This window comes from Tachyglossus aculeatus, chromosome 18 (genome assembly GCF_015852505.1).
Source record: "Tachyglossus aculeatus isolate mTacAcu1 chromosome 18, mTacAcu1.pri, whole genome shotgun sequence".
NCBI lineage: Eukaryota > Metazoa > Chordata > Mammalia > Monotremata > Tachyglossidae > Tachyglossus > Tachyglossus aculeatus.
In genome coordinates this window covers 28,682,595-28,753,649 of record NC_052083.1, presented here as the reverse complement: position 1 = coordinate 28,753,649, position 71,055 = coordinate 28,682,595, and the positions used below count along the sequence as shown (strand labels likewise).

Sequence of the window (71,055 nt, the reverse complement as noted above, 5' to 3'; positions counted from 1 at the left end):
CACTTGGCAAGTACAAAAAAAGCAAGTGACACCCACCCACAAGGAGTTTACACTCAAATGTAGGGAGCCACACATAAAAATATTTACAAATAGAGTAGTAAATAATAAGAATAATTATGGTATTTGTTAAGCGCTTACTATGTGCCAAGTACTGTTCTAAGCGCTGGGGTAGGTACAAGGTAATCAGGTTGTCCCACGGGGGGCTCACAGTCTTAATCCCCAATTTAAAGATGAGGTAACTGAGGCCTAGAGAAAATAGTGACTTGCCCCAAGTCACATAGCTGACAAGTGGAGGAGTCGGGATTAGAACTCACGACCTCTGACTCCCAAGCCCACGCTCTTTCCAGTAAGCCATGCTGCTTCTCTAGTCAAAAGAAGTAACTGAATACACAGTCGAATAGCATAAAAAGTGCTCATGTAGGGAGTAAATAAGAGGAAAATTCAGGAGATCGCTGGTGAGTTTGTAGGACTAGAGTGCCGGGAACTATTTGGGGAAGGCTTGTGTGGGATTTTATAAGAACGCTGAACATGGGGAACCCTGTGGTGTCAGATTTGCAGAGAGACAGAGGTCCAGGCCAGGGAAGCAGTATGGGTGAGGGGAGAAGGGTGGGTGAGAAGAAAGTTCAGTAAAGTTAGAGGGTTAGCACAAGAGAAGCAAAGAGAGAGACCTGGGGAATAATGAGTATTCATTCTTTATTATTCCTCTCCCCCAGCTCCACAGCATTGATGAACACATCTGTAATTTACTTATTCATATTAATATCTGCCTCCCCCTCTAGCCTGTACACTCGTTGTGGGCAGGGAATGTGTCTTTTCTAGTGTACTCTCCCAAGCGCTTAGTACAGTGCTCTGCACACATTTAGTGTTCAATTAATACGACTGACTGAGTAAAGAAATGCATGGAGATCACTGTTTTAAACAAGACATATGGACTTTTGGGGAAAAAAAACTACTAGAAGTAATGAGCTGGATTTCAACAAAACCATTAAAATATATCATGCCACTGTAGCTAATTCATTGCTAATGCAACTGAGAAGAAAATAGTATGACGGGCTTATGTCAATCAAGCACTGATATCTTGGATCATACACAGCAATATACCAAGCCCTTGCTGGAAAACAGCAGAAGAAAAGCCACTTTCCCTGCCCTTACACAACTTGACATCTAACTGGGGACTGATATGGAAAAACCAAAACTTGAGAAGTGAGAAAACAAACGACAACCCAGTGAGAATGGAAAATCATTCAATAGCAAAAAAAGTGATAGAGGTCATCAACCAAAAAGATGTCCTGAATGATTTAATTGATAGATTCATTTTGCACTGCTGTGTAATAATGAGGAGCACATGAACCCCAAAATAAAGCAGCATGCTATCTGATTAAAAATGACAACAGTACCCTTAGTTTATAGTGGACAAAAAAAGATTTGTTTCATCGAACATGTACTGACTGGCTTAATTATCAGTGGAAATACACAATAATACTTAAGTCATTAAAGATAATGGCAACACAGCTTTATGTATCTGCTGCATGTAGGGAATTGCCTTGACAAGGATTGAAATAAAGTACAATGGGACATTAGCTACCTCTATCTGGCAAGTGCATGCCAATGCAGTCCATCTTCTCTGCTGAGGGGAAACACTTATAGGGAGACTCAAGGGGGTGATAAATGTTTATCACGAAGCATTTATTAGATGATGCGGGAATGATAAATATTTATCCCCTAGAGAGACTGAAGTTGTTAAAGTAAGCCCCTGCTTGTCTGTCTGGTTTTTTTTCAATCTTGGAGGTTTTTCAGCTGAAATGGGTTTCATTCATTTACACATATGCGGATGAATTCTCAGTAAATTTTAATTGGCAAGAGGCCTAATTAAAAAACCTAATATAAATCAAATTACTAGATAGTTTACAAGCCTGAGAAGTTGCTGGCCCAAATTGATGTAGTTAGTCAGCTCAATGCCCTCTTTACGCATGTAGATACGTACCTTGATAGTGCGAAGCTATAACTTTTTGGGACTATGATAGAAAAAAAATTATTCAACACTATATGAAAAATAGAGATTATTTTCCCTTCATGTTCTAGGAGGGCTGGTCTGACGTTTTTCAGTTCTCGGGTTCAGCTTTATGAGGTTTTCCTGAATTTCTTCCCGATTTCTCCATCTTCAAGGCATTGGAAGAACTTGGTGTCATTTGCAAACATGGAGATTCCACTGCCCACTCCCTCATCCGGATCATTTTTGAAGTTGTGACAGAAAACTAGTCTGAGTACTGATCTCTGAAGGATCCCAACTTCTCCATCTTGCAAAGTGGCTATTTATCCCCTCCCTTTGTTTGTTGTTTTTTTTAGCTAGCTGTTTACCCATGATAGATCAAATCCTCCAGTGCCTTGACTACTGGTTTTGGGGGCAATCCTTGACATGGATTCTTGTCAACTGTCTTTAGAAAGATCTAAATATTATTCTATCCACTGGTTGCTCTATTCAAAAGCTTAGAGACCTCTTAGAAGAAACAAGAAGCATCATGGCCTAGTGGATAGAGCATAGGCCTGGAGGTCAGAAGGACCTGGATTCTAATCCTGACTCCTTGTCTGCTATGTGACCTTGGGCAAGTTACATAATGTCTCTGTGCCTCAGTTACTTCATCTGGAAAATCGGGATTAAGACTATGAGCCCCATGTGGGACATGTACTGTGTCCAACCTGATTATCTTGTGTCTGCCCCAGCACCTAGTGTAGTGCTTGACACATACTAAGCACTTAACAAATATCATAAAAAACCTCCAAAGACTAGAAAGACAGCACTTTTCCCTACAGAAATCCAACACGTTGTGTTTTCCTAAGTGCTCAGGGTACTGAACTTAATAATTGATTCAATTAATTTGCCACATATAGAAGTGAAACTCACCAATCTAAAATTCCCAGGATCACCTCTGGAGACCTTCTTGTAGAGTGGATTTGCCCTGCTAATCACCTGGTCTTCCAATAAGGAGGTTGTTTGAGACGACGAGTAACACACTTTGGCCAGGAGTCTCCACAATTTCCTCTTGAGTTGCTTCAGATCCTGAATGCCATCTGGTCTTGGTGATTTGGTCAGTTTGGTCAAGATATGGTCTTAATTTGATCCATTTCTTTTAACCTGTTATAAAAAATTTAAAAACCGTGAGTGTGACCCCTCTAGACTGTAAGCTCGTTGTGGGCAGGGGATGTATCTGCTTATTGTTGTATTGCACTCTCCCAAGCACTTAGTACAGTGCTGTGCACACAGTAAGCACTCAATAAATAAGACTGAATGAATGAAATCCCTTCAGCACTTTCCTCAATAAAAATGGAACTAGAGAGTTCACTGAGCCACTATGCTATCTGCTTTCAGTTTTAATATAACCCTAACCCTAGTCCAGAGGCATATAAAAATGATGATAATAATAATTAATAATATTATTAACAAGTATCATTATCATAACAATACTCATTTAAAGCACACAATCAGCTCACCTCATCCTACCTCACTTTACTGGTCTCCTACTTCAGCCCAGGCCGCTCACTTTGTTTCAGTGCCAGCTTACTTTCTAGGCGCCAATCTCGTTTATCTTGCTTCCGACCCCTTTCCCAAGTCCTCCCCCAGCCTGGAACTCTCTACCCCTCCATATGCACCAGACCACCACTCTCCCCACCTTCAAAGCATTATTAAGATTACATCTCTTCCAAAAGGCCTTCCCCATTTAAGTCCTCTTTCCCCAACACCCTCTTCCTTTTCCATGGTCTGCGCAGTTGGATCTGTGACTTTTGGACATTTGATATTCGCCCCACCTTCAACCCCACAGCCATCTTTAATGTATCTTTAAATTATAAATTATAAATGACTTATTCATATGAATGTCTGTCTCCTCCTATAGACTGTTAGCTCATTGTGGGCAGGGAATGTGCCTGCTAACTGTCGCACTGTACTCTTCCAAGCGCTTAGTACAGTTCTCTGCACCTAGCAAGTGCTCAATAAAGCACTTGATTGATAGATTGATGATGGTACTTGTTAAATAGTATGTGCCGGGCACTGTACTAAGCGCTGGGGAAGATACAAGATAATCAGGTTGGACACAGTCCCGGTCCTGCATGGGGCTCACAGTCTAAGTAGGAAGGAGTAGGACTGGGAGTGGAGAGAGGCATAGTGGTGGTGTCCAGCTAGGAGAACTGTATTGTACTCTCCCTAACCCTAAACCTAACCCTTCAAGCTATTTGCTTATTTCATCCACAAGCATTGCCATGCAGGGGGCAGTTCTGCCTCAAAGGCTAACAATAAACTAGCTGTTCAATATGCCCAAAACTGAACTCATCTTCTCTCCGAAATCCTCTCCGCCATATAACTTTCCCATCATCCCAGCCTCAGAAGCCCACAACCTTAGTATTTTTCTTGTTTTTTCTATGTCTTTCAACTCTCACAATCTATTGGTAAACATTGCTTGTTTTTCCACAGTTCCTGGACCTACCCCCTTCCTCTCCATTCAAATAGCCACCCCGCTGGGACAGGCAGTCATCACATCTTGGCTAGACTACTGTATCAGTCTCCTCACTTAACTCCCTGTCTCCAATCTTTCCCCTCCCCAGACTATATTATTTTTCTAAAACACTACTCTACTACTCTTCTATTTATTATCATTCTTGTCTCCTATTATTCTTGTGGTCTTAATGCTTCATCTTTCCAGATGTGTCTGTCACCAGTTCCCTTTCGTTCTTTTTATTCTTAGATCATGAGCTCCTTGGCAGCCAGGGTCTGTGTCTAATGCTCATCTGTGTAGTTTTTTACCCAGAGCTTAGTATAGTTTTGGGCACCCAGTAATAAATTACTCTTACTGCATTTCCCCACTCCTTAAAAGTCATCAGCGGTTACCCAATGCTTTCCACATCAAGCAGAAACCCATGGCTATTTTTTAATGATATTTATTAAGCATTCACTTTGTGTCAGGCACAGTTCTAAGCACTGGGGTAGATAAAAGCTAATCATGTTGGACTCAGTCCACGTCCCACGAGGGGCTCATGGTCTTAATCCCCATTTTACAGATGAGGTAACTGAAGCACACCCAGAGAAGTGAAGTGACCTGCCCAGGGTCGTACAGCAGACAAGTGGCAGAGGCCGCATTAGAACCCAGGTCCTTCTGATCCCAGGCCCATGATCTATCCACTAGACCACGCTGCTACTGACTGTAAGGTACTCCATTAGCTATCTCCCTTGTACTTATTAACGTTCCTCTCCCACTACACCCCATATTTCACACTTGTTCCTTGTAGGCTAACCTTTCTACTGTGCCTCGATCTCGACTCTCCTGCCTCCAAAAGCCTTGTTCACACTTTTCCTGCTCCCTAGAGCTTCCGTCCCCTTCAGATCAGCCAAAGTTCTTCCCATCTTCACATCCCACCTGAAAACCCATCTCCTTTGACAAAGCAGTCCCTAATTAATTTCCACCTTCCCAGTCTGCAGCCATCCAACTGCCTTTAGCGGATGTTTACACACCTCAGCACCTAGGTATATTCTTGACATTTAATTTACACAAACCTACTTTTGCTATTAATAATAACGATGGTATTTGTTAAGCGCTTACTATGTGCCAAGCACTGTTCTAAGTGCTAATAGCTGTAGTACTTTGTGAATGATTGCTACCAGTCTCTTCCAGTAGATTTTAAAGTCCTTGGGAGCAATTACCAAATCTTGTAGTTAATTGTACTCCCCGAAATGCTTAATACAATGCTAGGCCCACAACAGAGAGAATTGATTAATTGAAGGGGGTATAAAACAGGAGGAAAAGAATAAGCTAGGAGTCTGAGGCAGAAAAGTTAGATCTGGGGAAGCAGCCTGGCCTAGTAGGGAAGCAGCGTGGCCTAATGGATAGAGCACGGGCCTACGAGTCAGAAGGACCTGGGTTCCAACCCTGGCTTCACCACTTGTCTGCTCTGTGACCTTAGGCAAGTCACTTCACTTCTCTGTGCCTCAGTTACCTCATCTGTAGAACTGAAAGACCCTGAGCCCCATGTAGGGCAGAGACTGTGTCCAATCCGATTTGCTGGTATCTACCTGAACAACTGAAGATGGAAGTGGGGTGTTCTGGAAGAGATGTGGCCGTGGAGTCACTCTGGGTCGGAGATGACTCGACATCATAAGACCCCAGCACTTAGTACAGTGCCTGGCACTTAACAAATATGAGGTACAATTAGGAGGGCTTGGGAGGAAAGAAGAGTGGAAGTTGGGAACTGTGGGTGAAGACAGTCTATATGTGAGATGAAGTGAGCCGATGGAGGAACCTTGAGGCTAATGTTTGGGTGATTTTCCTTAATACAGCAGTGTAACCACTGTGAGGAGTGGGGACATTTGTCAAACACATTTCAGGAAAATGATCAAGGCAGCAGTGTGCAGTATAAAGATTGAAGGGGGAGAGGCTGGACACCATTGAAAAGCTGGAGAGAATAGTCTATTCCTGAGTAGGTGCGAGCTTGAACCAAGGTGGCGGGTGTTTGGGTAGAGAGGAACAATAATAATAATTATGGTACTTGTTAAGCACTTAATATGTGCCAAGCACTGTTCTAAGTGCAGGTAGATACAGGTTAACCGGGCGGGACTCAGTCCCTGTCCCACATGGGGCTCACACTCTTCTCCCCATTTTGCAGATGAGGCCACTGAGGCCCAGAGAAGTGAAGCGACTTGCCCAAGGTCACACAACAGATATGTGGGGGATCCGGGATCAAAACCCAGGTCCTTCTGACTCACAGGCCCGTGCTCTATCCATTAAGCCACAGCTCAGATCCTCTAAACTATACGCTCAATATGGGCAGGGTAAGTGGTGCCTCTTCCCCCTCTTCAAAGCCCTACTGAAAGCTTGCCTCCTCCAGGAGGCCTTCCCAGACTGAGCCCCTCTTTTCTTCTGCTCCTTTTCCCCGCCCCATCACCCCGACTCCCTCCCTCTGCTCTACCCCCTTCCCCTCCCCACAGCACTTGCGCATATTCATTTTATTAATGTGTATATATCTATAATTCTATTTATTTTGATGCTACTGATGCCTGTCTGCTTGTTTTGTTTTGTTGTCTGTCTCCCCCCTTCCAGACTGTGAGCCCTTTGTTGGGTAGGGATTGACTCTATCTGTTGCCAAATTGTACTTTTCAAGCACTTAGTACAGTGCTCTGCACACGGTAATAATAATGATGTTGGTATTTGTTAAGCACTTACTATGCGCCAAGCACTGTTCTAAGTGCTGGGGTAGATACAAGGTAATGAGGCTGTCCCACATGGGGCTCACAGTCTTAATCCCCATTTTCCAGATGAGGTAACTGAGGCATAGAGAAGTTAGGTGACTCTCCCGAAGTCACACAGCTGATAAGTGGCGGTGCCGGAATTAGAACCCACTACCCCTGGCTCCCAAGCCCGGGCTCTTGCCACTTAGCCACGCTGCTCCTCAAGTGCTCAAGAAATACGATTGAATGAATAATTGTGTTGTGGTGGATTCTGCCAAGCGCTCAGTACAGTGCACTGCACATAAATACCATTGATTGATTGACTGATCCCAGAAACGTGGTGGGTGGTAGGGGTTGAGGCCTGGGGCCAACTTGGGGCGGCAAAGGCCTCCACTTGCTCAGGAGTTGACGGGCAATGTCCAAGATCGACTAGAAACGGCTCCAACCTGCTCTCCTTCGCTCTTTATTTTTTTTCACAGCCAGCCCCGCCATTCGAGGCTCTTGGGCGGCCGGGACTGGATCGGTCGCCTCAGCCATCGCCTCAGCCACGACGGCCTCGGCCATGATCTCCTTAGCCATGAGCGTCTCAGCCACGATGGCCTCAGTCATGATCGCCTCAGCCACGATGGCCTCAGTCATGATCGCCTCAGCCACAACAGCCTCAGCCATGATCACCTCAGCCACGATGGCCTCAGCCATGATCGCCTTGGCCACAACAGCCTCAGCCATGATCGCCTCAGCCACGCTGGCCTCAGCCACGGTGGCCTCAGTCACAACAGCCTCAGCCACGACTGGCCTCGGCGACAACGGCCTCAGTCATGATGGCCTCAGCCATGGTTGGCCTCAACCACGAAGGCCTTGGCCATGATCACCTCAGTCACGACGGCCTCAGCCACCACAGGCTTGGCCATGATCATCTCGGTCATGATGGCCTCAGCCATGACGGCCTCAGTCACGATCGCCTCAGCCACGACAGCCTCAGCCATGATTGGCCTCGGCCATGATTCGTCTCGGCCACGACGGCCTCAGCCACCACAGGCTTGGCCATGATCATCTCGGTCATGATGGCCTCAGCCAGGATCGCCTCAGTCATGACGGCCTCAGTCACGATCGCCTCAGCCACGACAGCCTCAGCCATGATTGGCCTCGGCCATGATTCGTCTCGGCCATGACGGCCTCAGCCACCACAAGCTTGGCCGTGATCATCTCAGTCATGATGGCCTCAGCCACGTTCGCCTCGGCCACAATGGCCTCAGCCAGGATCGCCTCAGCCATGACTGCCTCAGTCACGATCGACTCAGCCACAATCGCCTCAGGCACGACGGCCTCAGCCACGATTGGCCTCGGCCATGAAGGCCTCAGCCATGATTCACCTCAGCCACGACGGCCTCAGTCAGGATCGCCTCAACCATGATGGCTTCAGCCACGATGGCCTCAGCCACGATCGCCTCAGCCTCGGCCATGAAGGCCTCAGCCATGATTCGCCTCAGCCACGACAGCCTCAGCCACGACTGGCCTCGGCCATGAAGGCCTCAGCCATGAAGGCCTCAGCCATGATTCGCCTCAGCCACGACGGCCTCAGTCAGGATCGCCTCAACCACGATGGCTTCGGCCACGATGGCCTCAGCCACGATCACCTCAGCCTTGGCCATGAAGGCCTCAGCCATGATTCGCCTCGACCATGATGGCCTCAGCCACCACACGCTTGGCCATGATCATCTCGGTCATGATGGCCTCAGCCATCATCAATCATATTTATTGAGCGCTTACTGTGTGCAGAGCACTGTACTAAGCACTTGGGAAGTACAAGTTGGCAACATATAGAGACAGTCCCTACCCTACAGTGGGCTCACAGTCTAAAAGTGGGCTCACAGTCATCACACGCTTGGCCATGATCATCTCGGTCATGACGGCCTCAGCCACGATTGCCTCGGCCAACGGCCTCAGCCATGACGGCCTCAGTCACGATCGCCTCAGCCACGACGGCCTCAGCCACGATTTGCCTCAGCCATGAAGGCCTCAGCCATGAACGCCTCGGCCTCGACAGCCTCAGCCATGAACGCCTCGGCCTCGACGGCCTGAGCCATGACGGCCTCAGTCATGATCGCCTCAGCCATGACGGCCTCAGCCACAATTGGCCTCGGCCATGAAGGCCTCAGCCATGATTCGCCTCAGCCACGACGGCCTCAGTCAGGATCGCCTCAGCCACGATAGCTTCGGCCACGACGGCCTCTGCCACGATCATGAAGTCCTCAGCCATGATTCGGCTTGGCCACGACGGCCTCAGCCACCACACGCTTGGCCATGATCATCTCGGTCATGACGGCCTAAGCCACGATCGCCTCGGCCACGACGGCCTCAGCCAGGATCGCCTCGGCCACGACGGCCTCAGTCACGATCGCCTCAGCCATGATTGGCCTCGGCCATAAAGGCCTCAGTCATGATTCGCCTCGGCCACGATGGCCTCGGCCAGGATCGCCTCAGCCACGACGGCCTCAGCCACGATCGCCTCGGCCACGACGGCCTCAGTCACGATCGCCTCAGCCATGATTGGCCTCGGCCATAAAGGCCTCAGTCATGATTCGCCTCGGCCACGATGGCCTCGGCCAGGATCGCCTCAGCCACGACGGCCTCAGTCACGATCGCCTCAGCCACAACGGCCTCAGCCATGATTCGCCTCAACCACGTCGGCTTCGGCCACGACGGCCTCAGCCACAATCGCCTCAGCCTCGGCCATGAAGGCCTCAGCCATGATTCGCCACGACGGCCTTAGCCACCACACGCTTGGCCATGATCATCTCGGTCATGACGGCCTCAGCCACGATCGCCTCGGCCACGACGGCCTCAGTCATGATTGGCCTCGGCCATAAAGGCCTCAGTCATGATTCGCCTCGGCCACGACGGTCTCGGCCAGGATCGCCTCAGCCATGACGGCCTCAGTCACGATCGCCTCAGCCACGACGGCCTCAGCCACGATTGGTCTCGGTCATGAAGGCCTCAGCCATGATTCGCCTCGGCCACGACGGCCTCAGCCACCACACACTTGGCCAAGATAATCTCGGTCACGATGGCCTCAGCCAGGATCGCCTCAGCCACGACTGCCTCAGCCAGGATCGCCTCAGCCATGACGGCCTCAGTCACGATCGCCTCAGCCACGATCATGAAGGCCTCAGTCATGATTCGCCTCGGCCACGACGGCCTCAGCCACCACACGCTTGGCCATGATCATCTTGGTCATGACGGCCTCGGCCTCGGCCACGACGGCCTCAGTCACGATCGCCTCAGCCTCGGCCATAAAGGCCTCAGTCATGATTCGCCTCGGCCACGACGGCCTCAGCCACCACACGCTTGGCCACGATCATCTCGGTCATGCCGGCCTCAGCCACGATCGCCTCAGCCACGACTGGTCTCGGCCATGAAGGCCTCGGCCACGATTCGCCTCGGCCACGACGGCCTCATCGAGGCGGGCCTCCTCGGGGAGGGCGGGCTCGGGTTGGCCCGGAAGCCGCCCCCTCCCCCGCCGCCCGGGCGCAGGTTCTCCTTCCGTCCCCGCGCCCACTTCCGTCGGGGGCCAGCACCATGGCGGCCGAGGGGGCCCGCGGCCTCTGAGGCCGGCCGTCGCTGGCGGCTTCCCTTCATGGGGCCGGAGCCCCGCGGCCGGCGCTAGGCGGGAAGGCGCGGAGAAGGGGGCCACGCCTGAGGGGAAGCGGCGGCGGCGGCGCGGGAGCCCCGGGATGGCGCCGGTGCAGCTGGACAACCACCAGCTCGTCCCTCCGGCCGGAGGCGGCGGCGGAGGCGGCGGCGGCGGCTTGGGGGGGAACAACGGCCCCGGCTCGGCGGCCTCGTCGGCCCCTCCTCCGCCTCCTCCTCCTCCTCCCCCGCCGCCGGTGGCGGGAGCGGCCGTGGCGGCGGCGGCGGCGGCGGCCACTACGAGCCCCGGCTACCGACTGAGCACCCTCATCGACTTCCTCCTCCACCGGGCCTACGCCGAGCTCACCGTCCTCGCCGACCTGTGAGTGCGTTCGTTCCTTCACCGGGAGAAGCAGCGTGGCTCGGTGGAAAGAGCCCGGGCTTTGCAGGCAGAGGTCGTGGGTTCAAATCCCGGCTCTGCCGATTGTCAGCTGGGTGACTTTGGGCAAGTCACTCAACTTCTCTGGGCCTCAGTTACCCTCAGAGGTCGTGGGTTCAAATCCCGGCTCTGCCGATTGCCAGCTGGGTGACTTTGGGCAAGTCACTCAACTTCTCTGGGCCTCAGTTACCTTCAGAGGTCGTGGGTTCAAATCCCGGATCTGCCGACTGTCAGCTGGGTGGCTTTGGGCAAGTCACCCAACTTCTCTGGGCCTCAGTTACCTTCAGAGGTCGTGGGTTCAAATCCCGGCTCTGCCGATTGCCAGCTGGGTGACTTTGGGCAAGTCACTCAACTTCTCTGGGCCTCAGTTACCCTCAGAGGTCTTGGGTTCAAATCCCGGCTCTGCCGATTGTCAGCTGGGTGACTTTGGGCAAGTCACTCAACTTCTCTGGGCCTCAGTTACCTTCAGAGGTCGTGGGTTCAAATCCCGGATCTGCCGACTGTCAGCTGGGTGGCTTTGGGCAAGTCACCCAACTTCTCTGGGCCTCAGTTACCTTCAGAGGTCGTGGGTTCAAATCCCGGCTCTGCCGACTGTCAGCTGGGTGACTTTGGGCAAGTCACTCAACTTCTCTGGGCCTCAGTTACCCTCAGAGGTCGTGGGTTCAAATCCCGGCTCTGCCGATTGTCAGCTGGGTGACTTTGGGCAAGTCACTCAACTTCTCTGGGCCTCAGTTACCTTCAGAGGTCGTGGGTTCAAATCCCGGCTCTGCCGATTGTCAGCTGGGTGACTTTGGGCAAGTCACTCAACTTTTCTGGGCATCAGTTACCTTCAGAGGTCGTGGGTTCAAATCCCGGCTCTGCCGATTGTCAGCTGGGTGACTTTGGGCAAGTCACTCAACTTCCCTGGGCCTCAGTTACCCTCAGAGGTCTTGGGTTCCAATCCCAGCTCTGCCGATTGCCAACTGGGTGGCTTTGGGCAAGTCACCCAACTTCTCTGGGCCTCAGTTACCCTCAGAGGCCGTGGGTTCAAATCCCAGCTCTGCCGATTGTCAGCTGGGTGACTTTGGGCAAGTCACTCAACTTCTCTGGGCCTCAGTTACCTTCAGAGGTCGTGGGTTCAAATCCCGGCCCTGCCGATTGTCAGCTGGGTGACTTTGGGCAAGTCACTCAACTTCTCTGGGCCTCAGTTACCTTCAGAGGTCGTGGGTTCAAATCCCGGCTCTGCCGATTGTCAGCTGGGTGACTTTGGGCAAGTCACTCAACTTCTCTGGGCCTCAGTTACCTTCAGAGGTCGTGGGTTCAAATCCCAGCTCTGCCGATTGCCAGCTGGGTGACTTTGGGCAAGTCACTCAACTTCTCTGGGCCTCAGTTACCTTCAGAGGTCGTGGGTTCAAATCCCAGCTCTGCCAATTGTCAGCTGGGTGACTTTGGGCAAGTCACTAAACTTCCCTGTGCCTCAGTTACCTCATCTGGAAAATGGGGATGAAGACTGTGAGCCCCCCCGTGGGACAACTTAATCGCTTTGTATCCCCCAGCGCTTAGAACGGTGCTTAGCACCTAGTAAGCGCTTAATAAATGCCATCATTATTATTTGGAGTCAGAGGTCGTGGGTTCAAACCCCGGCCCCGCCGATTGTCAGCTGGGTGACTTTGGGCAAGTCACTTCTCTGGGCCTCGGTGACCTCATCTGGGAAATGGGGATGAAGACTGTGAGTCCCCCGTGGGACAACTTCATCACTTTGTAGCCCCCAGCGCTTAGAACGGTGCTTTGCACCTAGTAAGCGCTTAATAAATGCCATCGTTATTATTATTTGGAGTCAGAGGTCATGGGTTCAAATCCCGGCCCCGCCGATTGTCAGCTGGGTGACTTTGGGCAAGTCACTTAGCTTCCCTGGGCCTCAGCTACCTCATCTGTAAAATGGGGATGAAGACTGTGAGCCCCCCATGGGACAACTTCATCGCTTTGTAGCCCCCAGCGCTTAGAACGGTGCTTTGCACCTAAAGCGCTTAATAAATGCCATCATTATTATTATTTGGAGTCAGAGGTCGTGGGTTCAAATCCCGGCCCCGCCGATTGTCAGCTGGGTGACTTTGGGCAAGTCACTTAGCTTCCCTGGGCCTCATCTGGAAAACGGGGATTAAGACTGTGAGCCTCACGTGGGACAACCTGATCACTTTGTAATCTCCCCAGCGCTTAGAACAGTGCTTTGCACGTAGTAAGCGCTTAATAAAATGCCATTAAAAAAAAAAAGAGCGTGGATTTTGGAGGCAGAGGTCATGGGTTCAAATCCCACCTTTTAGACTGCGAGCCCAGTGTTGGGGAGGGACTGTTCTAAGCGCTGGGGAAGTTACGAGGTGATCAGGTTGTCATCATCATCATCATCAATCATATTTATTGAGCGCTTACTATGTGCAGAGCACTGTACTAAGCGCTTGGGAAGTACAAATTGGCAACATATGTCCCATGGGGGGCTCACAGTCTTCATCCCCATTTTACAGATGAGGGAACTGAGGCCTGGAGAACCCTCGTCCCCCTCTCCATCCCCCCCATCTTACCTCCTTCCCTTCCCCACAACACCTGTATATGTGTTTGTACGTATTTATTACTCTATTTATTTTACTTGTACATATCTATTCTATTTATTTCATTTTGTTAGTATGTTTGGTTTTGTTCTCTGTCTCCCCCTTTTAGACTGTGAGCCCATTGTTGGGTAGGGACTGTCTCTGTGTGTTGCCAACTTGTACTTCCCAAGCGCTTAGTACAGTGCTCTGCACACAGTAAGCGCTCAATAAATACGATTGATTGGTTGATTGATCCCAGCTCTGCCAATTGTCAGCTGTGTGACTGGGGCAAGTCACTTCAGTCAATCAATCAATCATACGCTCTATATGTTGCCAACTTGTACTTCCCAAGCGCTTAGTACAGTGCTCAGCACACAGTAAGCGCTCAATAAATATGATTGATTGATTGATCCCAGCTCTGCCAATTGTCAGCTGTGTGACTTGGGGCAAGTCACTTCAATCAATCAAATACGTTGCCAACTTGTAGTTCCCAAGCGCTTAATGCAGTGCTCTGCACACAGTAAGCGCTCAATAAATACGATTGATTGATTGATCCCAGCTCTGCCAATTGTCAGCTGTGTGACTTGGGGCAAGTCACTTCCATCAATCAATCGTATTTATTGAGCGCTTACTGTGTGCAGAGCACTGTACTAAGCGCTTGGGAAGTACAAGTTGGCAACATATAGAGACAGTCATCATCATCCTCACCATCATCAATCGTATTTATTGAGCGCTTACTGTGTGCAGAGCACTGTACTACGCGCTTGGGAAGTACAAGTTGGCAACATATAGAGACAGTCCCTACCCAACAGTGGGCTCACAGTCTAAAAGGGGGAGACAGAGAACAAAACCAAACATACTAACAAAATAAAATAAATAGAATAGATATGTACAAGTAAAATAAATAAATCAATAGAGTAACAAATATGTACAAACATATATACATATATACAGGTGCTGTGGGGAAGGGAAGGAGGTGAGATGTGGGGGATGGAGAGGGTTGCCATTGTATAAATTGTATAAATACAATTGAATGAATGCGGGGCACTGGACTAAGCGCTTGGGAAGTCCAGGTCGGCAACAGAGACGGTCATTCATTCAGTCGTATTTATTGAGCGCTTACGGTGTGCAGAGCACTGGACTAAGCGCTTGGGAAGTACAAGTTGGCAACTTATAGAGACGGTCCCTACCCAACAGCGGGCTCACAGTCTAGAAGGGGGAGAAAGACAACAAAATGAATAGAATAAATACGTACAAGTAAAATGAATAAATAGAGTAATAAATACGTACAAGCGTATATATATATATATATATACAGGTGCTGTAAGGAGGGGGAGAGGAAGGTGGGGGCTCGGTCCCTCCCCAACAACGGGCTCACAGTCTGGAAAGGGGGGACGGACAGCAAAACATGTAGACAGGTATCAAAATCGTCAGAACAAATAGAATTGTAGCTGTGTTCATACATTTAATCTCATTTATTGAGCGCTTACTACGTGTGGAGCAGTGGACTAAGTGCTTGGGAAGTACAAGTAGGCAACAGATAGAGACGGTCCCTCCCCAACAGCGGGCTCGCAGTCTAGAAGGGGGAGACGGACAACAAAACATGTAGACAGGTGTCAAAATTGTCAGAACAAATAGAATTATAGCTGTATTCATTCATTTAATCGCATTTATTGAGCGCTTACTGTGTGCGGCGCACCGGACTAAGCGCTTGGGAAGTCCAGGTCGGCAACAGAGACGGTCCATCCCCAACAACGGGCTCAGAGTCTAGAAGTGGAAGACGGACAACAAAACAAAACATGTAGACAGGTGTCAGAATCGTCAGAACAAATAGGGTTATGGCTGTATTCATGCATTTAATCGCATTTATTGAGCGCTTACTGTGTGCAGAGCAGTGGACTAAGCGCTTGGGAAATACAGGTCGGCAACAGACATGGCCCTACCCAACAACAGGCTCACAGTCTAGAAGGGGGAGACGGACAACAAAACAAAACATGCAGATGGGTGTCAAAATCGTCAGAACAAATAGAATTACAGCTGTATTCATTCATTTAATCGCATTTATTTAGCGTTTACTGTGTGCGGAGCAGTGGACTAAGCGCTTGGGAAGTCCAGGTCGGCAACAAATAGAGACGGTCCCTACCCAACGACGAGCTCACAGTCTAGACAGGGGAGATGGACAACAAAACAAAACATGTAGACAGGTGTCAAAATCGTCAGAACAAGTAGAATTATAGCTGTATTCATTCATTTAGTCGCATTTATTGAGCGCTTACTGTGTGTGGAGCAGTGGACTAAGTGCTTGGGAAGTCCAGGTCGGCAACAAATAGAGACGGTCCCTCCAACAACAGGCTCACAGTCTAGAAGGGGGAGACGGACAACAAAACATGTAGACAGGTGTCAAAAATGGCCAGAACAAATAGAATTATAGCTATATTCATTCATTGTCGTATTTATTGAGCACTTACTGTGTGCAGAGCACTGGACTAAGCGCTTGGAAAGTCCAAGTCAGCAACAGAGATGGTCCCCACCCAACAACGGGCTCACAGTCTAGAAGGGGGAGACGGACAACAAAACAAAACATGTACAAGGGTGTCAAAACCGTCAGAATAAATAGAATTATAGCTGTGTGCACATCATTAATAAAATAGAGTAGGAAATATGTGCAAGTAAAATAGAGTAATAAGTATGTACAAATATATGCAAGTTCTGTGGGGAGGGAAAGGAGGTAGGGCCGGGGGGAGATGGGGAGGAGAGGAAAAAGGGGGCTCAGTCTGGGAAAGCCTCTTGGAGGAGGTGAGCTCTCAGTAGGGCTTCAAAGGGAGGAAGAGAGCTAGTTTGGCGGATGTGTGGAGGGAGGGCATTCCGGGCCAGGGGAAGGACGTGGGCCGGGGGTCGATGGCAGGACAGTGAGGAGGTTGTCTCTCTCATCATCATCATCATCATCAATCGTATTTATTGAGCGCTTACTATGTGCAGAGCACTGTACTAAGCGCTTGGGAAGTACAAATTGGCAACATATAGAGACAGTCCCTACCCAACAGTGGGCTCACAGTCTAAAAGGGGAAGACAGAGAACAAAACCAAACATACTTAGAAAATAAAATAAATAGAATAGATATGTACAAGCAAAATAAATAGAGTAATAAATATGTACAAACATATATACATATATACAGGTGCTGTGGGGAAGGGAAGGAGGTAAGAAGGGGGGAATGGAGAGGGGGACGAGGGGGAGAGGAAGGAAGGGGCTCAGTCTGGGAAGGCCTCCTGGAGGAGGTGAGCTCTCAGTAGGGCCTTGAAGGGAGGAAGAGAGCTAGCTTGGCGGATGGGCAGAGGGAGGGCATTCCAGGCCCGGGGGATGACGTGGGCCGGGGGTCGATGGCGGGACAGGCGAGAATGAGGTACGGTGAGGAGATTAGCGGCGGAGGAGCGGAGGGTGCGGGCTGGGCTGGAGAAGGAGAGAAGGGAGGTGAGGTAGGAGGGGGCGAGGTGATGGACAGCCTTGAAGCCCAGGGTGAGGAGTTTCTGCCTGATGCGCAGATTGATTGGTAGCCACTGGAGATTTCTGAGGAGGGGAGTGATATGCCCAGAGCGTTTCTGGACAAAGATAATCCTTCTAGACTGGGAGCCCATGGTTGGGGAGGGACCGTCCCTATAGTCATTCCTTCAATCGTGTTTACTGAGCACTTACTGTGTGCAGAGCATTGAACTAAACGCTTGGGAAGTACAAATCGCCAACATAAAGAGACGGTCCCTAATAGTATTAATAATGATGGTGTTTGTTAAGCGCTTACTCTGTGCCAAGCACTGTTTTAAGCACTGGGGGAGACATGAGGGCATTAGGTTGTCCTCCATGGGGCCCACAGTTTTCATCCCCCTTTTCCAGAGGAGGTAATTGAGGCCCAGAGAAGTGAAGTGACTTGCCCAAAGTCACAATAGCGGGTAAGTGGCGGAGTCGGGATTAGAACCCATGACCTCAGACTCCCAAGCCCGTGCTCTTGCCACTAAGCCACGCTGCTTCTCCGTGATCTCAGCCATGATGTGTAGGTAGCTATAATTATATTTATTATGATGGTATTGACACCTGTCTACTTGTTTTGGTTGTCTGTCTCCCCCTTCTAGACTGGGATCCCGTGGTTGGGTAGGGACCGTCTCTATCTGTTGCCGATTTGTACTTCCCAAATACTTAGTACAATGCTGTGCACACAGTAAGCGCTCAATAAATATGATTCATTTAGTCGTATTTATTGAGCACTTACTGTGTGCAGAGCACTGTTCTAAGTGTCTGCCCTTCCCCCTGACCCCACACCCTGCACCTCCCAGTTACTGACCACCTACTGCCTGCACACCACTGCGTTCAGCGCCTGGGAAACCACAGTGCATTCATTCTTTCACTCATATTTATTGAGTACTTACTATATGCAGAGCACTGGACTGAGTGCTTGGGAAACCACAATACATTCATTCATTGTCATATTTATTGAATGCTTACTATGTGCAGAGCACTGCACTGAGTGCCTGGGAAACTACAAAGCTTTCATTCATTCTTTGTCGTATTTTTTGAGCGCTTACTATGTGCAGAGCACTGGACTGAGCACTTTGGAAACCACCATGCATTCATTCATTCCTTCAGTCATATTTATTGAGCGCTTTTCTATGTGCAGAGCACTGGACTGAGAGCTTGGGAGACTGCAGTACAATCATTCATTCATTGTCGCATTGAGCACTTAACTGTGCAGAGCACTGTACTGAGCACTTGGAAAAGTACAGTGCATTCAGTCATTCAGTCATTTATTGAGCACTTACTGGGGGCACAGCACTATATCAAGCGCTTGGGAAAGTACAATACAGCAATAAAAGTGACCATCCCTGTTTATTGCTGTATGTACTTTCCCAAGTGCTTAGTACGGTGCTGTGCACGCAGTAAGCGCTCAGTAAATACAATGTAATGAATGAAGTGCAGAACCCGTCTTTCTCTGCCCCGCTCTCTCCCTCCCCTGTCACCCTCCCTCCTTTCCCTCCTTCATAACAATCACAGTAATTGGGGTATGAAGCGTTTACTAGGTGCGGAGCACCAGGGTAGGTCAATCGAAGGCATCTATTGAGTGCCTGCTATGTGCAGGCTAGACGCTTTGGAGAGGACAGTGCAATATACAGTGCAGTTATGTTGCCAATTTGTACTTCCCAAGCGCTTAGTACAGTGCTCTGCACATAGTAAGCGCTCAATAAATACGATTGATGATGATGATATAATCAGATCGCACTGTGCCCCTGGCCCATACAAGGTGCCCATTCTCTGAGGGGAGGAAGAACAGGAGTTCATAATAATAATAATAATGATGGTGTTAAGTGCTTATAATATGTCAAGCGCTGGGCTAGGTACAAGTTAATCAGGTTGGACACAGTCCCTGCCCCACATAAGGCTCACAGTCTTAATCCCCATTTTACAGATGAGGGAACTGAGGGACAGAGAAGTGACTTGCCCAAAGGCACACAGCGGACAAGAGGCAGAGCCGGGATTAGAACCCAGGTCCTCCTGTCTCCCAAGCCTGTGCTCTATTCACTCGGTGAATCCCCATTTTCATTTGTTGGCCAGCTGCAGTTTCTCTCTCTCCTCCCCAAGTGGCAACTTGGTCTCACCTTTCTCCAACTCAAGTGACTCCAAGAGCCTTTGGATTTATTTTTTTCAGGAAGAAGCAGCTGCCCTGAGAGGGTGGGCAGGGAATGTTTCTGTTTATTATTATAATGTGCTCCCTGAAGTGCTCAGTAAATACGACTGAATGAATGGCCGCGGCATGTCTTTGCTTCTGTGGCTATTGAGCCTTCTCATGCCTCCACAGAAATTGCCAACCCCCCTCTTTTGCTGTAAAGCTGTTCAACTTTCCACTTAAAGCACCGAGTTTTGTAATCCACGGGTTTTGTAACTATGGGAGTCGAGATGTTTCGTTTAGTAGGGTTTATAAACACAGGTCGAAAGTTTGGGGGGCACTTTAGTTGTTAAGATTGACAGTTCTAGCCAGGACCTGGGTCAGTAACCCAGCTGATGTTTAAAGGAAGAATTAGATTGTGTTGGAGCTGTGAGGTCTATAGAATAATCATAATAATAATAATTTTGGTATTTAAGTGCTTACTATGTGCAAAGCACCGTTCTAAGCACTGGGGAGGATACAAGGTGTCGACCTACTGGCCGTTCAGAGCAAACGGGGCGGTAAAACCTGTTCATTTGGGGAAAATTATAAATGCTTAGGGGAAAGATACAGCTCAAAAATCACTTCATCGAAATTTTTGAAACTATGAATTGTAAGGTGTCGAAAGTGAAAGGCAATTTGGCCATCTTTCTGAAAAGTTTAGAGGTGAAATTGTATGTTATTGTCTCTAAACAAGTTTTATTTCATGAGTGACTGTCAGTCCTGAATTTGATATTTTCACTCCATTCCCGTGGAGTAACAGGGGCCAGAGTCAGAACCGGAGCCCGAGTCTTCTGCCTCGTTGTCTGTCACTTTGTCTTCTTGGACAACTTTAAAAGTGTTCAGATGACACCAGTCTATGTGATGAATTGGCAGAAGAAAGATACTTTTAGGTGTTACAGAACCAGCTAAAATCTCTTTTTATAGGTAGAGCAAAATTCCTTTCTAAACCGTTTTTAATAATCTTTAATTGTTGGATAAATTATGTGGATCATTTTGTCTCTGATTCACTTTTTTGTAGATTAAGGAATTATTTTTTATAAGGAAATTGTAAGTAATCAAACCCCAGCTAGCAGTTGCATTTTTAGTGGTCTCACTCCAGTTCTGGCCATCCTTTCTAAAACTCAAGTTCACTCATTTCTGCTCCAACACACGGGTTCATGACACAATTTGAATACAACGCTTTTTGTACAATATGAGTCTGTTCCGGGTATAACTCGAATCACAGATTGGCCCAAGTAGATTTGAGAAAGAGAAACTGTTGTGCATATGTTGTCAGTCAAGGTGTGAAACTGCTACACTTCTCAGCCTCTGCCTTTTTACTTTACTGTGCAGTACTCTGGGGTTTTTTTTTGTGTGTGTGTGTTTTTGCAACTTTATGATACCCCTGATTCTGCCCAAAAGGATATTTTCACTACATGCAGTTGGGCAGGATGTGATGACAACATTAGTGAATGTTCTTCCAACCACACAACACGCTAGATACAACAATATGTGGTGTTGGAAGAAATGGTTGGGTGCATGTGTGCGGCATCAGACTTGAGTATTCGGCATGAGCTTTTTATAACAAGGTGTCCAGTGTTCTAGCCCAGACATAATGACAATACAGGAAAGTGTTTCAAAAAGTGTCAGTCGTGTTGGTATTGTCTACCCCGTAGATCATTAATTCTCATTAGATTAGCAGTTAACATAATGTGATTTTTCCCCATAAGATAAAGTTCTTCAGGAACTTAACTACCATGGTATAGCAGAAATGACTGTACAGGTATCTGTTAGGGAAGCAGTCTTAGTCATATACATGATGTTGAAGAAACAGTAATATCTCTTTGCGTACAGTATTTAGCCCTCCCTGCTTTTTTCCCCAAAATAATTTGGATACATTTCCCCTCACCATTAAGATTTTAATTTGATATTTTTGCAGCATGATTTACTTTTGCATAATGAATGGGGGAATTTAAGAAAAGCCCATTGAGTCATTCTAGCCTGATATTCTGTTCTGAAAGTGGCAACAGGATAATTGGAGGATCCATATGATGGTTGTCCTAAATCCATCAATCAATGGCATTTATTGAGCACTTACTATGTGCAGAGCACTGTACTAAGCATTTGGGAGAGTACAATACAATAGAGTTGTTAGATACGCTCCCTGCTCACAACAGGGTTACAAGTCTAGAGGTGAAGACAGATATTAACATAAATAGCGGATAAACTGCTGTGGGGCCGAGAGTGGGGTGAATAATAATAATAATAATAATAATAATAATAATAATAATAATAATAATAATGCATTTGTTAAGTGCTTACTATGTGCAGAGCACTGTTCTAAGCGCTGGATACCAAGTGCCCTAAGGATACAGACCCAAGTGCATGACATGACATTGAATGGAACAGAAAGATAGTCATTCATTTGATCGTATTTATTCATTTGATCGTATTTATTGAGCGCTTACTGTATGCAAAGCACTTGCTTGGGGGACTACAATACAACAGACACATTCCCTGCCCACAGTCTAGAGGGGGAGACAGACATTAATATACATACATACATAAATAAGCTATCAGATATACCAGGCAACTACCTTAACTTTCCTTGTGGTAATGTACTATAGACTACTTCTTTATGAATTTATCCAACCCTCTTGTGAGCATACTGGTGTTTTTGGCCTGATTAAATGGCAGACTCCCCTTAGCTTGGAAGAACAACTGAGATGGGCAGCTTTTCTTGAGGAAAAATTCAAGCAAGTGGTTGTTTACATCAGTATTCAAGGAAGGCTTTGAGAAAATTCACGTTTGGATCCTTACCCGTGGATAGGAATGGTCATTTGAATCTTCTTCGAATATTGAACTACCTTGAAAAACTGTGACATAATAGTTAAGGCATTTGAAAATATAGAGGCAGTAGAGTGTCCTTCTCAATTTAAGCTGACCCTCATGTCCAGTTTGTCATCAACTGCACATGTAAAGTAAAAGTTTACCCCCCGAAAATCATTTATAAATTTTGTATATGATTATTTTTTACTTGTATGACCAAATTCAACCAGCAAACAATGAAATCCTTTAAGTGTGGGGTTTTAATAAGGCACTTTATACGTGCCAACAACTGGGGTAGATTCAAGATAGACACACCTTCCCTGTGATGGGTTTATAATCTAAGAATTTTTAATACCTGACTTTTGGATCCCCACAGTATAGCTGTGTGCATCAAACTAGAGAGAACTGGCTTGGACTTACTTTGACTACAAAGTTTGCAGTATGTAAAAATGTAACCCTTTTGTTTGGGTTATTTATTGAACATTTGGCAGCCCTGAGCCTGCAGCTAATCTGTTCCTTGTGAAAAATGCTATGACTGTATGGTTTTGAGTAAAACTCCTCGTTTTAAACTACTTTGGAAGGACGTTCATAAACAATCATTATCTTCATCACATTTGCTGTAGACTGTAAGCTCATTATGGCCAGGGAAAGGGTCTGCTAATTCTGTTGTATTGACTCTGCCGAACATTTAATACAGGGCTCTGCATATGGTAAGTGCTCATTAAATACATTGATCTACAGCATTTATTCTGCTCAGACTATGCAGTATCTTGTACTAGGTTAAAAAAAATGTATTTTTAAATTTACTGTGAAGCATCCAGAGTGTAAAAATATTTTTATAGTGTTCCTATTTTATTCTTCCAAGAAAGTATTGTTTTTATTAAAGTCTTGTGCCACTTAAGTAACGTTTTAGCCCAATTGGCCATAACATGCAGCAAGCGATAGGTCTGTTGTTTTCGAATTTCTTCTTTGGCTATCATTGTTGGTGTTCATACAAATCGCAGCAGGAAACTATAGTATTTGGAAGAAAATACACTATAAATATCATTCTTCATATCCTTTTTTTTGTTGTTGTTGTTTTAACAGACTGCCAAGGAAGACTGATATGGAAAGGTGAGTCTTTGAAAACAACCTGACCCTTTGCGTGGGATTTGGTCCAAGTTCTGTTAGGGGGGTATTATTCTTAACTATGACAGCTGGGTTCCGGGTTGTTTTAAGTAGTCTAGTGTAGCAGAGAGCAATCACTGCTCCTCAGTCGCCCCCCAAATCACCCCCCAATGGCCTCAGTGGCTCTCCCTGGTTCCAAGGTGCACCTCTCCACTACCCTAGGGCAGCTAATCAGTCAGTCCATGATCTTAGGGAGAAACTACTTGAGGGCAAAGCACTGTACTAAGCACGTCCCTCTAGACTGAGCTCATTGGGGACAGGAGTTGTCAGGTTATTTTTATATCGTACTCTCCCAAGCGCTTAGTACTGTCCTTTGCACACAGTAAGCACTCCATACAGACGACTGAATGAATGAATAACAAAACTCAGGATAGGCAGTCTTCCTTTTTTATCATGTCAGAGTAGATCGTTTTCTCTCTTTAGCACCTGTTGCATTTAGAATTCTGCATTCTTTTTTTTACAGGAAAATAGAAATAGTGCAGTTTGCCAGCCGCACCCGCCAACTCTTTGTTCGATTACTAGCTTTAGTAAAATGGGCTAATAATGCTGGAAAAGTGGAAAAATGTGCGGTGAGTAAAGCTTTTTTCTTAAGGTGGCATAAATACCGCTTTTGATTATTAAGTTCCTCCTCAAACTTACACTTGGCTCTTTTAAACAATTGAGAGGTTTCGCTTACCAAAGTAATCATGTCTTTGTACAAATGTGTAATTGTTCGTGTTAATGAACTTAAGGAAAGTCTTGACAGTTGTTTAAGGAAACGTTGGATCAAGAAAATCCCACTTCTCAGTTGCTGCGAATTACCTGTTTTTCCCCCGCTTCATTTAAGGGTCAGGTGTACTTTTGGATAATTGGCTAATTCTCTGAAGGGTGTACAATTGCCTAAAGAGAGGAAAACTGAAATGATAAAAGCTTGTAAAGAATTGCAAATTTTTGAGAGGTCTCGCTATATTTTACGAAGTGGCAATTACTCATTTCTTTAATCCAACCTTCCAGTCAGGCGGTTTGATGTCTGGTATTCAGGGTTTGATTTCCTTAAACTGAGGCATGAGTAGAGATGTTCGAAATGGGAAAATAAAGGGTCTTTGGTGTACTTTGTTTCGAAGATGATTTCAAGCTTTTTAGACCAACAAGCCATCCTCTTCGTGGACACTGCTGATCGTTTGGCGTCGTTGGCCAGAGATGCTTTGGTTCACGCTCGCCTACCCAGTTTTGCCATTCCTTATGCCATCGACGTACTCACTACTGGGTCCTACCCCCGTCTACCAACATGCATTAGGGTAAGCTGCGTGTCTTTTCAGCATGTAATAAATCTTAAATGCTTACGATTTTGGTATTCAGCTTTACTGTTGTCGAAATGTCATATGGGTTAGATAAATGAAAGGGGTTTCTCTATCGGTTTTTCACAAGTATTTTGAAGTGATTATATCCAAGCCCTTCAAATGAAGTTCTTTGTTAAATTTAATAGGGGCAGTAAAATTTGGGGGTCTTTACCAAAACTTTTTTTTTTCCCCCATTGCTTTTTGGGTGAGATGTAGCTGTGAAATTGCTATTCGGTTTTAAAAGTGAAAATATTATGTACTGTTTGCTTTTTGGAAATTTCCTTCACAAAGTCACCAGTTCATCAGATATTTCATCCTAGAAATTTTGATTGGTGTGCTTTTTTTCCTTGAAACTCGGTGTAGTGACTGAATTGTCTCCCAGGTATGAAGCAGAGAGAAGATGGAAGTGCATTCAATCCTGTAGGCTCTATTTTTTATATTCAGCAGACTTGTGACTTCCTGCTCATTGTTTTATCGTACCTCCCAAAGTGGGTGTTTGATCCAATCTCTTGTAAGAAATCCAATAAGTACAGTGCATACACATAAACTGCCCTTCCCGCACCCAAGATCCTTCTTTTGTGTTTTGATGGAAGCTTATTTCATTATCTTGACTCTCAAATAGGATAAAATCATTCCGCCTGACCCGATTACCAAAATCGAGAAGCAGACCACACTGCATCAGCTTAATCAGATTCTCAGACATCGACTGGTGACCACAGACCTCCCCCCTCAGTTGGCAAATCTTACAGTCGGTAGGAACCTGACATTCGTTTTTTCCTTCTTGAAATGACTCATGTTTTGGAACCTTTCAAATGAGGGGCTAAGAAAGTGAATTTGGAAGCAGTAAGTCGGTCCCCTTGATCATGTGAGTGAATTTTAGGATAGGTAGTTTAGGATATTTTTGCCAAGGAAAAATTTGCAGTTTTTGCTATTAGAAGTGAGTTTACAAACAACTGCCCGTGGGTTTTGTGAGGAATCGTGCATCCTTGGGAAAGCAGGTAGGGTCGGCAACTAGCTGTGCTGTAGTGGGAAAATTAGGCGGGTGCAAGGACCTAGGTCACAGAATCATTTGCCTTGTGGTTAGAGATGTAAAAGATTGGAAAAAAACCCAGCAAGTGTATTTGTGGGGTTGCAGTGTAGAAGGGGGAGCTTTTTCTTACAGCCTTTCCCCTTTGAAAAGTTCATTATCTTTTTCGTTGGTGAATGTAATGATTCTTTTTTAGGACAGATTAACTCTTCAGGACTTGTTGAAATGACCTTTATGTCCATAAAATCATCATCAGTGTCTTCCTTTTGAGGGTCGAGTGTGCCTATCCCTTCTACATCGCCTATGCGCTTGATCCTGTACCCTTTAAGCACTTGATAGTCACCCCATCCTCAGCCCCACTTCACTATGTACACGTCTTTAATATTTATATGGTCCTTTGTGAGCAGGGAACATGTCTGCCTGTTGTGTTACATTGTACCCTCCTACACGCTTAGTACAGTGCCCTGCACACAGTAAATGCTCAATAAATTATTTTGTTTGTGAAGCATTCATTTATTCAGTCGTATTTATTAAGCGCTTACTGGGTGCAGGGCACTGTACTAAGCATTTGGGAAGTACAAATCGACAGTAGATAGAGACAATCCCTACCCAACAACAGGCTCACAGTCTAGAAGGGGGGAAACAGACAACAAAACAAGTAGACAGGGATCAATAGCTTGTCATAGGCCGATTCAGTTGCTGTTTCAGCCACCTCATACACCTCCCTGCCACCCGGACTCTTCCCTCTCCAGTCCCCGCTTGGGCAAGTCGCAACTTCTCTGAGGATCCATTTCCTCATCTGTAAAATGTGGATTCAGTCCCTGTTCTCCCTCCTTCAGACTGGGAGCTCCAGATGGGACAGAAACGGTCTCCACCCCGGCATCTACACAGTACTCGACACAGTACTCGACAGATAGTAAGCGCTGAACAAGTACCAGTTAGGAAGGACCTTAAATGCCCAGACTGTTTTTCTAAAACAAAGCACTATACTAAGTGCTTGGCAGAGCACAACTGAAGCAAAACACATGATCCTTGCCCTCCAGGAGTTTGCAGTTTAAGGGGGTGGACAGTTAGTATTTACAACAGAGGCAGGAAAAAGTGCGAGGGATAGCAAGAAAGGTAATAATGATAATTACAGCATTTGTTAAGTGCTTACTAGGTTCCAGGCACTATCCTAAGTGCTGGGGTGGATACAAGCAAATCGGGTTGGTCACAGTCCATGTCCCACATGGGGCTCACAGTCTTAACCCCCATTTTACAGATGAGGTAACTGAGGCCCAGAGAAGTGAAGCGACTTGCCCAAGGCCACACAGCAGACAAGTGGCGGAGCCGGGATTAGAACCCATGAGCTAGTCGTGGGTTCAGGTAGTACAGATGTATCAGGATGGAAACAAGGAATAAATAATTGAATATACAAATGTAATAAAGTATGCCTGGGTCCCTGAGTGCTGAGGAGAGGAATAAAGGGGATGGTGGGCTGATACCTATTGGAATGTACTCTCCAGATGAAGTTCCAGGTAACTCAGTTATATTGCTTCCTGGGGGAACTTGGCCTCCGTTCAAAATGTTCTTGATCCCACTACCTGAAGCAGACCTACATTTTCTTTCACTCCTCACCGCCGCTCCTGAAACTTCCCCCTTTTGGTTGAACTGTCACAGAACCCTGGGATAGTTCTGTTGAAACCGATTGAGATCCGACCTTCAGAGGAGTTGGGGAATCCCTTTTTATGACCCTAGGAAGGAGTCTAGGGGTCCCCCTGAATTTTTTTATGGTAATTAAGGGCTTGCTATATGTCAGGTATTGTACTGATCGCTGGGGTAGATATAAGTTAATCAGATTGGACGTAGTCCCTGTGCCACCAATTGCTCACAGTCTAAATCCCCATTTTATAAATGAGGCTACTGAGGCACAAAGAAATGCATTGATTTGCCCGTGGTGTCACTTAAGTGGCCCCTGGGGGTAGTGCACTATACTGAGTGCTTCGGAAGTACTAAATCAAAAAAGCAACACATTCCTTGCCCACAAAAAGCTGACATTCTAATAGGGGAGAGAGACATAAAGATATTTACAAATAGAGTAATAGAGTACGGTGCTCTGCCCATAGTGCTCAGTAAGTACAACTGATTAATCAAAAATAAATAATTGAATGCAGAATTGAATGAACACATTTGTAAGCATTGGAGTTGGATGCTCAGAGGTCAGGACTGTAGGGAAATCTTGGCTCCTGCTTTCTGTCCCTGAGATAGTCTTGGAGGAGAGGCCCTGGATGTGACCTTTGATGAGAAAGGGGACCCAAGGGACTTCTGAATCTTTCTGAGAGATGTCAGCTAAAAATTGTGTGGAGTGCACTGTGGCCAAGGGATTTTGAGGGATCCTCAGAAATCTCCAGTGGCTACCAATCAACCTACGCATCAGGCAAAAACTCCTCACTCTCGGCTTCAAGGCTCTCCATCACCTTGCCCCCTCCTACCTCACCTTCCTTCTTTCCTTCTACAGCCCAGCCCGCACCCTCTGCTCCTCTGCCACTAACCTCCTCACTGTGCCTCATTCTCGCCTGTCCTGCCGTCGACCCCCGGCCCACGTCCTCCCCCTGGCCTGGAATGCCCTCCCTCCGCACATCCGCCAAGCTAGCTCTCTTCCTCCCTTCAAAGCCCTACTGAGACCTCATCTCCTCCAGGAGGCCTTCACAGACTGAGCCCCCCCCGTTCTTCTCCCCCTCCCCATCTCCCCTGCCCTACCCCCTTCCCCTCGCCAAAGCACCTGTCTATATGTTTGTACAGATTTATTAATCTATTTATTTTACTTGTACATATTTACTATTCTATTTTATTTTGTTAATATGTTTTGTTTTGTTTTCTGTCTCCCCCTTCTAGACTGTGAGCCCACTGTTGGGTAGGGACCATCTCTATATGTTGCCAACTTGTTCTTCCCAAGTGCTTAGTACAGTGTTCTGCACACAGTAAGTACTCAATAAATACGATTGAATGAATGTAACTTTGGCAAGAGAGAATATTCCTAAGTATCAGGGAGCAAAGGGCAGTGGTTCATCTGCCACAGCCTTGGCTGAGTTTCACCAGTGTAACAAAAGTGGCAATTGGGACTGTGTATCTTCTCTGTTGGGACAAGATAGGAATGCCAAATTCCGCACAGCCGATCAGCTAAGAAGATAACAGTAGCAGATAGGGCCTTAGAGACCCAGACTACCGGTATATGCCCAAGCAGTCCATTCTCCTGTAACACGTTTCCACTCCCAGGGTGGGATAGCGTGATGGGGGAGGAATTAGAAAACGATTTGCCGACCATGCCACTTCAAATTCCAATTGGGCGGTCATGCATCTGAAGAACCGGTTGGCGAAGGCAGTATGAGTGTTCCTTAATGTGGGGTTCCTCGAGAAGGATACCCCAGCGTTAGAGTATAACCGACAACACACGTCTAGTGGTAAGTGGGGGAGATAATACCTTCTGCCCTGTTGGGTAGTTGAAACACTGTGGTCCTTTGGTGCTAATATTGGTCCTGTGCTGCTAGAACAGTTTCCAAAATGAATCATCTAATGCAAAACTCCCATCTGTGGGAGTAGAGAAAATAGGAACTAGAAGCCAAGCTGACCCAATAGTGATTGCACATGAAAGTTGCAACGATGTCTCGTCTCGGTAGAGGAAAAAAATCATTTTTCAGTTAGTCTTTGATGCCAAACCTTGAATGCTACCTCGAGGGTCCAGCTTTGTTTCAGCTCCCCTGATGAGTAAAGCAGGGCACTTATTTCTTAAATGACTCACTTTGCTCCCCAGTCTTTCCAGCAGTATGCCCTGGGGTTACAGGGAGGATTTTATTTATCACTTATTTGCAGGCCTGACTCCTGGGAAATCTAGTGGCATTTTGCCAAAGTAGCCATGGAGAAGGGTTGGGCACTCACAAAATGTATGTATTTATGTATGTTTTCTCAGTCTTGCTTCATTTTTCTAAATGTGACTGAATGATCCCCAGTTGTCTAGCAACAAGCTAGTGGTGAGAATTTTCAAGCCATAGATGTAATTATTTTTTCTCCTTTTTCTTCTTTCTTTCAACCCAAATTCAGCCAATGGCAGGGTAAAGTTTCGAGTTGAAGGAGAGTTTGAAGCCACGTTGACAGTAATGGGAGATGATCCTGATGTCCCTTGGCGTCTTCTGAAACTGGAGATTCTCGTCGAAGACAAGGAGACGGGAGGTAAAGCCAGTAAACACTGGGGGATTTCCTAATTTTCTTAACATCTTTGAAAGAAGGCTGTGAGCCCCACGTGGGACAACCTGATTACCTTGTGTGTCCCCCCAGCGCTTAGAACAGTGCTTGGCACATAGTAAGCGCTTAACAAATGCCATCATTATTATTCATGCTTTCAGTAATTCCCTTATTTTGGATAATGGGATCTCATTATTAGTATCCTCATTATCGAGGATTCCTCTAACTGATTCCTGGGTGGCGAAGTCAGGCTGAAATATTTTGCCTCTTACGTGTTGCTTTAAAGCATACTTTCTGTGATCTCCAGGAGCAATCCATTTCATTTCTGATTTTTACGTAATGCTGTTGAGAACCGTATCTTCTTATTACCTGTGCATGTATTTAATCACTATTGTTTTGCCATTGATGTATTTTTATATGATATCTAAACCTCACTGATTAATTCTTTGTATTTCGTACTCATGGAAGATGGTCGAGCCTTGGTCCATAGCATGCAAATCAGCTTCATCCACCAATTGGTCCAGTCCAGACTTTTTGCTGATGAGAAACCTCTTCAGGACATGTACAGCTGCCTACGTATCCTTTGAAAAGATAGAATTCCTTGCCCACATCTGTAAAGGGAGGCTAGTGCTTGCACCCAAACAAAAGTGTCCTAGGATCCCGTTGGGGTGACCGTCTTGGGTGGGCCTAGTTGGGAAATCGCGGCAGCTAACTGGACGTGTGCAAGCACATCCCTTGGCAGTGAAAATCCAGGACCACTTCCCGTCTGGCCCTGGAGCCAGAATCTTGCTGTTTGGGGTTGGGCTGGACACCATTCATTCATTCATTCGTATTTATTGAGCGCTTACTGTGTTCAGAGCACTGTACTAAGCTCTTGGGAAAGTACAATGTAACAATAAACATTCCCTGCCCACAACAAGTTTCCAGTCTAGAGGGGGAGTCAGACATTAGGCTAAATAAATGACAGATATGTACATAAATTTCTGTGGGACTGAGAGAGGGGATGAGTAAAGGGAGCAAGTCAAGGTGACCCAGAAGGGAGTGGGAGAAGAGAAAAGGGGGGCTTAATCAGGGAAGCCCCCTTGGAGGAGACGTGCCAGATCTATAGTCCTTGTGGGCTTCTTCGGTCAGACCCCGATCGAGTGCGTTGCACGGAGCGTGTGCTTTAACTCTGTCATCAGATTCGTTCTGCCTGTCACTTCAGTTAGAAGTGTTGCATTCACAAACGCTAATGCTCATTCGGGAGCGCTGGGGTGACCTTGTGCAAGTGGAAAGGTATCACCCCGGGAAGTGCCTCTCGCTTTCAGTCTGGAAGTAAGTGAAGCCAATTTCTAGGACCTCGAGCATGGTTCCATGGGCCACTCGTTTCTGGTTTTCTCCCGACTGTTTTTCGTAACAGTGAAACCAGAGAGTACCCGTATCTGAGGGTGTCAGAGAAAGGCATGGGGTTTCCCCAGGTATTTTTTTTTTTTACTTATTAAGTGTTTACTATGTGCCAAGCACTGTGCAAAGCTCTGGGGTAGATTCAGAGTTCAGGTGGACACAGTCCCTGACCCATATGGGACTTTCTGCTTTCCAAAGGCCATGTCATCTCTTCTAGGACAATTTCCTGCCCTAGCTTCAGCCCACCTCCAGCTTTCAGTTGTGGCCGAAGGGGCTGATTTGTCAATTTACCTTTGCTGCTACTGCTGTTCCTCTCCTTGCTGGTTTCAGAACAGCAGTGCACAATCCAGGGAGTTGCTGGTAGTTGTGGTAACAGTGACTACAACCTTCTTTTTTTGCCTTCTCCTGGTGCCACTCTGTTCTGATTCTTACCGAGCTCCCCAGAGCTGATACTTCTGTTATTTTTATCGTTAATTTTTTTTAAAACTAAAGTCTGTTCCTTTTGAGACCTGCCATTTTTACTCCAACAGTAACCTGGAAGATAGCCACTTCCTCATGGTGCCTACATGCTTATGTGGGGTGGGAGAGTAGATTTTGTGGTTAATATCTCAGCTGGTCTTTTTTTATTTTAATGGTATTTAAGTACTTACTGTGTGCCAGCCACTGTACTAAGCACTGGAGTAGATACAAGTTAATCAGGTTGGACACAGTCCCTGTCCCCCATGGACTCACAGTCTTAATCCCCATTTTACAGATGAGGTAACCGAGGCACAGAGAAATGAAGTGACTTGCCCAGAATCACACAGCAGACAAGTGGCTGAGTCAGGATTAGAACTCAGCTCCTTCCGACTCCCAGGACTGTGCTGTATCCACGAGGCCATGCTGCTTCTCAGTCCGAATTTTGCTACCAGCTTCCTATGTGGGAGTACATTGAGTGCGTCGGTATTTAGTCAGATATTCATCAGGAGACCTGGAGTATAGTTCTCAAATACGGAAACGTTGTAACACTAAATGGTGGGGTTAGGCACCGGGAACTTATTTATCAACTCTATTGAATGGTCCTTTCCCAAGCACTGAATCCAGTTCTCTGCACACAGTCAGTGCTCAGTAAATACCATTTTTTAAATGAGGGAGAACAGGAAGGAGGCTGGAAATTTGGGGGAATTTTTTTTTAGTCAGGGGAAATCCTAAATCACTTGTCCGTGACAGAATAAAGAGTTTTGTATAGGGGTGACCAAGAATCAGTTTTTTAGCTGTCTCATGTGACGTCCACTTCCAACTCTCATAGAAGATCCTTTCTGCTTCTTCTGCCCCAACTCCATTCTCTGGTGGTTGGGGAGGCTTTTGCTCCCTCTTCCCGAACAGGGGCCAGAGCTGGGCACATACCATGTGAGGAAGGCAGGTGGTTTGGGCGGGGTGGACATACAGTTCTGCCAGAACGCATGCTTTCACTATGCAGTTGGGCTAGAACATGACCGGAGAATTAAGGAGTTTCTCTGGACCCAGCAGAGCAGAAGAAATGGTTGTGGACATAGAGTCGAACGCTGCAATCGCTCCAAGCACAAGTTTTCTTCAAGAATGCAATCCCCCCTGTATTAATGCAACCCCAACATGATCACAAGCTATGAGGTGTCTTTTGTAGATGAACTGTACCACTGTATTTCTTTTGGGGAGTGATTCTGAGTCTGTTACCTCTTGTGCAGTAAAAATGGCTTTTGGAGAGAGAAGGAAGATTTGACTTAGGGTTGGAGTATTCAAATTTAGTTACTGAAAATGAATAGGCTTTTAAATGTAACATTCCCATTTTCTTTTAAGCCAACAGGTTCTCGGGAGAAAGACAGGAACTGCCTCGGTTCACAAGGTCACCATTAAAATAGATGAAAATGATGTCTCAAAACCCTTACAGATTTTTCACGACCCCCCTCTGCCAGCTTCTGATTCCAAATTAGTAGACAGAGCCATGAAGGTAAAAAAAAAAACCCATCTGACTGTATTAAAAGCTTATAATAAGGACAATAATGTGTCTTAGAGTGGTCCAACATATTGGAGATGGAGGTCACAGCAACAGTGAGCAGCAGAGGCCAGGCTGATCTGCTATATCCAGTTCACAATGTGTGGGATCTTCAGCTCTCATCCTCCTCTTGTAACTCCTACCTGGATCAGAGGAGGAGGGAAAAAGAGGAAGCTGGCTGGCCTCATCCCTCTGCAAGGAGCTATGAGTGACCCAGAAATATCAATAATAATTACCACAGTGGTATCTGTTAGCCTATGTGCCAAGCGCTGGGGTGGATACAAGATCAGGTCAGACCCAGCCCCTGCCCGACAAGGGGGTCAAAATCTAGGTAGGAGAGTGAACGAGTATGGAAACCCCATTTTACAGATGAGGAAACTGTGGCACTGTGAAACTGTGAAGTGACTCGCTTAAGGTTCCTACAGCAGGCAAGTGGCAGAGGAGGGATTAGAAGCCAGATTTTCTGTCTCCCAAGTCTGGGTTCTTTCCACCAAGCCATGCTGATTCTCCAAGGACAACAGAGACTACAGTGCAGAAGCTTCAAGATGCTCCCAAGCACTGTGAAACCTGCAAAGCTGAGGCAGTTCCGATAATAATGATAATTGTGGTAATATAATAAAAGTAGTCCATGGCTGGTAGCCCATTGTTGTGGCCTGCAGACACCTTAAATATTCCATGATCTTCAAAGTACTAGCTGCAGCTCTTTGAAATTGCTTAATAACATTTTAAGAAAATCATTCAGGAATCCCATTCATGGTGACGGTATGGCTAGCTCATATTCAGATTTCCCATAGCTGAATACCATTTTATACCTCCTACTAAAGTTCTGTAAAGTTGAAAATGGTAACTGAAGACTTTATGTAGTATAATTTGGGTGAGAATAGATTTGCACTTCCTTCTGAAACTTAAGGGATGAAATAACCAGTGCCAAAGATTTAACCAAGGCTGTCGGGTTGGTTTTTCCTATTGGATAAAGTGGTTTGAATATTTTAATTTTAGAAATTTGAATTTCAGAGTTAACTGACTGAATTCAGGTATCAGAATGTCATCGGTGTAGTTCTAATAAAAAGCACAGGAACTACAACCAAATTATTCTCCCAATTGCATGCTTAGTCATTTGTTTCATTGAAGGGCTTTTTGTTGGAGCTCACTCAAAATCACATGCAATAATACATAAATGTTTAAATTGAATTAATTTCTCAATGTGGACATTTTCATCTGTGATTCATTGTACAATGATGACAACTTCTAAAATGGGGATTTGTCTTTCTTACCCAGATTGATCACTTATCAGTAGAGAAACTTCTCATTGACAGTGTTCATGCAAGATCTCATCAGAAGCTTCAAGAACTCAAGTCCGTTCTGAAGGGATTCAACGCCAGTGAAAACTGTATGTTCTTTTGTTTTGACCTCAACTTGTATTCACATAAGGAACTGTACAGTAGTCTGTTTAATATAATTTTTTTCCTTGATTGGGTGTGTTTTGGAGGCAAGGCTCTGAATTGTCCTAGTTTCAGTAAGCCATTAAACTCACTCTTGTCCTTGTTTTGAACTTTTTCCCTCACTTTTAATCTGAATTTTATGTCCCCCAGATTGTTCCAGTGAATATGAAATATTCATTCATAATTGGCACATTTGAAGCATTTTTTCCAAATACAATTATGAACTAGGAACTGTCTACCTGTACTTTTTTTAGTGACATTTATTATGGTATTTGTTAAGTGCTTACTATGAGCCATTACAAATACATTCTATTATCATCATTATTATTATGTGCCAGGCACTGTACTAAGCGCTGGGGTAGATACGAGCTGAACAGGTTGGACACAGTCCATGTCCCATTTGGGGCTCACAGTCTTAATTCCTGTTATACAGTCGAGGTAACTGAGGCACAGAGAAGTTAAGTGACTTGCCCAAGGTCCACAGCAGACAAATAGCAGAGCCGGAATTAAAATCCCGGTCCATGCTCTAACCAGTAGGCCATGGGGCTGCTAGTTGTCAAGCTCTTACTATGTGCCAGGCACTGTCCTAGGACCTGGGGTAGATACAAGGTTGGGCACAGTCCATGCCCCATATGGGGCTCAGTCTTAATCCCCATTTTGCAGATGAGGTAACTGAGGCCAAGAGAAGTTAATTGACTTGCCCATGGTCACACAGCGGACAAGTAGCAGAGCCGGGATTAGAATCCAGGTCCTTCCAACCCCCAGGTCCATGCTCTGTCCACTAGGCCACACTTCTCTCCTGTACTGTATCTGGTTGACTTCTTCACAGCCTTGTCCTTCACATTGATGCTTGAGTAATATATTGGGCCAGAGATGTGGTCATCTGAGAATGCAAGACCTCAAAATCTAAGCAGGGTAGGAGAGATTGAATCAATCAATCGTATTTATTGAGCGCTTACTTTGTGCAGAGCACTGTACTAAGCGCTTGGGAAGTACAAGTTGGCAACATATAGAGACAGTCCCTACCCAGCAGTGGGCTCACAGTCTAAAAAGGGGAGACAGAGAACAAAACCAAACATACTAACAAAATTGAAAGGCCCCTGAGGCCACCCACCTTTCCTAGATAGGCTCTTTAACTTTTTTCAGTTTCCTTAATGTGTCTCTGTTCTATTCTGTATTTGTGAAGTCACTTGGGGGCAAAAAAACCATCCTAATTATGATCTTGTGTCCCAAAACTCAGAAGTCATGGCTTTTTTATTCTTTTTTTTTTCTGTTTGAGATTTGGTAATCACTTACTAATGGGTCAGACACTATTCCAGGTGCTGGGGAAGATACAAGTTAAGCAGGCCAGATACAGTCCCTGTCCCATCTGGGGCTCACAGTCCAAGTAGCAGGGAGACAGGTATTGAATCCCCATTTTCCAGTTGAGGAAACTGAAGCACAGAGAAGTGAAGTGACTTGCAAGGACACACAGCAGGCTGGTGGTGGAGCTGGGATTAGAACCCAGGACCTCTGACTCTCAGGCCCCACACTTTATCTGGCAGAGGGCTTCATATTCTGAACTGCTTTGCTACTCATGCCTGATGTTACCACGCTATGGACTGCAGCTTATTTTCAGTCATAAAAGTGAAGTCACGTCTCGTTGCCCATGGTTTTGCACGCTGTCAATTCATCCTAGTTGTCTCTGAAGCATTAAACAGTTCAGTATAGTTGGACTTCTGATGTTCTTTGTGCTTATCCATTAATGTTCTTGGAACTCACTGAGCCCAGATCTTGGTGTGTGTGACTTCCTCTTTGATACTTGGATCACTGATTTTTCATTATCAGCTGCTTAACATCACTTAGGTGCTGTGACCCAGTGATTCTGCTTAATGATCTAGGTACTCTGACTTGTTTTCCGGTATTACGGATGTTACAGGCAACTTGTTTCGAGGCTTGTTGTTGACTCAGTTCAGTTTTCCTGTTTTCAGAATGCTCTGCCTGAAGTCTCCAAGTGCTTTTTATCAGGGGTGGAGTTGTACTTTCCAGTCCTGAAAAACGTGATCTCTCCTGCAGTATAAAATTCAAGAATTGTTCTTTGCTTCATATCCTCTTCTAGTAGGCTCCCATTTTGCTTGCTACCTGGTGTCGTGTTGCCCGTAGACTAAATAGGTAGGCAAGATAAAGCTTTCGTCGTGATGCTGCATAATTTTCCTATAAGCTCTGGTCACGATGTAATAATAATAATAATAATAATAATAATGGTATTTCTTAAACACTTACTATGTGCCAAGCACTATTCAAAGCACTGGGATACATACAAGGCAATCAGGTTGGACAGAGTCCCTGTCCCACATGGGGCTCACAGTCTCAGTCCCCATTTTATAGATGAGGGAACTGAGGCATAGAGAAGTGAAGTGACTTGCCCGAGGTCACACAGCTTACAGGTGTCGGAGCTGGGATTTGAACCCATGACCTCCAACTCCCAAGTCTGGGCTCTTGCCACTAGGCCATGCTATGAGGCAGAACTTCCACATTGATACTTATTCAGTCGTATTTATTGAGCGCTTACTGTGTGCAGAGCACTGTACTTATCAATTTGTTCCTGTACTAATAGGTAAACCTTATTTTGTGGGTGAGGTTGCGTTCCCTGTTGCCTGATTGAGTCATCTTCCTTTTTTTAAAGCTGCTGTTAAAAATCAATATAGCCTTTGTAAGAAAACTAAAATCTAGGTTGGCATTTTGTAGTCATCCTGTAATAATTACCTAAGTGGCTGAAAGCTTTAGAATTGCTTCTTTACTGTTCTTTTTGATATTCTGGTTTTTTTCCCCCAAATAGGCTTTCTTTTAACTATTTTTCTTTAATTCCCGAGGCATATGATGCGTAAACGCTTCTCAGATTTAGCCTAAATTGTTTTTCTTTCCATCTGTTGTCCTTAGGTAACTCAGTCTTGGTTTAAGTGTATATTTAGAAGGCTGGTAATTCATAGAAAATCTTAATTTAGTGAAATTCGTGTGGCTATCCCTGCAGGATTTTGGGGTCTTCACAAGCAAATGTACAGATTCTAGCCCGATTCTTCTGTTGCAGAATGCCTCACTGAGCCGCACTAATGGCAGCATTTTAAATGCTGAGCAGTTTCCTAAACAGGGTTTCTCATCTCATTAGGACAGACTGACGCAGTGAACTTTTCATGGGGCTGCCTGGGGTTTCAGGTTTTAGCTTCTTCAGCCTGGGACTCAGGGAAAAGCAAGAACAGCTAAGACGGAAGGGGCAAAAGTATTTCTCAGCTGCCGAGGGCAGGCTGAGAAAAGCACCTTTGAAGCAAGGCAGGTGGTGGTTATCTCCAGTTAATTTATGCCCACGTGCAGAACAAAGCTACATTTAGCAATGCAGTCAAGAAGAAAGTCTACCATCATCATCAATCGTATTTATTGAGCGCTTACTATGTGCAGAGCACTGTACTCACCAGGCTGTACTCACCATCACCAGGCTTTCACCAGGAATGTGAAGAGCTCTCCATCCCATGCATTTCATTCACACCCCAAGATAAATTTATTCATTCGATCATATTTATTGAGTACTTAACTGTGTGCAAAGCACTGTACTACACACTTGGGAGAGTACATTATAACAATAAACAGACACATTCCCTGCCCACAAAGAGCGTAATGAAAGCTTAAACGCAATATTGCCACTGGAGGTTGTCTCTTTGGATATCTTACGTTCAGGGGGTTGCCCAGAATGATTCGTCAGCCAGAAGGAAAGGATTTGTGCAGAAGGTCTAATACCAATTTTAGTTTGGGGGAGAAAAAAGAAGTATTTGAGGAAAAAGCATAAATGGTTTGGCCGAGAAGCAGCATGACCTAGTGGGAAGAGCACAGGCCTGGGTGTCAGAGGACCTGGGTTTTAATTCCGGCTCCGCCACTTGTCTCCTGTGTGACTTTGGGCAATCAATCAATCAATCAGTCGTATTTATTGAGCGCTTACTGTGTGCAGAGCACTGTACTAAGCGCTTGGGAAGTACAAGTTGGCAACATATAGAGACAGTCCCTACCCAACAGTGGGCTCACAGTCTAAAAGGGGGAGACGGAGAACAGAACCAAACATACTAACAAAGTAAATAGAATAGATATGTACAAGTAAAATAAAGAAATAAATGGAGTAATAAATATGTACAAACATATATACATATATACAGGTGCTGTGGGGAAGGGAAGGAGAAGGAGTCACTTCACTTCTCTGGCTTAATGGATTGTAAACTCTTTCAGGCAGGAACCAAAATCGCCATTCCTGCTGTATATGTCTAAGCATCCAATACATTGCTCTGCCCACAGTAGGCTCTCAATAAATGCTACTGCTGGGATACATAAGTAGAAGGAAAGTGTTTATAAATTTGTGCAGCCGTCAGCTGAAAAGAAGTATGTCATAAAACTACGTAAAGGTGTTTGTGTAGCCGTCATTGCTGCTTTAGGAGAATTTTATTATGCTGTGTTGGCCAGTGTCTCCCATTTCTTCAGTGGCCTTTCTCAGCAGAAACTTGGGGGACATCTCTTTGGATGATAGTCCTTTGTCCTCTTTTGGAGAAAAATAGCCACCCTTTTCTCAAAAGAAATGGCTCCGTGCTTCAAAATGGTCACATTTCTTTCTGGCGGGGGGCGGGAGGGGGGGTGGGTATTGGCTGCCACAGTGGTGGAAATGTTGATAATTGAATATGGCTCAGTTTGACAAATTTGGGATAGCTTTCAGATTATGTCTCTTGCCTGTATATTTACTTTATGATCTCTTGCAGAAAGTGAGCCTTAAATTTTTTTTATGGCATTCACTGAAATTTGTGCTAACTCCATATATAGAGTAGGGTGGACCAAAACCGTCCCAAGCATTTCTTCAGGAATTGCATGTACATTAAAGAACTTTTCTTTAAAGTGGCCTTTAAGCACTTACTATTCAGCCCACCCTCAGCCCCACAGCACTTATGTACATGTACATAATTCATTTATATTAATGTTTGTCTCTCCCACCCTACCAAACTCTAAGCTCTCTGTGGGCAGGGAACGTGTGTACCAACCCTGTTGCATTGTACACTCCCAAGCGCTAGTTGGTACAATGCTTTGCATACAGAAAGTGTTCAATAAATACCATTGTTTTGTTTTTTCTGGAATGCCAAAAGGAGATATAACAGGGTAGGAATGGTAAATTTTTTAAAAAGGGAAATTAATGGCTGTACGAGCCATATAAACCTTGCAGATATGTTTCATTGGAGTTAAAAATCAATTTATCATAGTGACAGTTGGCTTGCACAAGAAATTCATATTTCTTGATCCCTCTAGATAAGGGACTGTAGCTGCGAGTTGGTCAGGTTGCTTTCTTGAAATTTTGGCCTGACTACCACATGATATTTAATTCCCTGAAATGAGCTGAGAGTTGACTGCGCCTCTAAAATGATAATAATAATAATAATGGCATTTAAGTGCTTACTGTGTACCAGGCATTGTTCTAAGCACTGGGGTAAATGCAAGGTAATCAGGTTGTCTCACGTGGAGCTCAGTCTCCATCCCCATTTTACAGTTGAGGTAATTGAGGCACAGAGAAATGACTTGCCCAAGGTCACATAGCAGACAAGTGGCAGAGCCAGGATTAGAACCCACGACCTCTGACTCCCAAGTCCGTGCTCTTGAAAGTCTGAAGGAGCCTAAGTTGAGCATATTGCAGAGTAGTTTGTTTTTGTTTTTATTTTTTAGTGGTATTTGTTAAGCGCTTGCCATGTTCCAGGCACTCTACTAACCACTGGAGCAGATAGAAAATAAGCAGGTTAATATAGAGAATTGTACATTAGTTGCTCCCCTTCTGAGTCTTCTAAGAATGTCAGTGAAGGGGATTTCAATGTTAGCAGCATTGTCAATGTCAAATGCACTTCGGTTTAAAATAGGGAGTTTCTTCGTATAGGCCCAATTATTCATTTTAGCGTATGGATTCTGGGTGTCTGAGTGGGTCAGCATTACATCTTAGTGTGCAAAACAAACTTGTTCATCCAGTTTCCTAAATTGCCTTACAAATCTTGGGGAGAAAAAAACACATTAAAAATCAGCCTGCCACGTACCAGGCGCTGATGATCAGGTTAAAGTTAAATGAGATCTTAGATCATCATCTCTTTCAAACAGTGTTTCATTTTCTCTTTCCTTTTTGGAGCCTATTTTGCCTACTAGCTTTTGAGAAGAAATAGTACATTTTATTTCATCTCTGCTTGTAAACACACTTTTTTCAAATTGAGCTAATACTTACATTTATATTGGCATGTCCAATAATATTTTTCTTTCAGACATCTAGTTTGGATCTATTAGTAAGCTTAATTTTAATTGAATTTGAAGAAGTCTTAATTTTTTTAACCTCTAAATATTTGTCTAGCATTCATAGAGACTGCTCTTCCGACACTTGTTATTCCCATTTTGGAACCCTGTGATCGCTCAGAATGTCTACATATTTTCGTAGATCTACATTCTGGAATGTTCCAGGTGATGCTTTACGGACTTGGTAAGCTAATGACATTTTCTAGACTGTAAATATACAATATGCTTTTTTTTCCTATGGTATTAGTTACCCGCTTCCTATGTGCCAGGCACTATACTAAGCACTGAGGTAGATATAAAATAATCTGGTTGGACACAGTTCATGTTCTCCATGGAACTCACGGTCTTAACACCCATTTTACAGGTGAGTTAACTGAGGCACAGAGAAGTGAAGTAACTTGCCCAGGGTCATATAGCAGACAAGTGGCCGACCTGGGATTAGAACACGGGTTCTTCTGACTTCCGGGCCTGTGCTCTATCTAGTAGTCCATACTGTGTCTCTCTATTGTTGGATAAACCAAGCCCTTCAGTGAAGTATTTTTCTTTAATTGCAACAAGCTTTCCTGGTGTTGAGTATTGGGAATTGGTGTACAGGGGGTGACAGTCAACAGAGGAAAGAATCAATACTAAGGGGAATGCAATTCTTTCTGTCCACCATGGGAACTTTAGCTTGGAGATAAATTACATTACTTAATACAAAGATTCCCCAACACGGCATTTTAATTCTTGCTTAATTGAAATGCTTGAAGATAAATTGTGTATGCCCGGGTATTTGCAAATTCATCTATCATCAGCATTTAAATAATTCGGTTTTTAAGACCAAAATTTTTTTATTCATCCCTCAAACTTCAATGTGTTTAGATGTTTTAGCCCAATTTGCCACAATTAGAACAACTTCCACATGCAGTAAAAGCCCGAACATTTACTAATGTAAGGTTAAATATATTTGTAACTTGGATTCGGGTTCTTTACATTCTTTACAGTTATTCGGGTTCTTTACATTTTTATGGTAGTGCCTCCCTGTGGATGGGTTTCTCTATGTAACTATTTGCTAGGTAATAATTTATTTGCCATCAGTATGCATTTTTTTCTCATCATCATCATCATCAATCGTATTTATTGAGCGCTTACTGTGTGCAGAGCACTGTACTAGGCACTTGGGAAGTACACGTTGGCAACATATAGAGACAGTCCCTACCCAACAGTGGGCTCACAGTCTAAAAGGGGGAGACGGAGAACAAAACCAAACATACTAACAAAATAAAATAAATAGAATAGATATGTACAAGTAAAATAAATAGAGTAACAAATATGTACAAACATATATACATACATACAGGTATATCTCCCCTTTGTACCAGTTGTATGGGAAAAGACATAAAGGGGGTAGTGTTGTATTCTGAGAATTCTGAAGAATATTCTAGGATCTAATGTTGCCATACCATTATTATTACTATTATCATCATTATTTAGTATCGCATTGTATTTTCCCAGGTGCTTGGTATAGTGCCCTGCACACAGTAAGTTCTTAAATTCCATTCATGGATTTATCATTCTTTCAGGGAATTATTTTCTTTGTAAATATAGGTAGTCATTCATGAGCTATTTTAAAAATATGTATTAATCCATTGCCTAATTGAGAACGCTATTTACTGTGATGGAGCCCAAGGTTGAGTGTCAGGAAATACATTGCAGCATAAGCCAAACTCGTCATCCTTTTTGCCCAGCAGCCAATTTAAGTTAAAATTGTGCCAGAGCAAATCGAGTAAAATATTGTTTTGGTATATTTAATGTTCTGGAGTTTTCTACTGGGAAAGGACTTGATCAGTTCTCAATCAATCAATTAATGGTGTTTATTGAGTATTTAATATGGGCAGAGCACTAAGTCTAAAGTGAAACCATCTATATTTTGCCAACACTGTAATTCTTCAACAGTCCCTGTGATTCCCTAGCCTGAAATAAGTTATTTTCAAACATAAAACTGTATGGGGTCATAAGAATTTTCATTAGTTAGTGATTTGCACATAGTAAACGCTTAATAAATGCCATCATTATTATTAGTTGCTAACGTTAATAATTAATTTCCATCTTCAGCTAGAACTTTGTGTAGCCCCCAAATTGGGATCCTTCTGGTGCTCTTCTCCTATTCTTCTGTACCCAGCCCTAGGTCGCCTGTTAGTAGTCAGTCAGCCAGTCTTATTTATTGAGCTTTTGTGCTGAGCACTGTACTAAGCTGTATAATATAACCGTGTAACAAACACATTCCCTGCTCACATTGAGCTTACAGTCTAGAGGGGGAGAATGACATTAATTTTTTTTAAAATGACATACGCACATAAGTGCTCTGGGGCTGGGATGGGGGTTGAATAAAAGGGGAAAGTCAGGGCAACACAGAAGAGAGTGGCAGAAAAGGAAAGGAGGGCTAAGTACCATCCTTGCTTGTGCTGAACATGAAATGCTCGTTCCAAAACCTGACGTGACCAGGCACTCACTTCCACCCGGGGAGAGTGCAGGCTTCCCAGCGATCTAGTCAACATGACAGCCTTACTAGCCCCTGACAGTAAGTTGCCAGCCATTTCTGACTTAGCGCTAAGCATTTCCAGGTCAGCCCTGCTGAGTCCATCACCCCATCTCCCCCCGAAGGCACTGTTCCGAAAGCGTAGCCAGATTTAATTGCTTTGTTGCCCTCACCTCAGGGGACAATCACATGGAGATGCAGGACTAGAGTAGAGAGAAGTTGGAGCATAACTGTGTGTGAATTAATATCACGAGCTACATATATCAAAGTTGGAAAGGTTGGGTGCTTCTATTTTAACTTGAGAGAAATCGGGAGAGAGACAGTATTTGGAATTGAACGACGACTCCCTTGTCGAAATCTTTCCAAGCCAGGGTTGGAAAATCAGATGTAAAATACTCTGTGCCCATTTAATTAAAGATATCCCCTTTGTTATAGACCAGGCGACTCTGGATGACATGGAGAAATCTGTAAATGATGATATGAAGCGCATCGTTTCTTGGATTCAACAACTCAAGTAAGTTTGTTCATTTAGTGTAAGAATTCAAAGGGAAATTTAGTCATGTTTTTCTCTCCCTCTCCTCCCCGCTTCTTCGGGGCCCTTCCAACAATGTCATCATTGAGTTCAATTTAAATGCTACCCGTTAAGTTTTTTTAGCTTGAAAGCATAAGGAAGTATTGTCAAATCCCATATCTGAGTACTACTGGGTAAGGTAGGTTTTTCAAAGCATGTTCGTGAGTCCTGTTATTATCCATATGATGATTTTACCATATTGGAGGATAATGCATGTTAAACACCTTTATGTTTATCCTTCATTTTGTAGAAAACATTCATTCGAAGAAATGCATTTGTTTCTAGGATAGTATCGTATATGAAAAACACCTGTTGTATTGGATGTCAGTTAATTTTAGTTTTACGTCTGCCTGGCAGACGTGGCTGTAATACATCCCGGGTCCAATGCATCTCACCCCTTTGACTCCGTCCCACTTGCAGAGGAGGAGGTGCTAGAAGTTCCCCTTTTCTCTCCCAGCCTAAGTCATCTTAGTGAGCAGGAACCTGTCTTGCCGAGTCCTGCAGGCCTGTAGGTAGAATCTGTGGTAATTGGGAAGGTACACGGAATGGAGAATTAGAAAAATGCCATGTAAAATAGGCTTAGATGAGCAGTCCCAGATAAGCACTGTTCCCTTTTTCCAGTCGCGTCCTCGAGGTGTCATTCAGTCTGTTAATTAGGGAATTATTAAGGCCTGCTCTTAATCTGGATTATGTGCCCACAATTCATTCACTGCATCCCCTTGCCAGAAAGAAAAATTCTCAGTTCAATCTGAAAATGTGCAAACATTACCTAAGTTTAAATTTCTGAAGTGCAGATTCGAAAGACTGATATGGATTTGATCTCCTTTGAGGTTTCTGTGTAAAACTGGGAGGGGAGAAATAATGGGAAAGGGACAAATTTGTACATGCAAGGGATTTGCAACTTTGTGTTCTCATCAAACTTATAGTCGTTACTTTAGCAGCACATAAGCAGTATGGTTTATATTTCGGTAACAATCAAATATTACTCTTTATTGGATCAGGTTTTGGCTTGGACAACAGCGTTGCAAGCAATCTATAAAGCATCTACCTACGATATGCAGTGAAACATTGCAGCTTTCCAATTACACTACTCATCCTGTCGGAAGCCTTTCCAAGAATAAGTTATTTATCAAACTTACTCGCCTTCCACAGTACTATATTGTAAGTAACTAAAAGGCGCTCCGTTTCCAGAAAGAGTATAGGTCCGAAAAAGGTCATTTGAATTTTACAAATTGAAGGTGACAATCCAGAATTTCAAATGAACACCTATTGAAAGTGGGGCAACTACTTTCCCTTTTATCAATTGGAAACTTCCCCAGGCAGTGTCTCTGTTGTAAAGCAGTTTCTTCTTCGTGTTTTAATGACTTCGCAGTACTTTGTCGTCATTAATAATTCCCTTCCAGATTTCTGATTTGGTTCACATTGCCCTCTTTTACAGCTAAATGATTGGCAGTTCAGATGCATAGTCTATATATGTATTAGCATACAATTTTATTGGTATTTTGAGTATACTGTGAATTCTACCTGGCAGCATTTTCTCTGAGTAAACATTGCCTCTGATGCGGAGAGTGCCTAGAGCAGCTTAAAATCATAAACGCGGGTACAGACACACCAGAAGACGTGCGTTACCTTTGTCGGATCCGCCATGCCTCTCTACCTCACCTCAGCCAGTGTGTCTCCTGCGGGCGCAAGAGCAATATACAAATTTTCAGTACCAATAATGTGGCAGACCCCTGGCAATCACAAAAGCCAATATCGTTTTTATTTCCAGGTTTCTTACCTAAATGATCGACCCAGAGGAGAGGAGAATACACTGTAGAAACACGAACTAGGAAAAAGGCCAAGTTAACCAAGCTTCTTTTAAGTGACTTTTCCAATTCATTCTTTCAAATTTTAGCACTCACTGTGTGCAAAGCACTGAAATAATAATAATAATGATAATTATGGTATTTGTTAAGTGCTTACTCTGTGCCAGGCACTGTACTAAGTGCTGGGATGATTAACACGCAAATCAGGTTGGACACAGTCCCTGTCCCACATGGGCTTACAGTCTGTACTAAGCACTTGGGAGAGTACAATATAACAATAAACAGACACATTCCCTGCCCATAACGAGTTTACAGTCTAGAGGGTGAGACAGACATTAATGTAAAACAAATAAATTAGAGATATATGCAGAAATATTATGGTTCCATTATAAATAATGCCGCACTGTAGCCAAAATCTGGATTAAGATGGAATTAGCGTGGAGTATGCCTAGTTGAACGTCATCAATGATTAGCACTAATATTGTGCTTTCTAGCAAGAATGGAAAGGTAAAGGAGTCTGGGGGTATTGTCATAATATCAAACGATCTGAACTGTGTGAACGTTTAGTGTTTTGGATCTGAGATTGTCTTTGTTGCTGTTTAGGTGGTAGAGATGTTCGACATTCCCAGTTGTCCCACAGAACTGGAATACAAATACCATTTTCTGTCCGTGAGTTTTGCTGAAGGAGATGACAGCCCTGTTACTGCACTTTTACTACAGCAGTTCAAAACAAATATTGAGGAGCCAGCGTTGGATGCAAAGAGCGGGAAACAAGCAAAGACGGGTAGCAAGCGCAAGGTAGGCACAAATAGAGAAATAGGCATTGAATTTGTGTTTGAGACATATTTATGTTGAATCACAGAATACATTTTAGTAAGGGAAAAAGCAGCTCTTTAGAGACTAGTAGCAGTTTAGCTTGTAAAACTGTCTTTTCATGAAACCAGAAAACATTGGCAGTAAGATTTTTACTCATCGATTATGCATTGCATACTTTTAAGGGAAATTTTGTCTTTATATTTAAGAACTTTTGCAGCGCCCCACTTAAAATGCGAATCTGTTAGAACTGAATTTTGCTTTTTTAGTAACTTTCCCAAAAGTTGCATTCTCTTCATATTTTTTATTTACCTTCTAGTTGTCTGGTGACCCATGTGCTCTAGAACCCAAGAAACCTAAAGGGTCAGGAGAAATGTGTGCCTTCAATAAAGTCTTAGCTCACTTTGTAGCTATGTGTGACACAAATATGCCATTCATAGGACTTCGTATGGAGGTAAGAGTTTTATCAATATTTGGTCATCTTCCGCCACCTCCCTATCCCTTCTCTAACTGGAAAGTAGATCAGAAAATATAATGCCGTGGATAATTTCCCTCTAAGGGGAGAGTGTGTGATCCTTTTTGGGGGATATTACAGTACACCTGATGCTGTACATACCGTGAGTGCTTAACACTCACTGTGAGAGGCAGCATGGTCTAGTGGATAAAATACAGGCCTGGGAGTCAGAAGGACCCAGGTTCTAAATCCGGCTCTGCGGTAGACAAGTCACTTCACTTCTCTGGGCCTCAGTTCCCTCCTCTGTAAAATGGGGATTAAGGCTGTGAGCCCCATGTGGGATGTGGACTGTGTCCAACCTGATTAGCTTGTATCTACCCCAGTGCTCAGGACAGTGCCTGCACATAGCGCTTAACTAATACCATTAAAAAAAATAAAGAATTAGACTGCCTCCTGTTAAAAAATTGTAAACTTCTTGAGGACATGCTCTTTACCTCTACTGAACTCCCCCAGTCACCAGTACAGGTGCTCTGAGCACAGCAGGTGCTCATTAAGTAGTACCAAGCTCTTGACTAGATGCTGGGGAGACTAAGCATGTGAGGAATGAGTGTTGTGAGAGCCCCACTTTCCCTTCTCTATGCTCTGCTGGTTTTCCCCGTAAGTCCGAGATGTTGCTCTAGTCCACAGTTGCCCGAGGAAGCTGAGTTTATTCTGGCTTCAGTCTCACGTGATCCCCAGTCATTCCTTCATACTTTCTTTCTCATATTTATTGAGTGCTTACTGTGTGCAGGGCACTGTACTAAGCACTTGGGAAAGTACAACAATAAAGAGTGACAATCCCCTAACCGGACCCCTCTGTCTGCTCAGGAGCAAGGCTGAATCAGATGCAAAACCAAGGTCATGCCATTCAGAGCAGACCCCTTGGCCCATCCCAGTTCTTTTTACCTCCCTTATAGACTGGAAAGATCTGCTTATACTTACAAATGGCTCTTTGGAAGGAAGAGACAAAGAATGGAGGTTTATTCTGTTCCCATTAGGCACAGGTATTATTTTTGTCCTCATAAAACATGCATATGGAAAATGGACAGTTAACGTATAAGCAAATAGTTATTTTGGAAGGGAATGTTGGAGAAAGCGTCACGAGAATGTAAATGTCAGTGTCTTCTATAAGAGGCTTTTCCAATCGTTTTACCAAATTTTTCATTCTCAGTTGTGTAATATGGAGATTCCACACCAAGGAGTACAAGTGGAAGGAGATGGCTTCAGTCATGCTATTCGTTTATTAAAGTAAGGATTTATCCAGTCTCTCTAAGCCAGTTTTCTTTTCCTATAAGAGCATTACAATGAGGATAAAAGTTGGAATAGTAGTTTTTATGCACCCTGTTCTGCATTCAAAACATTCCAGACATTTTAGAATTGACTAGATATTTCTCAAACATCTTGGGGAGAAGATCAGAATGTCAACTCCCATGTCAAAGAGGAAAAAAGTCAAAATAGTGGACTTTTTCCGTGAGTCAAACAATAATCTGCAATTGAGTAAATTGAACTCAAGCATTTCTACAACTCCTGGAATGTAATTTGTCCAAAAAAAATTCAAATATTTACCCATCTCCTTGTAATAATAATGATGGCATTTATTAAGCGAGACTCAGTGATCTTACAAATATGGAAGAATTAAGAATTACGATAGCTAAGATGTTTTTAAAAGAATGAGATTTCATTTAAAAGGAAAGTTCATTTTCTTTAGGGAATGGGGATAACATATTCTCACAACTGGTGACATCCTCATTTCCAATCAAATATTGCTGTGTTTTGGCCAAACGGTCGATAATCTTGTCTTTAAATGCTCATTTTGCATTTCTGTCTTATGAAGAGTACAATACCCATGTTCTGTCTTTCACTCTCAGAATTCCTCCATGTAAAGGCACAAGTGAGGAAACCCAGAAGGCTCTTGATCGGTCTCTTCTTGATTGCACTTTCCGATTGCAAGGCAGAAACAACCGTACATGGGTGGCAGAACTAGTGTTTGCAAATTGTCCTCTTAATAGCACTTCCACCAGGGAGCAAGGTAAGTTGTTTCCCACGCATTCCATAATTTATGTGACTTCTAGCCCAGTGAGGACTCATTTTTGTTTTTTGGTGTGCTTTCTCTTAAACCCTCAGGACCAACACGTCATGTTTACCTGACCTATGAAAATCTGCTGTCCGAACCCGTTGGTGGTCGAAAAGTTGTTGAAATGTTCCTCAATGACTGGAACAGCATTGCACGATTATATGAATGTGTGTTAGAATTTGCCCGTTCCTTGCCAGGTACATCTGCTAATAATTTTTTTTACTTTTTTTTGTTTGAATTTCAAAATCTAATCTGCCTCTCTCTTCTCTCCGCCCCTTCTCCTCAAGAAATCCCCACTCATCTAAATGTTTTCTCGGAAGTTCGTGTCTACAACTACCGCAAGCTCATCTTGTGCTATGGAAGTACCAAGGGAAGCTCAGTAAGTTTCTACTCTGCATAATTTTTCCTCTTATAGAGTTTCTTACGCAAAAGCAATGACTCGAATCATGACAGCTGAGTTTCTGTATCTAGTTGGTAGAGCATTTTGGAGTATGGTTCCTTTAACTGTCCATTTAAATACAAGATGACAAAGTAGGGCGTAATTACAAATAAGTTTTGCCATCATCCTTCCTTGTGTTTGTGATACCTCTTATTCTGGAAAAATCAATTGTCAGGCAGGACCAGTCAAAACCCCATCATCACCAAACTATTTTAATTGTATACTTTGATGATTGCTTTAAAACATATTTTTAGCTGGTGACACATTGGAAAGATTTTTTGGAATTGTCCAGTATTTAAGCACAGTATGGCAAAAACAGAACTTTTTTATTTTTAGAACTACAACGAATATTGAAATAATGCACACGACATTTCTAAATGTATATCGTTTCAGCTTTGCCACACATGGGTTTCCATTTTAGAACACACTTCAATGGTACTAGTTTCAGGGTTGGGGGCTGTTTTGGGGAGCAGTGTGCACAGAAGCTGTGGGTAAATGGGGAGGGTATGGGTGTGGGGAGGGGGGTTGAAAAGGCAGAGTGGGGGAAAGCCAAGGAGAGAAGAACCATTCCAAAGAATGGGAAAGAAAAAGAGGAAAAAAAGACAAGTTGGAACAGAAGTAGGGCACCTCAGTGGTACTAGTTTCAGGGTTGAGGGCTGTTTTGGGGAGCAGTGTGCACAGAAGCTGTGGGTAAATGGGGAGGGTATGGGTGTGGGGAGGGGGTTTGAAAAGGCAGAGTGGGGGAAAGCCAAGGAGAGAAGAACCGTTCCAAATAATGGGAAAGAAAAAGAGGAAAAAAAGACAAGTTGGAACGGAAGTAGGGCACGAAAGGACAGGGAAAAAGGAACAAAGTGAGAGGAAATTTCAGTAGCTGATAAAGAAAATACATAATCTCCCGATTTTCTCCCTCTTCTTCCCCTCGCCCTCTCCCCACAATTCCTCACCCCAAGAGGGAGAGGCACAAGATAGTCACAAGAAATGCCATTACTGGGTCCATCCAGTAGCAATAGGATGCTTGGGGAAACTAATGGTTGCTGGTTATGGGTGTCCTGTTGTACATCTCTCGTACCATTATGGATCCCTTGTCCATCAATTTATCCATAACCGTACTTGACTTTTACACGCAGGCACACTCAGAGTAAAAACAAATGGAAAGACAGAGTCTGTCTGTCTCTCTCTGTCTCTCTCTCACACACACACATACACACTCACTCACTCACATACTCTCTGGCAGATGAATTAGGAAGAACAGTTGGAGCCAGTTGGAAACAGTTGGGGATTTATTACCTCAGGCCCCTCTTCCACAAGTCCCACTCCTTCGAAGTACTAAAAAGCAAGTAAAACTTGTACCTCTGAATATTTATAACTTTATGACCCTGCCTGTTATTGTCAGTCGGTCAGTCAGTTGTATTTATTGAGCGCTTACTGTTTACAGAGCCCTGTACTAAGTGCTTGAGAGAGTACAGTATAACAGTAAACAGACACATTCCCTGCCCACAGTGATCTTACAGTCTGTTGTCTGACGGTGAGGGAAAAGGGTAAATTGACATATATAATTGTTAGTCATTCCTGCGTATGTCGTCTTCTCCCTGCCCTTCTCCTCCTTCCCCCCACCCCATGAAGATTGTAAACTCCTTGAGGGCAGGAGTTGACTTCCCTTTTTCATATATATATATAGAGAGAGATATATATATATATCTATCTATCTATCTATATATATATATGGATCTTAGTTGGGAATATATATTTAAAATATATATATATATGCTTCTCTATATCCATGTTACCTTTGCTTAAACTCATAGTATTCCTACTTGAAAAAATATGCTGTAATATAAAAGTGAAAATCCAAGGGTCTCCAATTTTTTCATGAAACCACGCTTGACTTCCAGTTATCAAAGAGTTGAATCCATGTCTAATAAGTCGTAAATCCTAAATATGCCTGTTTGGAAATATTCACAATTCATAAGCTGTGTGTAGAACTGCTGTATGTGGAAGTACTGAATAGCAAAACTTTTTGGGGGAGAACTGTATGTAGGACACTAAACTTAAATGGATTCATACAGTTTGCAGTGGGACCAACAGATTGTATTTCTTTGAATTCAAAATATGAGTGAAACTCAATATAGTCAGCATAGAAAATTCCAAATATACTTGTTTTAATGAGTGCTTAACTACGAAAAAGAATCATGTGACTGTGCTATTCAGTAATGCCTTATGCCTTTGTTCCACTTTATTTCTCCTCCTTCCATCACTCCTCAAATGTGAGGAGAGGCACCTATGGTCTAGTTTTGTGGTCGGCTCTATATCAAGTGCCTTGCTTTAAGATACTCTAATGGCTCCCAATATTAACCCCTTGAAGAAATAACTCAATTTCTACTTGGTATAAAAAAGGAAAACCAAAAATAAGTATTTGTAATAATTTTAGCATAGCATTTTGAGCTAAAATTAGCGGGTGGACAATGCATTATTCTTTTACTGTATCACACTTGTAAATTGTCCCACGAGAGTATCTGTCCATTGTTTTTCTCTGAACCGACAACACATATCTAACTACAGAGACTGAAATCATTAGGGTCCTCTGCCTTGGTTTCTTAATTATTTTCAAGAGAAACTCTTTTTGGCCCTTTGACTAGTAAGAGAAAACTGTTCCCTCAGATTTGACTTCTCACATTCCCTCTCACATTCCTACCATTCATCTGCTGTTGTGAGATGCAGTTTATCTAGAAAAGATAATTTTCATCACCTTTGTGGATTTTCATATTTGTAACTTATTTTTGTAGCCAGAATTTAATATCTGCTCCTTGGCAGGGAACATGTCTTCCAACTCTGTCATATTCTCCCAAATGCTTAGTTCAGTGATTGAATTTTTTTCAAGTACATGTTTTGCCCCATAGCCCTGAGATACAAGCCCCTTCACAACTCTTTAATCTGATGTTTTGGCTTGATACCTGAAATTGTGTTCTTGATTGTTTAGATTAGCATTCAGTGGAATTCTGCACATCAAAAATTCCACATTTCACTTGGAACAGTTGGTCCAAACTCAGGTTGCAGCAATTGTCATAATACCATCCTACATCAGCTCCAGGAGATGTTCAACAAAACACCAAATGTGGTCCAGTTATTACAGGTAATCAATTTATTTCCCACTTAAAAGGAGAAACTAGGATTAAAGTCTGGTTTTCATGCAAGATAGTTTGTGAATTGAGATGATCCTCTTATTCTCTGATCCAGTGAAGTTAAGAGAAGTTACATTGGTCTTTCGCAGTTGAGATTTCTTTAGAGATTATATATTAAATGGATTGTTTCTACGGGTTTGAAGGTGCGACAGCTGATGGCCACCATCCCAGTATGAGGGTGTGATTAAACAGACCAGCACATGACGGTATTTCTGAAGGGCACATATTCAAACACCATCTTTTGGTTTGTGGCTCTGTTATGTGTTTGTTGATCCTACCACTGTTCTTGTCTCTGTCTCACTAATTTGAGAACTGAATGGTGTCTCTGCCCAGTCATCCCATTTTTGCAGCCTGCCAGTTTGGTCTGTCTACTGGTTTTGTTTCCTAAGATGTCATAGGTATGTTGTAAGGTGTGCAGTAGTGCTTTATAGTGTGCTTTCTGTTCCCCTTCTTTGTGTGCTTTTTTTTTTTTCCATTTTAGCTTTGTCATGCATCTTTACATACTCTTCCCAGTTGAGTGCGTTGCTCAAGATTTTGTGGTAGAACTGGGTGTGTACTAGAGCCTTGTCGAGGGTGACCTGATATTGCGTTTAACGTTAAAGAAGTCGTAGTAGATGACACCCCTGAATCTTCAAGTACTAATGTGGTATCTGTGGCATACCTTGGTTTTTCAGTTGCAAAGATTAGACATCCATTACTCTTGTCTTTCTTGAGACTGGTTTCGAGTTTAATGTTCCATTGATGCCAAACTCTGAAAGCCTTCAAAAGACACCGTAACAACCTGGAGTCAGTTTTCTACCACTTTGTCTACCGGTGTGCCCAAGAAAAGCGAATTTTTTGACTCTGGTTATGCGTAACCAATCTAGGTATTTTCCCAGTCCAGACTGGTCTGCGACCTCAAGCGTCTTTAAATGAATTATTAATCCAGTCAACAGTAGATTATGTTGATGAACGGGCTTTGAAGGCACACACAAGACCACGGACCAGCACTTTTGGGTTCTTTAAATTTAAAAGCAGCTGCAGGGACGTATGGGTTGAATCTAACCTCTCTCAATGGCTTTTTCTTTCAGGTACTGTTTGATACTCAGGCTCCACTCAATGCCATCAACAAACTCCCGACAGTGCCAATGTTGGGACTGACACAGCGAACTAACACCGCATATCAGTGCTTTTCGATACTGCCTCAATCCTCCACCCACATCAGACTGGCTTTCAGGAACATGTACTGTATCGACATTTACTGTCGGAGTCGAGGAGTCGTGGCAATCCGAGATGGGGCATACAGTCTCTTTGACAACAGTAAGATAGTTGAAGGTTTTTATCCAGCCCCGGGACTAAAGGTAATGGGTTAGTTTTCAGCATTTCTTTCCGTACGTTAAGTTGATGTGTCAGGAATTTCATCTGGAACTTTTTTTTGAAGAGGAAAATCAACTTATGAAAGCCCCAGTAACCTCTGGGTGGGTCTTCTAACTCCTGAAACCTCCTTGAGAGCCTGGAGTCTTTTACTCTTATGCTCCTGTATGCTTACTAGCAAAGTGCCATAAACACAGTAGAAGTTATTAACTGTCATTGAATGGCTAGTTGATTCAGAATGAAAAAACAGGCTAACAGATACTTTGACAAGTCCTCAGGATGATACAAACCCAAAATTCAAAGTTCTGCTTAGGGCATTTTTCCTTTCTGGGTCAGTCGCTTCCATGAAAAGAGATTTGCTAAGTAATGGAGAGCCTGAAATAATAATAATAATGATAATAATGGTGTTTGTTAAGCGCTTACTATGTGCCAAGCACTGTTCTAAGCACTGAGTATGCATCTACCACTTGCAGCTTTTTCCTTGAGAAATCTGAATTTCCTTCTCTTCCGCGGTCCTGTGGTCTTTAGTAGTGAGGGGTTTTATTTGTTTTGGGATGTTTAGTATTATTATTAAGTGTACCCATTCAAATTGGCCCCTCTCCCCCAAGGGAACCATCTCACTTGAGATGAACTTCCCAGTTCGGGAAGGGGGGAGAATATTTCAAGTTGAAAATAGTTTCAGTCATTTATGAATGCTTTCAATGAGGTTGTGATTTGAAATACGATATTTGCATTTATCCACAGACATTTCTGAACATGTTTGTGGACAGCAATCAGGATGCCCGAAGACGTTCTGTAAATGAAGATGATAATCCACCATCTCCTATTGGGGCAGATATGATGGATTCATTGATATCGCAGCTGCAGCCCCAGCAACAGGTAATTTACAGCAGAAGCTGTTTATAGGTGGAAGGTAATATAGAGTTCTGCAGTTAGGATTGCTCAGTAGTGAACAGACTTATAGGGATCCTGTTGTCTTGGTAGTATCCAATACTGGCTCTGTGCTGGGACTGTGCTGCCACTGTTTCATTTGTAAAGTTGGAGTAAAGTGAGAAGGAATGTATTCTAATCCTGTCTCTGCCAGTTGCTTTAGTCACTTTATAGTTGAATTACTACTGACAAGTATTTGCCTGGATTTTCTACTGGAAGCTAAATTTTCCTGCTCTCTATAGTACAACAGAATTCTTAAGATTTGCTTGATTTTTTTAATTCTGATTTTTTGCCCTCTTTTCAGGCATTTCCAAAGCAGCCAGGGTCATCAGGAGCATATCCTCTTACTTCACCACCTACATCTTACCACAGCACAGTGAATCAGTCTCCTTCTATGATGCACACTCAGTCCCCTGGTAAGATAATACTTAATGCAGCGGTTTCAACTTAGAAACCTAAAGCAGTGATTGATTGTTTGGGGGGCAGGGTGTGTGTGTGTGGGTGTGTGTATGTGTATGTACACTGACAGGCTAGGGAGTTTGATTTTTTTAATTCTGTGTGATGCTTTATCTAGAGCAACTGTCTATTCAGTCCTCTGCTAAAATGCAACAGTAGTTGCCCTTCCCCCATTTCTTCAAATGTTTCGAGTTCCCTTGTGCTTCTAGAATATTTTAAAGTACTTTTTGAAAAGGAAGCGTAGATACCTTAGGTATTGATTCTGCTAAGCCCCTCTTTTTCAAAGAACAACAGCATACTTGTATCACTTAGAATTATGCCGTAGACATTCCAATACCCATCAGTAATATGTATGGTTTTATGAAAAAAGTCAGTGCTTGTATTTACACTCTTGAAAATCGAAAGGCCTATTTCAGGTAACCTTGGTTCTTTGGCCCAAAAGTCTTGGCTCCAAACCAAAAGCACATAAGAAGACACTAAATCTGCCATTTAGTCTTCCTTAAGGGAAAGAAATTTTGGCTAGATGGAATGTAGCTGAGTTGTATAATTTTCTTTGCAGTGGACTGAAAAGAGACTGTCTGAATAGATAGTACGAAAAGTGAATTAATTATTGGCTGTTTTCCCCTCGGTCAGGAAACCTGCATGCTGCAAGTTCACCTAGTGGCGCACTAAGAGCACCGTCACCAGCATCATTTGTTCCGACACCTCCCCCTTCTTCCCACGGAATCGCGATCGGGCCAGGGACTAATTTTGCCAGCCCCCACGGTGAGCCTTCTCATTAGGCACAGTGTGTCCTCTGAGCAGAAGCCTTTTCTGAAATGCACTATCGTGGGGCAGAACTGGGGAACTGAATAAAGGAACTGAAGCGCATCAGGCAGAAACTCCTCACCCTGGGCTTCAAGGCTGTCCATCACCTCGCCCCCTCCTACCTCACCTCCCTTCTCTCCTTCTACTGCCCAGCCCGCACCCTCCGCTCCTCCACCGCTAATCTCCTCACTGTACCTCGTTCTCGCCTGTCCCGCCGTCGACCCCCGGCCCACGTCATCCCCCGGGCCTGGAATGCCCTCCCTCTGCCCCTCCGCCAAGCTAGCTCTCTTCCTCCCTTCAAGGCCCTGCTGAGAGCTCACCTCCTCCAGGAGGCCTTCCCAGACTGAGCCCCTTCCCTCCTCTCCCCCTCGTCCCCCTCTCCATCCCCCCATCTTACCTCCTTCCCTTCCCCACAGCACCTGTATATATGTATATATGGTTGTACATATTTATTACTCTATTTATTTATTTATTTATTTTGCTTGTACATTTCTATCCTATTTATTTTATTTTGTTGGTATGTTTGGTTCTGTTCTCTGTCTCCCCCTTTTAGACTGTGAGCCCACTGTTGGGTAGGGACTGTCTCTATGTGTTGCCAATTTGTACTTCCCAAGCGCTTAGTACAGTGCTCTGCACATAGTAAGCGCTCAATAAATACGATTGATTGATTGATTGATTGATTGATTGAAGCAATACTCTGAATACATCCTATGACCTAAAGAACATAAGTGATGCCAGTGGTCTGTCTGCCCCAATATACTTTCTCTGACAGTGACACCAAAGGAGAAGCGTGGTCTAGTGGAAAGGCCATGGACCTGGAGTCAGAGGCCTTGAGATCTAATCCTGACTCTGCCAGTTGCCTGCTGAGTGACCCTGGGCAAGCCACTTCCCTTCTCTGTGCTTCAGTTTCTTCATCTGTAAAATGGGGATTCAATACCTCTTATCCCTTCAATTTAGACTGTGGGACAGGAACCGCGTCCAACTTATTTTATCTACCTTCGCACTTAGTCCAGTGCTTGGCACACAGCAAGTGCTTAATAAATATCATAATTATCATCATTATCATTCCTGGAGAAATAAGGTAGTCCTCCTTGACCTGACAGGTAATAGTAATGCTAGCATTTATTGACCCCCCAATCATAAGGTTAGGGGTATACCTATTAACTTTTCCCTCTAATAAACCTATCTTGAACTTCTTATTCTTGAAATGTATCCCATTCCCTTCTTGAAGCTATCGATGTTTTCTGCTTGCACAATTTCTTTGTGGTAATGAATTCCATATGTTTACTGCTTAATATAAGACCAGTGCTTGTCTGGAACCTACAAGGTTTAAAAAGTGCCCGTATCCTGGTATTGAATGATTTGTTTTTCATCCTAGCAAACTCTTCATGATTTTATAAACTTCAGTCATAGCATAGTTCCATATAGTGACTCTTCATGATTTTATCAATCAATCAATTGTATTTATTGAGTGCTTACTGTGTGCAGAGCACTGTACTAAGCGCTTGGGAAGTACAAGCTGGCAACATATAGAGACAGTCCCTACCCAAGTGGGCTCACAGTCTAGAAGGTGGAGACAGAGAACAAAACCAAACATACTAACAAAATAAAATAAATAGAATAGATAGGTACAAGTAAAATAAATAGAGTAATAAATATGTACAAACATATATACATATATACAGGTGCTGTGGGGAAGGGGAGGTGGTAAGATGCGGGGGATGGAGGGGGGGATTTAATAAACTTCAGTCATAGCATAGTTCCATATAGTGACAGAAATGTGGTTTCTATTTGGTTTTCTGTTCCCTTCCTGAAGATGGCTAATCAGTCAAACAATGGCATTTATTGAATACCTGCTGAGCTCCAGGCACTGTGCTCCCCCGCTAGATTGTCAGCTCATTGTGGACAGGGAATATGTCTGTTATATCCTCCCAAGCACTTAGTACAGTACTCTGCACAGAGAAAGCTCTTAGTAAATGTGATTGAATGACACAGGTTCCCCGCCCTCAAGGAGTTTACAGTCTAATGGAGGAGACTGATGAAAATGGTTTACAGAAAGTGAAAGCATTTATTGATAGCTTTGCATTTTGTTGCCTTCTTTGGCTACCACTACACGTTCTCATTTCTAAAATCCATTATAAGAGTAACATGAAGAAAGTCCCGTGTCAGTCAGGGGCTAAACTCACTGTGATTGTCTTCTGTCTTAATCGAAGATTTATGATAGTGCTTGGCATATCAATCAGTCGTATTTATTGAGCGCTTACTGTGTGCAAAGCACTGTACTAAGCGCTTGGGAAGTACAAGTTGGCAACATATAGAGACAGTCCCTACCCAACAGTGGGCTCACAGTCTAAGAGGGGGACATATAGTACATATAGTGCTTGGCATATATGTAGTAAGCACTTAATAAATGCCATCATTTTTATTAAATAAAGGTTTAAGTACAATGAAGCCTTTCAGAAACACATTGGCTTGCCACTTTGGGTCTCTGTGGATTACATCTTGGCAATCCAGGCTTCACTATTCAAGGAAACTGAGTGCCACTGTTCTGACCACATTTTTCTCCAAGAAAACCATATATTTTGGTTAATATTTTAAAAGGACCTATAGTAGGTTGCTATATAGCAAACACAGAAAGAGAAATAATATGCTATTAAAGTATTAAGGTTAAACCCCTTCACAATCTTTAACTCTTCAGGGTTTCTTTTAATAGTGGCAAGGCAAACGATAACATGCGTAATAGTGAATAATTATTAGGAAAACGGTACAACAGGTGTGAAAACAGAATGCCACCTTTGTAAACTGTTTTCTTTTTAAGTTAACACCACCACATTGACCAGCGGCAAACTGGCAAGTGAGATGAGTTTGTTAAGAATCCTGAAAAGCTATATGTGGAACAGTTTCTTCGTGTGGGTGACCGAAGTCGACTTAACCTTGCGGTTTTTACAGGAACCATTGACCCCAGTTCACCGTACACTATGGTCTCCCCCAGTGGAAGGGCCGGAAACTGGCCGGGATCTCCTCAAGTGTCCGGCCCCTCCCCGGCAACGCGCATAACCGGAATGTCGCCAGCTAACCCTTCCCTTCACTCACCGGTTCCCGACGCTTCTCATTCCCCTCGGGCTGGAACGAGTAAGTCTTTCAAAGAGTTGTGAAAGCATAAGTTTGCCCGGTCCTTTGTCACAGTCTTTTACTGTGGATTGCTGAGTTTATTTTGGCAGGTAGAACTGAGGTTTTCGTGAAGGGCCTTTCTTGTCAGATATGGTTCATTTGGGGTGTTCAGGGTGGAGAATTATGAACTGGAGAAAAATGAACCGTAATAATAATTGTGGTGTTTGTGCCAAGCACTATATGAAGCGCCGCCGGAGAGATACAAGATTTCACGTGGGGGCTCACAGTCTAAGTAAGAGGGAGAACGGATATTAAGTCCCCGTTTTGCAGATGAGGGAACTCTGAGGCATAGAAGTTGAGACTTGCCCAAGTGGCGGAGCCAGGACTGGAACCCAGATTCACCAACTCCCAGGCCCGCACGCTTTCCACGAGGTCACTCTGCTTCCATAAAGGAGCAGTCTCATTTAGAAAGGGAGCTCTAAGAATATCCAGTCATAAAATGCTTATGTGAGGCCCTGTGGTCTCTCAAGTTGAAGCTAATTTAAAATAGGACACTAGTTTCTGTAATTGGTTTTATAGCTGTGGAGTCTTAACAGTGACGTGTTGCCTTAGCCAGTAGGCTTGAACAATATACAGATAGCTAGATTAGCTCTAAGAGTTAGATATAAGATAAAGTAGACATAAATTGTCAGGGTGGACAATCAGTGGTATTTTATTGAGCACTTCCTGTGTCCAGAGCACTGTACTGAGTGCTTGGGAGAGTACAGTGCATTAGAATTGGTAGTTACAATCCCTGGCCACAAGAAGTTTGTACAGTTTAGAGGGGGAGATAGACACAAAAATAAAGTACAGATGGAGGAAATGGCAGAGGATGAGAATATGTACAGAAGTGCTGTGAGGTGGGCTAAAGGGCTATCAGGGGGCTTAAAGGGGTTCACGCCGAAGTACATAGGCAGTGCAGAAGGGAGGGCGGATAGGGTGAGGAAATGAGGGGTCAGTCGGGGAATACCTCTCGGAGGATATAAATTCAGCAGGGCACTCAAAAATGATTGGAAAGTAAAGTTCCACAAGCTAAAATTAGGCAGCAAATGCATGTGCAGCAGTCTGATTTTTGAACAAGGATCTAATAAGAGTAAATGAGGGAAACGATACAGCAGAATTCTACATGCATGAACCAGATTGAAGCGAGGCACTTTTTTCTTTTCCCAAAGGTTCCCAAACGTTGCCAACAAACATGCCTCCTCCTCGTAAACTACCTCAACGCTCCTGGGCTGCATCCATACCCACAATCCTCACTCACAGTGCCTTGAATATCTTACTGCTGCCCTCTCCTACTCCTGGACTTGTACCCGGCCTGGCTGGTAGCTACCTTTGCTCCCCTCTTGAGCGGTTCCTCGGATCGGTCATTATGAGGCGACATCTTCAGAGGATTATCCAACAAGAGACGGTACTTGGTGCTTTGAAGAGTATAATATCCTTAAGCTCTACTGTTTCCCCTATCTGTAATTTCTTTTAACGTCTATCTCCCCCTGAAGACTGTTAAGCTGTTTGTGGGCAGGGATCCCATCTATCAACTGTCGTACTTTCCCAAGTGCTTAGTACAGTGCTCTGCCCATATTAGGTGCTTAATAAATATCGTTGATTCATGGATTAGTTATTATTTCCAAAGCATTGATTTTGAAGGGCAGCGAGCTAAATCGCCATCCACTGCAGAAGTGAAATCTTTTCGTCCTTTGGACAGAATAATTTAAAATGACTCCCGTGGGTTACCGGATACCCTGCCACCCCCAGATGTGATATATTCTTCTTGAGCCCATCCTTTCCACTCCCCCACTACTTTAATCTCTTCGGTTCCATTTCCTACCGTCTTAGCATCTGCTGGTGAAGGAAAGTGGCTGAGACAAGGCATGTCAACTGCAGAAAGTGGCACAAGAGCTCTTGAAGCTCAGCACAACCTGCAGCCGGGACTCTAGACAGATCGCAGCCAAAAGTCCAGAATGTACGCTGTTGACTTCTGGCCCCCATTCCCCTTTTCCTTCTGCAGCAATTCACATTTCTTGTACTTTTTAACTATTTCCCGTATTTAAAAATAATTTTTGGAGAGTGTTCTCAATTTCTAATAGCATGACCAACCCAGATAGTAATAATAATGATGATGATGGTGTTTGTTAAGCGCTTACTACGTGCCACGCATTGTTCTAAGAGCTGGGGTAGATATAGAGTAATCAGGTTGTCTCATGTGGGACTCATTTTTCATCACCATTTTACAGATGAGGTAACTGAGGCACAGATAAGTGGTTTGCCTAAGGTCACATACTAGACAAGTGTCGTAGCCAGGATTAGAACCCATGTTTTCTGACTCCCAAGCCCGTGCTCTTGCCACTAAGCCATACTGCTTCTCTAAGCACTTATCCGTTCCTTTCACTTTCTGTGTCATCCCGCCCCCAACATTTATATCCATAGCCATCAGTAATTTATTTTAATACCTATCTCCCTCTGTAGTCTGTAAGCTCCTTATGTGTAGAGGTATATGTCTGCCTACTGTATGGTAGCGTATTCTCCCAGACGCTGAGAAGAATGCTCTGCACACAGTAAGCATTCAACAAATACCTTTGATTGATACAGCCACTGTACTTTTGCTTCATAGTTTGACACACTGTTTTGTTTGTAGCTGCAGCTAATAAACTCCAATGAACCCGGGGTAATAATGTTTAAGACGGATGCCCTGAAGTGCAGAGTTGCCCTCAGCCCTAAAACCAACCAGACTCTTCAGCTAAAAGTGACTCCAGAAAATGCGGGCCAGTGGAAACCAGAGGAGCTTCAAGTTTTGGAGAAATTCTTTGAAACCAGAGTAGGTCGTTTTTTTATGTAGTTTGGTTGGGGTTTTGGTTTTTTTTACATGATGATGTTGGGGGTTTTTTTCCAAGTGTTGGTGGAATGGAGGATTAATTGTTCTTTTTGTTGCTGTAGGTTGCAGGACCACCATTTAAAGCCAACACGTTAATAGCCTTCACGAAGCTGTTAGGAGCACCTACCCACATCCTCAGGGACTGTGTTCACATTATGAAGCTGGAATTGGTGAGTCGCCTAGCAAATCCCAGAAACGATGCACCCTTAAAACAGAAACTCTTTGCGGTTCCTTTACATACTAGACTTCGTAGAGGGAGGAATAACCTTATGCAGAGGCACAAAATAAATTTAAGGTAGCAGGAGATAGTGCTTTCATTCCTAAAAAAAAAAATGCCCTCATTAGTCAGTACTTTGCACACTGTCTTCTCAAGTTATAACTTTCTCAAAAAGGGAATTCAGTGGAATGCAAACAAATTACAGCACTTGTGAGTTCATTTATGTTTTGTAATCCTTATTAAAACTGTGTGAAAGATTGGCTGTCTAATGTCAGATGGGAAGAATCTTTTCCTAGCAAACTGCAGACCAGCTTAGGGAACGTTACTGCATTTGCTCTGACGTGTCCCTTTCTCCAAAACAGTTCCCTGACCAAGCAACACAGTTGAAGTGGAATGTTCAGTTCTGTCTAACAATTCCTCCCAGTGCACCGCCTATTGCTCCTCCGGGAACACCTGCCGTGGTGCTCAAATCCAAAATGCTGTTTTTCGTAAGTACCACCTAAGATTCATCTTGAAAATCCTCCCAACCAGAAGTGACTTTGTAAATGGCAGAGTCCCTCTGGAGTGTAAGCTTGTTGTGGGCAGGGAACATGTCTGCTAACTATTGAATTGTACTCTCAGCGCTTCGAACAGTGCCAGCACTTAGAACAGTGTTTTGCACATAAGAAATACTGTAATTATTATTATTATTACTCTCCCAAGCACTTAGTACAGTGTTCTGCCCATAGTAAGCACTCAATAAATACCATTGATTTGCTTCTCTCTGGGACTGAAGGGCAACTATGCAAGCAATCCAGTATTGCCTTAAGTGCTCTTTTCTGCTTGAAGTTCTGCCATTTTTGAGCTTTTTTATCCATGACCTTAGTTACATGCAGAGGTGTAAATCGATTGACCATGAACCTGAGCAATCTTCTGCTGAACCCACGTTTTCCTTAGTCCCAAACAGCATCCTGCTTATTACCTAACTCAAGTTAGGGACTTTGCCATTGTGCCAGTTTAAATTCAAAGCACTGAAAAGTCCGTTTGAAGCCATGTGGGCAGAGTTTTGTGTTGTGGTTTTTCCCTGCGGGATTGCGCCTGACGTAGTGTTCTGGGTCTCTGAGTGTCAGTTCTGCCTTCCCCTTTGCCATCACTGGCTCTCCAGCCCTCCCAGGAGATTGTAGGGATGTACCTTAAATCTCCCCCAGCAGCCGGGACAGGGTTAGGATTAGTCAAGTGAAGAGAGAGCCTGAAAAGCAACCCATCCCATAGGGAGATGTGTGCAGGGCACGGCACTAAGCTCTTGGGAGGGTACAGTAAACAGACTCAGGGTATGCAAGTTCAGAAAACACTTATTGCCATGTCGTCACAAAATCAGCATGGCGTAGTGGTAGAGCACAGGCCTGGGGTTCTAATCCGGGCACCTCCACATATCTTCTGTGTGAATTTGGATAAATCACTTCACTTCTCTGGGCCTCAGTTATCTCATCTACAAAATAGGGATTGAGACTGTGAGCCCCAGGTGAGATAGGGTCTATGTCCAACTCAATTTGCTTCTATCCTCCCCATTGCTTAGTACAGTACATAATAAGTGCTGAATCAATCAATCAATCAATCAATCGTATTTATTGAGCGCTTACTATGTGCAGAGCACTGTACTAAGCGCTTGGGAAGTACAAATTGGCAACACATAGAGACAGTCCCTACCCAACAGTGGGCTCACAGTCTAAAAGGGGGAGACAGAGAACAGAACCAAACATACCAACAAAATAAAATAAATAGGATAGAAATGTACAAGTAAAATCAATAAATAAATAAATAAATAGAGTAATAAATATGTACAACCATATATACATATATACAGGTGCTGTGGGGAAGGGAACTGAACTTTGTTCAGTGCTGAACAAAGACCACTATTATTATTAATATTATTTGGGATATACCTGCCTTCTAACATTCTTGTCTCATCTGGACAGGGCAATGTCTAGTCATTTTAGTTTTGGACTTAAACTGTGTGGCATGCTCAGGGAAGATTCAGGGGGGGAAAAAATGGGGGAGGCAGTGCTCTCCTAGGAAAAGAGTGGGTGCTGAGCAGACCTGGTCAATATAGTTTAGCCACTAATGGGGGTGGTGGTTGTCCAGAGGAGAGAATCAGGAATCAGTCTTTAGTTCTGCTGTTTGCCCCGCAGGCATTTTCAGTGTGCTTTGAATCTAGTTTTCTGTTTATCTCTGGGAAAATGTTTGATATTTTTGTGAAAGATGCCGAACTTACCCAACAACGGAGCCGAGCCACCGGCAAATTGGGAGCGTACTTTATCCGATTGAAGTGTTTTAAACCGTATCCCCTTTCGTGCATGTTTTGTGTGTGTCGCCCTTCCCTGTAGCTCCAGCTAACTCAGAAAACTTCAGTCCCGCCCCAAGAACCTGTTAGCATCATCGTCCCAATCATTTATGACATGGCTTCAGGTACGACCCAACAAGCAGACATTCCCAGGCAGCAGAACTCTTCGGTTGCCGCCCCCATGATGGTCAGCAACATCCTAAAGAGATTTGCCGAGATGAATCCGCCGAGACAAGGTACCTAAAAAGCCGCTGTTCTTATTTTGTTGAAAACGTCTTTTAGGCTCTGTGTGAGAGATGAAGCCAGTTCTAGTGTTCTGTTTGCTGTGGCTGTCTTACGGGCTACTTGTCACTTTTTAACTTTCTAACCTTTTCCCTGCCCTCTTTTCTTTTTCTTTTGTTTCTCTGCTGCCAGGACTCTAAGTATTGTTTTTGTTAGCGATTTACTAATAGGACCATCCCGGCTATCCGAAGGTTGTATTCGATAGCATATGCCGGCCCAGGTTGCTCTCTGCTTCCCCCGGAATAAATGCATATTTGCTCTGTAAATTACGAAATCGCAATGCATGTTGATATATCCTCTTCCATGGCTTAATCACAGTCACGTAGACTAATATCATTTCTGTATATTCAAATGTTATGTGACGAATAAAACTGATACAAATGGCCATCACTGCTGTATGGGCTTCTTATGTAAGTGTCAGGAGGGTGCAAGTGAACATTTTCACCAAGTGCACAGTGAAGCTCTCAAAACCCAAAGTTCCATGGGAACCAGACTGTTACTAGAAGACAGATATAAATTGTTCACTAGTCACATGCTGTTTTACAATTAATTTCTGGCCATACTAAAATTGGATTCCAAAACTCAGCAAAGGAAAGTTTGTTTCTTTTTCCTTGTTCCAAGTGTTGATAGTTTCATAAAGAAGATTATCTCTCCAACCTGATCTGATCGTAGAGAACCTATGCTTTGAAATGAGGGAAAAATCTTTTCCGGAAGATTGTGTTCAGGATATTTTCAGCTAGCAGAAACTGAATCGTATCAACAGACCTTGAAAAAATAATCATTAAAACTTTACTAGGAGCAAGAACTATGGGATAAATGAGTTTTCTACCTTTCATCATCTAATGGGGAAGAAACATGGTTTCCCAGAATTTGCACATACAGTGATCGGGAGGTTGAGAAGAGATTCTAATAATGCTTTATTTTTAATAGTGCAAATGATTTTTAGTCCTCAACAAGTTTGTATATCGTAGACTCTATTGGGAATGCCCTGGGTAATGAAGGATATGTTTCATTTACGGTAACACTTTTTCAGCTAATAATCTGCTCTCTTCATTCTTTGGCTCATCTGTTCTTCCAATTAAAAAATAGAGCTCTTCTAGCAATCTAGGCCTGTAGATATCAAAGTTCTTTATCCAGAAATAGCATAAACATCATTATTTTGAAGGCCGATGCTTATCCTACAAGTACATTGTATCCTTTATAGTGAATTTTCAGGGAAAAAAAAACATATTTGCTCCTAGTTTAAGCAAGGCCTTCCAGTTATACTAACTTTAAAATAAACCACAATTAAAAACCCAAAAATACTATTCAGTGGGCTTAATCAAAATATTTACACCGAGACCAGAACTGTTTGTTGAAAACTAATCTCTTAGTGGTTTTGTTTCAGTTATTTACATAAGCTATAAGAAGCCACATCAGGCTGATTTCTGGGCTGCCATGGGGTTATATATTTGTGTGTGGGCTGACATTTAAAAAAAAAACTTGCCAAATTAGTTAAAAAATAAGCAGCCTAATACATAATAACAAAAGAAAGTAAAATATGTGAATAAAGCTATCTTAATTTCTTACAGAAACAGTGTTAGTGAGTGGGATTTCTAAGGGGTCAGGGACAGTGACCTAAGATAAAGTGGAAAGAGCGAAATGGAGATACAGTTTCACACACACTTGAACTAACAACAGGTTGCGTGTTTGACATGCCTGGTGTTTACTGTTACTTCAGTAAACAATAGTATTTTTTTTTTTGGTAGGCACTCTGATCTATCCGATTTCTCCTATTAAAAAATAAAACACCACAAACAGTCCTAAGAAAAACCTTATCAGGAGCACCAGTATCCCACACCATGACACCCTATTCAGGCTTCCTTTTAAAACTGAACTTTTGGAATTTTTGCACTCCCGGAAATCAAATTCGGAAACCTGGCTCTTCTAAGATGAATATAAACCGAATACACTGACCAAGTGTATTCATTTATATATGTCGTGTTCTCACACTGGGAATCAGGGGAAAATGAGGGAGTCAAAGCGACTAGAACCCCTAGCAGTGACTTGATGGTGGCCCAAAAGGGCCCCTTAAAAACCTCTCCTTGTTCCTCTTCTGGCTGGGATGGAGGAGTGGAGGTAGGGGAAGGAAAGATTTTTTTAAAAAAAAGACTACCAGGGCCTCATTTTCATGTTGACATATATTAAGCAATCACCTCCTACACCACCTCCATAAACAGACAGCGTCATTGCCTCATTTCCTCATCTCCCTATCCTCCTACTTCCTATTAACCTGTGTGGGATTTAGAAGAAAGAGATCCCTCTACCTCCCACTTCTCAGCGGATAGAAAGAATGAGGACATGGGGGTCCATATTAGGAGGGCGAAGGGGTTGCAAATTCTGCTTGGTTGGAGGGGAGAGACCAGGTTGGGGAAAGAAAACTGCATTTCTTATATTTGGATTCTTGGTGCTTCTCCTTCCCAACTCCTCCTGTGCAATGATTTTGAGTGCTTTCCTTAAGGAGATCTCAGTCATGATTTAACAGCAGTTTATTTTGAAATGTTTAGATCCCTTTAAACTGCCCTCGAAGTTCCTCCCATAAAAAGAATGGCCATTTTCCCGAAGCTTATAGAGTGCCCCTAACAGTGGATAAATATGATTCATCTGCAGCAGCTCATTAAGGAAAAGATTGCAGCAAATTCCTTTGAGACTAGATAATGTGCATAATATATATATATATATATATATATATGTGTGTGTGTATATCTGAAGAGTGAGTAAATCATCTTGTGTTCCGCAGTTTCCAAGTGCATAAAGCACGTGAGAGCCTAAACGTCCTAATGGTTTTCCGTTATGTGCTTTCCAGTAGAAAAACCGGGTGGGATTACCTAGTAATTCGAAAAATTAAATTAAACATCTGTGTGTGAATGGCATGAAAATACCTCCTCCTAACAACGTCAGCACCCAGTAGAATTGATACTGAATCAAGAAATCCTAAAAGCCCTGACCTCTGGGGTGTTCAGACCTCTCCTTTCTACTTTCATTTTCAAAAGTTCTTGTTAGTACTAACAAATTTAATAACCCCCCGTGTATTAAGATTATTTTCCTATGTTGTGAATAGCTAATTAAAATTTTTCTCTGTTTACAGGTGAATGCACAATATTTGCAGCTGTTCGTGATTTAATGGCTAATCTTACACTGCCCCCTGGTGGGCGTCCATAGACACTATTGTTTTTAAACAAGGCTGAAAAATGAGACAAAGCAACAAAAAAAAATCTCTGAAATAAGCCTTCCGTTTAAAAAAAAAAAAAGGACTTTTTTTTTTAAAAAAAAGAGCTAAATATTCTAAACTGGCAAAAACGTTCAGGGATGCACTTCTTTCATCAAAAAGGACATCAACCTTTTGTATAGTGTCTTGTATAGTGTGTTAAAATGGGACACATTTCAAACTAGGTAATAGGTAAATATCAGCTTGCCAGTAATAGATTTAATATTCTGTTTTATACTACAAAATTATGAAAATGCCAAACTCTTGTTTATTTAATTGTTTTCTTATGTTTTGGGTGTAATAGTCCTTTTTTTTAAGGCAGGTCTGTCATTTTGAATACTGTAAAACTGTGATAAACTTTATATTGAAGCTGTATTTTAATATGATCGCTTTGAATCCTTACCTGAAAATGTTCTGGGAGTTGTTATAAACAGATCCCAAAGAAGCAATATTTAATAAACTAGGTAAAAAAAATCCACTAAATTGTGTGTGTATAACATTTATAAACTCAGTGCCTCCCATAATCTTTGGATTGGGGTGGGGGGGATTCATTTCAAAGAGCAACAGAATCTTGACTCCTTTGAATCTTTGAAGTATCTTTGAATACTTCAGATTTGGTCAAAAAGAGTCATGGATTATCTTTATTTTCTTCAAGCATTCTTGACCTCTCTGGTAATTTACTTTGACTGCTCAAAGGCTTGGTCAGAGAGAAAAATATATGTTCCTTTAGAGCACAGACAGTGACTGATACCTATGACCATGCCTTGTAAATATTGTGACAGTTTTTTCATATCTCTTGTCTAGAGAAAAATTCTCCCATGGTCAAAATTATAAGATACGTGGCTACAGCATCAACGGAGATGATTTCTAAAATCAGGAGGCAGATATAAAATCAAAGAATAAAACCCTAGATTAAGAAGCCTCTGATCTAAATGTCCCTTCATTTCTTTCTATCTTTTATCAAGTCGAGACGTTTATTTAAAACAACCTCCCCAGATTGTAATCTGTGATCTTGCCATTTTGCAGCAGAAATTGCTCTTTTCCCCTGTTACCAGCTGGAAATCTATCCATAATGGGAAAATCTGGTGATTTGGAAGCGTCACAGAAGCTTAGGCATGGAAATGACATGTAACATTTTCTAATCAATGTTCCCAGATCAGTCTTTCCCTATAGGGCAGATTCCTGCTTTGAGATGACTTAAAGTGATGGGCTTTCATCACCATCAGTGCACTTACTGTGTGCAGAGCACTGTACTAAGCTCTTGGGAGAGTAAAATACCAAGTACCACATTCCATCATGAAAAGCGCAGCCATTTACTCTCAATTCTGCTGGATCTTCATTTCTGAATCAAATTTCAGACATTTGGTGTCTTATTTTGCTAAATCTTCTCCCTCTGTCTTTGCAGCTGTTCTGCCTCTCACTCAAACAGATCACTAGGAAGAAACTTATTTTCTTAAGCTGAATTATTTTTTCTTTAATTCCCCTTTTATTTTTAATAGGGAAAAGAATTATTTGTGGACTGGTTTTGTAATATCTCCTAATCAGTAGTTGGTCAATTAAATTTAGTGGTTTATTTTATGTGGTTTCTTCTGGTACATGTTATTTGGAATTTGAGTTGAAATCCTCATCAATTTGTTCTCCACAAACTATCAGTGTTATTGACGTATGTGGTGCGGAGCAGTGTACTAAGTGCTTATTTGATTCTTTTCAGTTGAGTCATTTTACTTGCTGATATCTGTTCTGGAGGAATTGTTGACCCTGGCTACAAGTTTTCCCGAAATTTTTCATTTGTAATTTATACGATCTGATGTGTGCCATGGAAAACTAATGTATAAAAAGATTGATCTATCCTAATCCTACTTTCATTAGATTCCCCAACTTACTTTACTATATGGGTATTACAGTTCCCTTTATTTTACTTTTATTTGCTATCATTAAATGTAATATTTTGAGAGGAGCAGGTGATTTGAATTCATACATGTATTATTTTAGGCCAAGGAGAGTATTTTCAAGTCAATAGATATTTATTAGATTCCCAAAGGCTGTCTAGCACTTGGGGTTCTTTAGGAAATTTACACCATCCCTGCCCTCGAGGAGCTTACAGTCTACAGACAGGGTATTGCTGGCTTAAATGGAAAAGGCTAACATGAAAAACTGGGTAGTGGTTTTCAGATGGTCCTCTGAGGAAAAACACTTTGCAAGTCTAGAAAAGTCTAGCCATTGTTTTCACACAAACGCACGAGCTAGGTACTTCAAGCCAGAACAATTATTTGACTATCGTTCTCTGGATAGATTTCA

At 43.5% G+C, this 71,055-nt stretch overlaps 1 protein-coding gene across 1 annotated transcript; it reads left to right on the top strand.

Annotated features, from left to right (window-relative positions):
* The first annotated feature begins 10,944 nt into the window (after window positions 1-10,944).
* MED14 (mediator complex subunit 14) lies at window positions 10,945-69,235 on the top strand. Its single transcript, XM_038760224.1, has 31 exons — window positions 10,945-11,222; window positions 23,427-23,453; window positions 23,971-24,076; window positions 24,611-24,784; window positions 25,449-25,578; window positions 29,931-30,059; window positions 30,540-30,647; window positions 31,253-31,385; window positions 33,270-33,420; window positions 34,744-34,855; window positions 41,290-41,415; window positions 44,185-44,263; window positions 45,322-45,481; window positions 46,732-46,926; window positions 47,261-47,395; window positions 48,606-48,682; window positions 49,303-49,463; window positions 49,559-49,705; window positions 49,796-49,887; window positions 52,925-53,077; window positions 54,197-54,466; window positions 55,224-55,358; window positions 55,714-55,825; window positions 56,499-56,630; window positions 59,622-59,804; window positions 60,995-61,230; window positions 62,455-62,634; window positions 62,754-62,861; window positions 63,271-63,396; window positions 65,272-65,464; window positions 68,638-69,235. The coding sequence occupies exons 1-31, from the start codon at window positions 10,945-10,947 to the stop codon at window positions 68,709-68,711; spliced, it is 4,422 nt and encodes a 1,473-aa protein (XP_038616152.1). The 3' UTR covers window positions 68,712-69,235.
* The last annotated feature ends 1,820 nt before the right edge of the window (window positions 69,236-71,055 follow it).

Excerpts from the sequence above, each read along its gene's own strand:
- MED14 (XM_038760224.1), top strand. The coding sequence starts at position 10,945 with ATGGCGCCGGTGCAGCTGGACAACCACCAGCTCGTCCCTCCGGCCGGA. Across the intron at positions 30,060-30,539 it reads CGAAGACAAGGAGACGGGAG|ATGGTCGAGCCTTGGTCCAT; the intron begins GTAAAGCCAGTA and ends TACTCATGGAAG. Across the intron at positions 62,635-62,753 it reads AGAAATTCTTTGAAACCAGA|GTTGCAGGACCACCATTTAA; the intron begins GTAGGTCGTTTT and ends TTGTTGCTGTAG.